The sequence below is a fragment of the Vulpes lagopus genome, chromosome 4 (assembly GCF_018345385.1).
Source record: "Vulpes lagopus strain Blue_001 chromosome 4, ASM1834538v1, whole genome shotgun sequence".
NCBI lineage: Eukaryota > Metazoa > Chordata > Mammalia > Carnivora > Canidae > Vulpes > Vulpes lagopus.
This window is the reverse complement of record NC_054827.1, coordinates 135688744-135760832: the sequence shown is the minus strand read 5'-3', so window position 1 is coordinate 135760832 and position 72089 is coordinate 135688744. Positions and strand designations below refer to the sequence as shown.

Sequence of the window (72089 nt, the reverse complement as noted above, 5' to 3'; positions counted from 1 at the left end):
AGACAAACATTCAAATATTGTAGCTCTTCAACATTCAGCAGTCAAAAAGATGAGGGAACAACTAAGGAAAATGTGAAGGAGCCACTAGAGATGAGGAAGTAAAACTGAGACAATGTTGTCTTGGGTTAGGCAAAAAAAAAAATATTTGTGATAATTTACCAACCTCTGTTTTTGAATCTAAGTGTACGTGTCAACTACTGCAAATATTGGCTAGGCTGGCCAAAGCTACTTGTGTCTGATTAATCGGGAAGTCAAGATAAAGTTCTATTAATTCTAATTATCCTCAGAAATTAGTAAATAAAGCAGTAGAGATCCATAATCTTTTATCTGCCTTTCCGAAATCCCAAAATTCTGAAAACCAAAGGGAGATTTGTAATTTACTTGGTAATAAAACCTGAAGTATCCTTTATCTTTTGGCAACAAAACCTAATTTGGATTGACATAAGACAGTTTATAATTTTTTTTCCCACTTAGTGTAAAGTCATACATTTTGCTGCCAATAATTATTTCTGGGTTTGATCTTGGCATTGCTGCCCTAGACTTTTTAGTACATGCAATGTAATTTATAGTGTGTAGACATTATCTCTTCCAAACTTGAAATATCTAAATTCTGAATGACTTAGAATGAATTAGAAATATCTAATTTCAGAAATATTAGAGAAGCTAACTGGTCTTCTATGAAATTATTCTAGCTTTGTGTGTATTTCATATAAGTCAATTTTAACTAAAAATAAGATTGTAATAATCTGGTGCATAATAAAATAATTCCATTCCCTACCCCCTACCTGGATGTATTTTACTTTTCCTAAGACCAGTAAACACATGTGCAGAGAAATTCATCTTAATCTTTCCTTTTGGTTCTTTAAAAAAAGTATAATTAACATACAATATGTTGAAGTATAATTAACATACAATATTGTTTTAGTTTCATGTGCAAAATACAGTGATTTGTATATTGTGACTGATCACGACAATATATCTAGTTGCCATCTGTCACCATTCATGTTTATACCATATTATTGGCTATATTTCCTGTGCTGTATCTCTATCACTTACTCATTTTATAACTGGAAGTTTGTACCTTTCGATCCCCTTCACCCATTATGAAGCCCCCTACTCTGGTCCCCTCTGACAACTGCCACTCTGTTCTCTGTATCTGAGTCTGGGGCAGGAGGGTTGTCTTGTTTGTGGGTCTGTCTTATTTTTTAGATCCTACTTTTTGCAATAATGCAGTATCTGGTTTTCTATGACTTTCTTAACACAATACACTCAAGGTCCATCCATTTTGCCACAAATGGCAAGATTTCATTCCTTTTTTAATGAATGAGTAGTATATACATATGATTTATTTACCCATATATCTATTGATGGACATTTAGGTTGTTTCCATACCTCTGCTATTCTGAACAATGCTGCAATAACATGAGGGTATATATACATATACCTTTTTGAGTTAGTGTTTTGTTTTCTTTAGAGAGATACCCAGAAGTTGAATTGCTGGATCATATGGTAGTTCTATTTATAACTTTTTGAGGAACATCCATAATTTTTTCCATAGTTATTTTTCCATCTTACGTTCTCACCAACAGGGCACATGGGTTCCCTTTTGGCTACATCCTTGCCGAAACCTGTTGTTTCTCATGTTTTTGATAATAGCCATTCTGACAGGCATGAAGTGACCCCTTATTATGGTTTTCATTTACATTTCCCCTGATGATTGGTGATACTGAGCAGCCTTTTATGTGCTGGTTGACCATCTGTACGTCTTCTTTGAAAAACTGGCAGATCCTCTGCCACTTTTTACTTGGATTGTTTGCTCTTTTGGTATTGGGTTGAATGAGTTCTTTACATATTTTGGATATTAACTTCTTATTGGATGTATTATTTTTAAATATCTTTTTGCAATCATTTACCTTTTCATTTCGTTAATGTTTTCCTCCAATGTGCAGAAACTTTTTAGTTGAATGTAGTCCTACTTGTTTATTTTTGTTGCCCTTGTCTTTGAAATCATTATATATATATATATATATATATATATATATATATATATATATATAAAGAAACTAAAAACAATAATAAAAAAATTCTAGGACCGATGTCAAGGATTTTACCACCTATGTTTTAATCTAGGAGTTTTATTATTTCAGGTCTAACATTCAAGTATTTAATTCATTTTGAGTTAATTTTTATATATGTTGTAAGTTCGTGGTCCAGTTTTATTCTTTTGCATGTAGCTGTCCAGTGTTCCCAATATTTATTAAAGAGATCATCCTTTCCGAATTCTATCTTCTTACCTCCTTTGTTGTAAATTAATTACCCATGTGTTCATGGGTTTATATTTGGGCTCAGATGTAAATAAATGCTTCACTTATAAGAATAAACCCTGAATATCCTGGTTCCTAGAAGATCATTTGGAAATAATTTGAACCTTACCCATAATTAATATAAAGTCATGTCTGACGAACTATATGGATTACTTTTTCAATAGATATTTTGAATCTACTTTGTGTCCAGCACTATATAAAGACTGGCAAAAAAAGAGTTTCCAAGTCCCATTTCTAGGTGCCTTAATTTATACATTCTGTTATAGAATATAGGAATAAGTGCAGGGCCTTTAAGGAAAATCCTTATACATGAAGAAGACTTCTAGTGATAGGTACATCTGTCAAGTAGCTTGTATCTGTGTAAATGTTAGACAGTTCTTAGTCACTCAGTGACATGAACGTGTTCTACACTTTCTTGCTAAGATGAAGGGTACCTAGCATATAATAGTAGCCACCGATGTATTACTTGAATGAATGAATAAATATATAAATTCTAATATAAGTAAAAGACCCTGCTTATAAAAAGCTAGGCACAAAACAGGAAGGCCTCTTTCATGGATATATAGCAGAATACTAGAAAACAAGAAACCTTGGTGTGAAGGTCAGACATCTGAGGGACTGCAGCAGCCTAGGCAATGCTCTGACACTGTGCAACAAAGCAGAAAATATAATAGAAGGTAGACAGGTGCTCCTGTCCTGGAGGAAGTGACTTCAGTTAGTAAGAGGCAGCTCTAATTATCCATGACATCTCAATGCTCCATTTCTGACCCAACAATTCTAACAGGAATAAATGGCTTTACTTAGTAACCCCCACTTGGAAAGATTAAAAGATCTTTATTTGGTTTATTTATCATAGTATCACTGAGGACTCTCAGGCATATTTGGGAAGAGGAATACTCAGAAATAGAGCAATATTTATTCAAATAGATATTTAAGCTCTATATAGCTGTACTTAAAAATTAGCAAAGTTTATGACATCCCAGTTATACTATAATCTGTAATAAATTGATAAATGATATTGGACTTTGAATCATTTACATATCCACTTCTCCCTTTATTTTGTAACAATAATGTGTTATGTTTTTTGTTTACATTTCTAATTCTCACATTAAGTTATAAACTCTTAATTGTAAAGATCATGTCTTATTCACCTTTCCATTCAAATTTTTCATAGTGACACTGACTCATTATGACGCTAAATATTTTTTAGGTAGATAAGACAATGAAGCAATGGGTTCTATATTGGCAATGATGAAAAGAATAAAGGATTTTAATTGACTCTTTTGTGTGGGGAAAGAACACTGGTTATTAAATGGTCCTCGATAAAGTGCTAGTTTTGTTGTTTATCTGTATGCTTACCAATTATGGGACCTTTAGCAATTCACTTAACTTTAAATCATCTTCACTAATCCATGCATACAGAATAAAGAATGCAAATTATATTAGGTATTTTCTAAAATTTTTTACACCACATACGTCTCATGTTTATATTTCAAAACTAAATATACTTGTGTTAGGAATGATGTGTAATTGTGTAAGTGTGTGCATATGAACTTATGTAGAGATGTAGAATAAAGAGAGTGCAGGAAAAAGCTCAGCTCAAAAACTAGGATATCAGCCTAATCAAAGACCAAACACCCTATGAGTGTTGGATCTCTTCTTTTAAGAAGTCTCTTCTTACGTCCTTCTCAAGATGTTGGATGCCAGAAAAAGATCTGTATTTTCATAACAGCAGGGGAAAATCTCAAGCCCATAATTAAGTCTCTTGTGTGAGCTAGTGACTGGTCACAATTGATGAAGCCTGTCATCCCTCATTTAGACTGTGAGACTTCCTTGTTCTGACCCTGGACCTACTCTGGTTCAAGAGTTTATTGTATCATTTCTAAGTCTGTCACTGGGTTTCTGAGAACTTTGGAATCCCCCATTACACCACATATAAGTAGTAGGGAATCTGGGATACTCTCTCAGCCACTTAAGGGCACCAGATAGAATGTGGCATCATGCAGACCACATAAGTTTTCCAAATATGAAATATAAGAAAGATATAGGAAAGAAGTAAGGAGCAAAATAGCACTCGTTTCTCACTCCAAGACACATATGCATTAGTTTCCTACATTAAATCTATTTAGGTATATCTACCATCCTCTCCCATTGAATTTACCACCAGGAGAGGTAGTGACTAGGGACACTCACATCTCACCTCTTATTTCTTGCTCTTCAAGGGTGGAGGATATTTCAATTTTCCATTCATGTTCCATAGGGACTTATTTTATGTTATTCTTCTTATCCACCCTTGTAGTTAAGGTGAATATATAAACTAGCCTGAAAACTGGGTCATTTTCAAAAATAGAAGAGACAAGTACAAGTGCTAAACTGGATGTGACAACTGAACAAAAGGCAAAAATTAAGACTGTCCTTGTCCATAACTCTATTTATTATAAAATTCTATGTGTCAATACAACTAGATTTGACCCAGTGAGGTAAAGGGAAAGTTGGAATTTAGAAGAGTTCTTTCTTAATAAAGTATGACTTTCAAAAGCACTGTTTCCCTAGTGACTCAGAGGTTAGCCTCATATTTCAAACTAAGCGATTATGACTTTGGTCTCTTTGATGGGATTGGGGGAAAAGTAGGAGGAGGTAATGGTTATGGAGCTGGCATTACAGAAAAAGAAAAAAATAACTTGATATTTTAGAAATTCTGTTTCTTTATATATAGTTAATGACTAGAGCAAAAGGTGAATTTTTTATTTTTTTTATTTTTTTAAGGTGAATTTTTTTAATTTTTACTTTGTGGATTGGGAGGTTGACCTGCTCTAGATATTTCATTTTCTATTTCACTTACAATTCATGCTTATTATACACATTTTTAAATTAAAAAAGAAATATAATGAATCATTTAATTGCATGTGTACAAGCTAATTGTGCTGTAATTAAAGATATGACTTTAACACTAGAAATGGCACCCAAAAACTTTTTATCCCCACAAAACAAGAGATTCTGTCATTTTAAAGAAAGCAGGTAACCAAATTGCCAATAACACATCGTGTTATATTCTGATTTTATGCTATTGGGAAATGCATTATTAAGAAGTTTTACTCTCCTTCTAATCATGGTAGAGCAATCTGGAATGTAAGATTGTGAGGAATACAATACTCTTTCAATTGTATGTAAAAGAAAGACTCAAGAATTCCCAGCAGAATAAAATGTCATAGCTCATTTTAACAATGCTATTTATAGCTGCCTAGAGTAATTTACCAAAATAAGTGACAAGGCATTTTTATTTTCATTATATAGCTTTGTCACTTGTAAAGGTATATCATTAGTTTTCAGATGTAAGTAGATTGTGTAAGAATATAAACTGGTTGATTTTTTTTTTCTATTTCTGTGAAAAATAACATTGGCATTTTGATAGGGATTGCACTGAATATATAGATTACTTTGGGTAGTATGGATATTTTAATAACATTGTCTTCCAATCCATTAATATGGATATCTTTCCATTTCTTTGTGTCTTTAATTTCTTTCATTAATGTTTTATAGTTTTCAATACATAAGCTTTTCAGTTTCTTAGTTAAGTTTATTCCTAAATATTTAGGTGGGAATGAAAAATGGTGCAGCCACTAAATAGAGGTTCATTAAAACTTAAAAATAACTACCATATGATCCAGCAAACTCAGTTGGGGTATTCATCCAAAGAATTGAAATCAAGATTTCAAATAGCCCTCCTGTGTTCATGGCAGCACTATTACCCATAGCCAAGATGTGAAAACAACCTAAATGTCTACCAACAAATGAATGGATACAAAAAAATGTGGTATGTACACACAAAAGAATACTATTCGGCCTTAAAAAAGAAAGAAATCTTGAAATTTGCAACAACATGGATGAACTGTGAGGACATTGTGCTAAGTGAAATAAGGCAGCCAAAAAAAGATAGCGAATGATTCCACTTATAGAAATTATTTAAATTTCTATAAGTAGGAAATAAAATTCATATAAATAAAAATTATATGAAATTCATATAAGTCAAGTTCATAGAATCAGAGTGGAAATTTGGTTGCTAGGGGTTGGGGGAAGGGGAGTTAATAATCAGTGGGCATAAAGTTTCAGGCCAGCAAGATGACTAAACTCTAGAGAGTTTCTGTGCAACATTATACCTACAGTCCACAATGTTTTGTACACTTAAAATTTAAGAGGGAAAAAAGATTTAAGAGGGCAGATCTTATGTTAAATGTGCTTACCATAATTTTTTTTTTTTCAAAAAAATGAAGAAGGACACCTGGGTGGCTCAGTGGTTGAGCATCTGCCTTTGGCTCAGGTCTTGATCCCAGGGTCCTAGGATCCAGTATCACCCCAGACTCCCTGCAGGGAGCCTGGTTCTTCCTTTGCCTATGTCTTTATCTCTCTCTGTGTGTTTCTCCTGAATAAATAAATAAAATATTTTTTTAAATGAAGAAAAAATATGAAATGGTTGAAAATGAGTGGATTCTAAATTCTGAGGTGTCTAGAAAGCACTTTAGAGTTGGAGAGTTGCAAAAGTGGAGACAAATGGAGGCCAAAATAGTAATTAGAGTTTTGATAATTAATCAAATTAGATTAGGTTATTATTCCTTTTTTAAAAGGCATTTAGAGTTGGAGAGTATTGAAAAACATTTAGTGGCAAAAATCAAAAGGTACAATTAAGAGCATTCAAAGCCCAAGGCACAAGTATTTATTTTTTTAAAGCAAAGTGAATTAGACTTTCAAAGGTCAAGACAATTGTAAATTAGAGGGAAAAAAAGCAAATGTTAGAGGAAGAGAAAGTCAAGAGAGCAATCATCTGGAAGCTACCCTGACAAGGCAAAAGATATAAACAACATCCAACTTTCATTTGGATTCCTCACTCTTGAGTAGAATGTTTATATCATGAACATGCATAATTATTGGCTTAAACACTAAGAAAATCTAGGCAAACAGAAAGGGTTGGAATGGAGGATCAAAATGAAGGGAGAGTTAAGCAAAAGAATCCCTTAAGTTTAAATGAAAGAAAGCTTTGGCAAAAGAAAATCCAAAATTGAATTCTTAATCACTAGCTTCCTTTCTCACACTCAGAAGAAGATGGACTGTATCATTAACTTAAAAAGATGGGCATAAGAGTCTCACATAGACACAAAAATCACCATTCACTTAAAACCAAAGCAAATTTGATGTAAAGCCGGAGGAGATCAAACTCCTGTCTCCCATGCAATAATAAAACCACATTTCTAAAGAAAATGTGAATCATAAAGCCAACTACATTCATTGGTAATAAATGGAGAAAGACCTTTAATTTTAAATATAAGAGCAGATTTCAAATTTGAATGAAGGCAGTTTTCCCGAGATAGTTCTCACATACCTAGTGACAAATTTTCAGAGCTGATAAAATGTTTTTGAGTCTTTCTGTAGAACTGTGAAATGTACATGACTTTACTATTTTCTTTTTAATCAATAAGCAAAGTCAGAAAAATATACTTACTTCTTTAAGCATTTCAATGACATCAAAAATAACAAAAAGATAGAAAATGGAAAATAGACATAAAAATAAAATTTTCTGTGAAATAGAAACACTGGCAAATCTTAGACTTAATTCAAATTGTGTGTGCCAATGATGTTTTTTAAAAAAAGTGATCTGTATCTGTAACAGCTCTTTATGGCTGTGAAGACAGATTGTCAATAGTACAAAGAGAAATTTAAGCAACAGAATTCAGATAGTTCCCAAGAACACCAAAGATAAGATATATGGTCCATTAAATTAATTTTTACATATAAAGAATTGATGTACATAAAGCTGGAAACCAAGAGCAGCTACTTGACAGGGTAACTGAATAGATCTATGCGGATAGTACTCGGCACAATTCCAGGGAGCATCATTTGAAGAAACGATGATATAAATGGCACCCCTATAGTTGTGCGGTGCAAAAACTTACCAAGTAAAACAAACAAGCAAACAAAAAAACAAACCAGAAATTGTCTGAGGACCCATATACCCCAGGCCTCTCTAAACTGGGATTACAAAACATCACAGCACTTCATTTTTACTATAGAATTATAATGGCTGAGCCAAGTAGGCTAAATTCAACATAGCGCAAATCCAAGGTATCTCCTGGCCATTTTAACAAGTATTTCCAGGGTCACGGTTATGTTCAAGATGAAATTCCCTTACATCATTTCACTGTGTTCTCCATATCTTGCCATAGTGAGCTAACCTCAGCTTCTGATATATCTGATGAGTTGGCCTGACCACTCTCTTCAACCGTGACTGCCATGCTACCTTCAGCTAGTGTCTAGATAGAAACTCAGTACATATGAATTTTCCCATCTCCAATTTTACACAGACAAAATGAAACCAAAGTTGACTTGTACAAGGCTGAAAATGATAAATAATAATAGGGGATTATAGAGTCAAGTTACCTGAAAACTATTGCCAAGGCCAGACATATTCTGGCATCTTTTTTGTTTATATCAACTCTATGGTTTGGAGAAGAACACAGTATCCTTCCCTTGACATCTAGAATCACATAAAAATCTGGAAGATTTCCTTTCTGTTCTCCATCTCCTGTTTCTACCCAGACCCAGAGACTAAGTTTTTCCCCTATCTTTCAAAAAACAAAACAAACAAACAAAAAAACGAAAAAAACTTCAGCCAACCTAGTTTATTTGTTCAGGATAAGTGACATTAGGAACCATCAAATCTCCTAAGGAAAAACCACAGTAACCTAGCTCACAGGGATATTCTCTGGCCCATCACCCCTAAGGACAATTTAAAAATAGTACAACATAGACACGTTGGGAAATATATCAGTCTTATCCACAGTCTCTTCATTCAGGCTTGTATGTTTATGATCACCATGTTTGTTTTGTATTATACAAAAAATGTGCTAAACAATAATAGTCACTTTTGCTATCCTCAAGTAGATTTATATTTTATACTACTAAATACACTATGATGAATAATATTAACTTGAAAAAATAAGACGCAAATTGGCTGAGCTAAAACCCATTTAGTTCATGAGTCAATAAAGACCTAAATGCTTAAATAACCTACTTCCATAACAACAAGGTTTGGGGTGAAAAATTATGTAGGCATAGTAAACAGAAAACAAAAGAATTCAATTTGATCTTTAGGCACTGTCATCTTCATGACAAAAGTTTTGTCACTTCTCTATGCTTTAATTTTCAGTACCTATGAAGGATTTGTTTTCTCTCTAAAACAATTCATGAAGCCCCTATTATGTTAAGTTCCAAAAAGATATTTTTGGCACTCACTAATTATTTATTAAATGAATGCTGGTGAGGTACTTCTTTAAAATTATGAATGTTCTGGGATGCCTGGGTGGCTGCAGCCCAGGGCGTGATTCTGAAGTCCTGGGATCAAGTCCCACATGGGGCTTCCCGCATGGAGCTTGCTTCTCCCTCTGCCTGTGTCTTTGCCTCTCTCTCTCTCTCTCTCTCTCTCTCTCTCTGTGTGTGTGTCTCTCATGAACAAATAAATAAATAAATCTTTAAAAAATGAATGTTCCATCAATAGATGAATGGGTGAAGAAAATTATATATATAATGGAATATTATTAATAATGGAATATTATCGAACCATCAAAAACCATGAAATCTTGCCATTTGCAATGATATGGATAGAACTAGATGGTATTATGCTAAATGAAAAAAAAATCAGTCAGAAAAAGACAAATATCAAATGATTTCACTCCTATGTGGAATTTAAGATACAAAACAGATAAATATAGGGGAGGGAAGGAAAAATAATATAAGATGAAAACTGAGAGAGAGGCAAACCATAAGAGACTCTTGACTATAGGTAACAAACTGAGGGTTGCTGTAGGGGAAGTAGGTGGGGGGATAGGGTAACTGGGTGATAGTCATTAAGGAGGGCACTTGATTTAATGAGCACTGGGTATTACATGCAACTAATGGACCACTAAATTTTACCTGTGAAACTAATAAGGATAAAATTATGAATTATAATTACCATTATATCTAATTAAATGATCATAATGTGGAGTACGGGCAGATTTATTTCATGATGATAATTTCAAACATGGAATTACTGAAAGACCTGAAGAAATCCTTCTTATAGCTTTGTTTTCAGTATACTTTAAACTCCATTTTTTTAAACAACTCCCTTTGAATGTCTATATTATTTCAAACACTTAAGTATCTTTGGGTGAAGATAAACTTCTGTGGCTTCTTTGCTACCATATAGCAAAATCTGCCTCCACCTCAAGGTCTACTTTATGGCTCTTCCAGGTTGGGATAGTACTTTTAGTCATCTTAGAAATGATCACACTGGGGCACCTGGTTGGCTCAGTGGTTGAGCGTCTGCGTTTGGCTCAGATCGTGATCCCAGAATCCTGGGATCAAGTCCCACATTGGGCTCCCCGCAGGGGGCCTACTTCTCTCTCTGCCTATGTCTCTGCCTCTCTGTCTCTCTCTTTCTCTGTGACTCTCATGAATAAATAAGATCTTAAAAAACGATCACATTATACTTCTATTACTTATGCCTATCTGTCTGCCCTACTACAAGATTTTGAGCTCCTTGTAGTTAAGTGCTTATTTTTTTAAGTGCTTATTTTCTTTACTTTTGTAGCATCCAGGGTGGGGGTAACATATGGTAGACAATGTAGAAGTAAGAATGCATAGACATGTGGTTGGTTGGAATCATAATGGGACAAAAATTAGAAATAAAAGGAGTGAGGTATTCAAAAAAATTTTTTAGCTGTAGGTTAAGGAACAAAATTGTAAAGCATCTAACCTTTTCTAACCTTTTACTCTTCCATTTCTCAGCACCACCAATCTATTTACAATGATTTAGAATTACGATCTGACATTAGTTTCACCTTTCATTCTATGAAGAAACTTTTCATGGAGTATTACGGTCTTCAAGTGGATGGACTGATCTGATAGCTTTTACAAGAAAAAAAAAAACAACTTTTTTTTTTCCTATTTCAGGCATCATGAACTTGGCAGAACTAATACAAAAAGAAAAAAAAATAATGAGTTTCAGCTTCTGCTTTTGTTTGTGAAATCCATATTTTATATTACAGTGGTTGCCAGGAGAGCTCTGAAGAGCTGACAAGCATTAAAAAATAATACATGTAACCTTCACAAGAGCCCTTCTCCACGAATCCTTTCTTCCACACAAAGACATTATTAACTGTATAGTTAAACTGGAATTGCAAAGATTGCAATGAGAAAGATAACTGTCAACATTTCTACTTCAGAAGCAATGTTTCATTTTCCTATATTTAATCACATAATTTTAGGACCATATGGTGCATGAAAAGTAAGAATGAGGATTGGCTGGAGAATTGCTCCTTCAAATATAACTTAGAGACCATATTTGGGCTGTTTTTGCCATGAGCATCTCCAGTGATATATGCTGGGATACCGGGCTCTCATAGCTATAAAATTCCTAAATGTTAATCTTCATCATTTAGATTAGTTACATTTCTTATGAATGAGCAAGTTATATTACTTGGTATTAATTGGAAAAGTTATAGAGGGGTTTAAGAGGGGAATAAAAGATGAAAATCTGTAAAGTGAAAATGCCCATCTATAAAACTGATATTTAAGAGGCTTGTGATTTCATATATTAAGCCAGGACTTCAGTCCCAAAGCAATACTAGGAGTGCAACATGGCAGGGTTGAGCATCTACACCAGTCTTCTCACTGTTTTCCTAGAAATGGTCTCCTGCTATTGCCTTTACCATTCCAACGATGACCCCAGCTGTTACTGATATATAGCTTCTCTAACCCATCAGGTGTATATTTTTTTACAACATAAAATCAACTGTGTCCAGTATAAATGGTGAGAACATCCCTTTGTCAACCTCTATGTCTTTGAGACAAACGATAAATTTTAAAAAGTAGTGCAGCCTGTGACCCACAGTTGGACTGTTATTAGTGAAAGAAGTTTCTGCATGTTCTTTCTATGGACCTTTCTCCTTTAGGGCTCTGTCAGGAGACCATAGTAACTCATCTCTGAGCTCTAATCTGAGACAAGCACTGTGAAATACAATGAATTTCTTTCCCACTTCTTTCATCTTATACTTTCTCCCTCACCTTATGGTCATTCAGCTTCAGATGACTTATGCCATCTTTCTAGTGTTCACAGTAAGGTTTGGGCTTCACTTTCACTATTTACAGACTGACCTGGTTAATGTGGTTTGGTCTTTTGGACAGGACACTAAAAGTTCAGCTGGGATTAATGAGTATATCAGACTTAAGGCAACATTATGAGGTTTTTATTTCTTCGCACTTTTATCTAAAAATGAATTTTGTGGGTTTTTTTTTCAGACGGAAGTTTCCTGATTGAATGTACATGAATTCATATCAAGCAATCTCAGAAAAAAGTTTCATGTTTGCTAATCAAGTGCTTATTCTTTTATAGATTTGAGATTTCCTTTATAATTCTGTAAATAAACAACAGAAGTACTTATCAAAAGAAAAAATATATATATACTGCTATTTGGAAGGAAAAGAACAGGTCAAGTGCTTGAGTGTTTTCCAGCAGGGAGATATGTCATGTTGACCTACTAGTGGAATAAACTGCAAAGAGATCTGCCTTAAAAGATCCTGAGCATCCTATTCTAAATTTGATTATGTATTAATCTTGTGGCCATTATTGATCAGTCATTCTGAGACCCATTCTATCTCATTTTACAAATGAAGATATTAACTTTGCATTATCTGACATACACAATTGTTGGAACTCATCAGGATCATCACAAATATAAAGTGCTATGTTAATCTGAAGTTTTGACTCTTTTTCAGCTTTCTGAGCAACAACAACATAAAAACCCCAGCTTAATAGACACTTATTGTGGGATATGCTTGGCCCATCTCTTGCGCCAACTGTGCCCCCAAATTATATTCAGCAGAGTATAGTGGTTAATACATAGTCTCTGAAAACAGACAGTCTTCCATTACAATATAAGTTCCATCACTTAAAAACTGTGTAATTTTGGACATTTTTTTTCTTACTGTTCTAGCTTTTTGTTTGTTTGGTTTCTTTTTTACAGAGGGAAAGAGTGTGCAAGTGGAGGTGGAGAGGGCCAGAGAGAAAGGGAGAGAAGAATCCCAAGCAGGTTCCATGCCCAACTTGGAACCACATGCAGGGTTTGATGCCACAAACCTGAGATCATGACCTGAGCTGAAATCAAGAGCCAGATGCTTAACCTACTGGCCACCCAGGCACCCCTATTTCAGTTTCTTTATATGTAAAATATATAATAGTAAAGAGATTCTAGACCACTGAGAAGCTTACACAAGATGCATGTAGAAAGTGCTTAGAACAGTGCCTAGTACACAGGTGTCAACAAATGCTAGCTATTCGTACCTAGTCACTGTGTTTTCCTTCTGTGACCCTACTATGAGACAAGAGTTGACCAGATGAGATGTGGACATCCAAAAACTTTGGGCCATTCAAATCTCCATTTCCCTCTCTCCTCCCTACCTTCCCCATACATGCATACACATGTGCACATAATTAAGAACTTCATCCGAGAATAAGGCTGGGAGTTGAGAGCTGACACATGTCAGCAGACTTCTAGCTGGAAGTTCAAAAAGTCATGTTGTTGAGGTCAGGAGCTCCCACAATAGGAGCGAGAAGATTTAATTTTTTCCTTAGCTTCAGTTAGATTCCCACAGTATGATTTGAATAAATTCTACATTGGGGACTGTGTTTAAGCTAGCTCAGTGACTTTGGTCTTGTTGAGAACAAAAGGAAACAATTCATATATATTTGTGTGTTATTTAACCTTTCAGTCCCTGTATGTAGTTCAGGGTACAACATACAGTTTATGGCAGAACTTTTCCCTCATGAGCTATTAATTAGTTTGATTTGGAATAGATGCTTCTAAAATGTCCAAATTACAATTATATTTTACTAAAAAATAATAAAAATACTTGCCTTCTGGAAAACTAGGCAGAGTAAATTTGGTGAAATACAAGAAAAAATAAGGAACAAGATCATAGCTTTTTGTTTTTATTTATTATAAAGGCAATTTAATTAAAATTTTACAAGCAATTCTCAAGAGTGGAGAGAGTGTGGAGGCTGCGTCTGGCTCCCACTCTCACAGCCACTGCAGTACATTGAGCTCCACAGAGACAGTGACAGGGCAAGTGAGAGCCAGATGGGCTCTGGGTGACTTTGTGGAAAAATAATTAAACATGGGCAAAGGAGATACTAAGAAGCTAAGAGGCAAAATGTTATCAAAACTATTCTTTTGCAAACTTACTGAGAGGAGCATAAGAAGCACCCAGATGCTCCAGTCAACTTCTCAGAATTTTCTAAGAAGTGCTCAGAAAGGTGAAATACTATGTTTGTTAAAGAGAAAAGATATTTGAAGACATGGCAAAGAGAGACAAGGCTGGTTATGAAAGAGAAATGAAAACTCATATCCTCCCTATAGGGAAAGCAAAAAAGAAGTTTAAGGATCCCAATGCATCCAAGAGGCCTCCTTCTTCCTTTTTCTTGTTCTGAGTATTGCCTCCAACACATAGGAGAATATCCCAGTCTATCTGCTGGTGATGTTGCAAAGAAACTGGGAGAAATGTGGAAGAACACAGATGACAAGCAGCCTTATGAAAAGAAGGCTGCTAAGCTTAAGGAAAAATATGACAGGGGTATTGCTCATATTGAGACAAAGGAAAGCCTGATGTGGCCAAAAAAAAAAAAAAAGGAGTTGTCAAGGCTGAAAAAAGCAAGAAAAGGAAGGAAGGGTAAGGGAGAAAGAGGAAGAGGAGGAGGATGAAGAAGATGAAGGATAGGTTGGTTCTAGTGAAGTTTTTCTTTTGTTTGTAAAGCATTTAACCCCCTCGTGTAAAACCCCTTCTAAAGAAAAAAATTGAAATGTAAGGCTGTGAAAGCTTTGTTTTTAAACTGTAGACTGTCATTTTTTATATAGTTAACACACTATTGAATATGTCTTTAGATAGCCCTGTCCTGATGGTATTTTTAATAGCCACTAACCTTGCTTGGTACAGTATGAGGTTGCAAATTTGTGTGGAAATTTAGAGCAGGTCTTGTTCATGCACAGCACAAATTAGTTAAATATGGGGATGATAGTTTTTCATCTTCAGTTGTCTCTGATGTAGTTTACATGAAATAATTGTTGTTTTGTTAACAGAATACCACCGGGTAATTGAAAAAAAAAAAAAAAGAAGGAAAGAAAAAAAAGAGTTGCAGTTGATTTGTTGGAATTCTGAATGTTTCTAAATAAACACATTTTTCATCAAAGAAATAAATAAAATGAGCAATTCTCTCAAAAGAATCAAACACCAAAACTGATTCAAAATTTTTAAAGTTTGGGCTTGAGATTGTATATTTTACATAGAAATTTAAGCTTTTAATTTTTTTCAGGAAAAAATGGCTATCTTTTTTATTCAAATAACCTAGTTTTAATTCATTGATAATTTCTTTTCCATTTAGGCATAATATGTTAGTGTCATACCGATCATTGTATATGTGTGTGATTTCTTAAGCAAAACATTTTCTGAAATAAGTCATTGAAGACTGAGATATTGCAGTATGATTGATTTATGTAGGAAAAATATTTCAAATTTGTTTAATGATGGGATGATATTTTAAAATTACCTACTTCAAAATAAAATAAAATAAAATAAAATAACAAAATAACCTAATTTGTCAATATAACTTTAGGCACAGATTTCCATATTTGTGAAAAACAATTGTACCAAATTGAAACACTTGTCAATAAAGAAATATGACCTTTTATGGGTTGAGAAGACAATTTCTGCTCATTGGTTATATATCTAGTTATTGTTTTTTCTATATATTGCATTTGATCAAAAAGGATTATGTATGATTTAATGTGTCAATTCTGAAGAGAAGAATTACTACAAGTGTAATTCCTTTTTTATTCAGATCATATTCAGAAATGGCTTTAAATAGCTTCTTTTGCTTATAGAAATATAGAAAAAAAGACATCCCTCCACTTTTTCAGATGCTAAAAACTGCAAATTAAACAAACAAAAATTTCTCACATACCTTTTGAAAAAGAATATGAAATAAAACAAAGAAAAAATATCAAATGATTTTTCTAGATAAAAGTAAGAAGACTGCTGTTGGTAGCCTTAGTTCTCCCAAAATACAGTTGATATTCATTGATTCAACTTTATTTATGAATTGCCTACTATAATCCAGATACTGGGGTTGGCACTGGGGATAAAAGAGAACAAAAGAACCCAGTTCCTACTATTAAGGCTCCTGTGAGAAGAGGTCTAAGGCTCATTATTTACATTGCTAGGAAGATGCTCTGAGAACATCAGTAATTGATATCTAACAATCGAGGAAAGTATAAAACAAAACAAATAGATGAAATTTCACTCATTAAAGAAATAATACTACTATTGCATAGATTTGGAAGATGCTAAGGAAGTAGATAATTAAGATATTAAGTTCTCATCACAAGAAAAAATTATAATTATGTGTTATGATAGATGTTAACTGGACTTAACCTGGTGATCATTTGTAAAATATACAACTACTGAGTTATTATGTTGTACAGCTGAATGTAATGATATCTGTTAATTATATCTCAATTTATTTAAAAAGATAAAAAATTACTATCTGTCTTCACTGAATATAGGAGGAAACTCCTATATCCCAGCCACCTAAAACATGAGTATTACATCACACTAATAGTAATTGCAAATCAACACTAAAATAATTGTTCTAAGTCATTGCCCAGTAGCTCCATTTTCTTTAAGAACATATTTAACTTTTGAGTGACTATTAGAACTATTCCAGCAATGAAAATCAGCAGTAAACTAACAAACTCTCTGACTTTATGGAGTAAATGTTACAGTGGATTTAAAAAATATATATAGATCTAAAATGGAGACATAGTAAGCCTTGAACTCACCTCTTCCACGGATACATTGAATCTATACTTCTATGTAGAGCAAATTCTCCTAAAGAAGTGAGGGCTGACTAAACAGTTTCAGTACAATGAAGGATAGAGGGACCACACAGAATGGCAGGAAAGGTGAAGACATGGTAATGAATCTTAAAAGCAAGAACAAAACAGAAAGTTAACTACAAGGGAAAATCTACAAGATTTTCCAGCAGAAATTTTGCAAACCAGAAGAGAGTGTTATGATATATTCAAAGTGCTTAAAGAAAAACCTACAACCAAAACCACTCTACCTGGCAAGATTATCATTCAGAATTGAAGAAATGATAGAGTGTTCATGCAAACAAAAACTAATAGTTCATTACCACTAAACCAAACTTAGAATTAGAAGAAATGTTAAAGAGTAAAGAAAAAAAGGGAAAAATAATGAGGCCATAATTAGAAGAAAACTATGAAAGCAAAAAATTTCACAAGTAAAGGCAAATATACAATAAAGGTAGTAGATCAATCACTTTTAAGGTAGTATGAATGTTAAAAAAGGGTAGTAAAATTAATTATATCTAAAAAAATAGTGAAAGGACTCACAAAATAAAGAGTAAAACATGACAACATATACAGAAAATGAGAAGGGAGAGACTAAAAATGTAGTGTTTTTAGAATGTGTTTGAACTTGAGTAACCATCAACTTAATATATACTGCTATACATTTAGGATATTAAATATGAACCTCATTGTAACCACAAACCAGAAACATAACAAATAAAAAAATAAAATAAAAATGAAAGGAATCCAGGCATAACACTAAAGGAAATCATCAATCCCAAGGGAAATGATTAAGAGAAGACAGGTACAGAAAAGTTATACAAAAACAACCAAAAACAATTAACTATATGGCAATAAGTAGTTACCTATCAATAATTCCTTGAAATATAGTTTAAATGCTCTAATCAAAATATGTAGTCACCGAAAGAATATTCTTTTAAAAAGACACATCTATATGCTGCCAAGAAGAGGTTCACATCAGATCTGAAGACACATATAGATTAAAAGTAGATAGATAGAAAAAGCATAAGTATAAAAAAGTATAAAAGTATAAAAAAGGGTAGCAATACTTATATTAAATAAAAAAGATTTCAAAACAAATACTTTCACAAGAGACAAAGAAGGGCATTACATAATGATAAAAGGATTAACCTGACAGGAAGATATAAGTATCTATGCACCCAATATGAAAGAAACTAAATACATAAAGCAAATACTAACATACATAAGGAGAGAAATTGACAATAATATAGCAATAATAGGGGATTTCAACACTCCATTTAAATCAATGTATAGATCATATAGACAGAAAATCAATAAGGAAAAAATGACTTTAACTGACATTACATTACTGGACTTAAAGATTATATATAAATATATAAATATATGTGTATATATGTATATACACACATACAAAATAATATATATTATGTATATTGAATAATATATATACATAAAGACAAATTATATATATACACAAAGACAGATTATTTATATAATCGTTAAATCCATTGAATCATATGTATATAATTCTATCCAAAAACAGCAGAATACACATTCTTTTCAAGTGTATGAAGAACATTATTCAGGACAGATCACATGCTAGGCCATAGAAAAAGTATCAGTACATTTAAAAAACTGAAATTGTATCAAAGATTTTTTTTTTTACCAAAACACAATGAAACAAAACAACAACAACAAAAAACCACAATGAAACTAGAAATTAATTACAAGAAAGAAAAACTGAAAAAAAACCCCACAAACACATAAGGCTAAACCATATGTGACTAAATACCCAGTAAGTCAATTCAGAAATAAAGAGGAAATTTAAAAATATATGAAAAGCAAAGCACAATGATTCAACATCTTTGCAATGCAGCAAAAATAGTTCTAAAAAAGAGAAAGTTTATAGTGATATAGATATATCTCAAGAAACTAGAGAAATCTCAGATAAATGATCTGACCTCATACCTAAATGAACTAGAAAAAGATAAAACAGCCCAAAGCTAGTGGAAGAAAATAGAAAATATTAGAGTGGAAATAAATGAAATAGACACTTTAAAAAAGCAATAAAAAAGATCAATGAAATGAAGAACCAGTTCTTTGAAAGATAAAATTGATAAACTGTTAGCCAGATTCATCAAGAAAAAGAGAGGACTCAAATAAATAAAATCAGAAATGAGTGAGGGGAAATTATAACTGACACAACAAAAATACGAAGAATTATGAGACTACTACGAAAAATTATATGCCAACAAATTGGATAACCTAGAAGAAGTGGATATATTCCTAGAAAGATACCATCTTCGAAAACTGAATTAGGAAGAAAAAGACAAGTTGAACAAATTGCTAGTAATGAAATTGAACTGGTAATCAAAAAATTCCCATTAAACAAAAGTCTAGAACCAGATTGCTTCACAGTGAATTCTATCAAACATTTAAAGAATTAATAACTATTCTTCTCAAACTACTCCAAACAATAGAAGTGGAAGGAAAACTTCCAAATTCATTTTATGCCAGCATTACCAATACCAAAACTAGACAACATTACAAAAAAAAAAAAAAAAGAAAGAAAGAAAGAAAGAAAAGAAAAAAAGAAAACTATAGGCCAACATCCCTGATGAATACAAATGCAAAAATCTTCAACAAAATATTAGCAAACCTATTTCAATAATACATTAAAAGGATCATTTACCACAATCAAATGGGATTTATTCCAGAGATGCAAGGATGATTCATCATCCACAAATCAATCAGTTTGATACATCACATTAACAAAATGAAGGACAGTAGCCATATGATCATGTCAATAGATGCAGAAAAAGCATGTGACAAAATTTAACACCCATTTATGATTAAAAACTCTCAACAAAGTGGGTTTACATTAAACATGCCTAAACATAATAAAAGCTATATATGACAATAACCACAGTTAACATCATATTTCATGGTAAAAACACAAATCTTTTCCTCTGAAATCAAGAATGAGTCAAAGATAACCACTCTCGCCACTTTATTTAACATACCACTGGAAGTCCGAACCATAGCAATCAAACAAAGGGAACAAAAAAGCAACCAGATTGTTAAAGAAGATGTAGAACCATTACTATTGTCATAACATAATACTATATTTAGAAAATCCTATAGATTCCACCAAAAAAAACCCTATTAGACCTTATAAATGAATCCAGTAATGTTGCAGGATATAAAACTAATATACAGAAACCTGTTGCATTTCTTTTTTAAGATTTATTTATTTATTCAAGAGAGAGACAGAATTGGGGGGGCAGAGGGAGAGAGTGAGAAGAATCTCAAGCAGAAGCAAACTTCCTGCTGAGCACAGAGCCGAATGTGAAGCTTAATCTCATGATCCTGAGATCATAATCTAAGCTGAAATCAAGAGTCATGGGATGCTTAACCAACTGAGGCACTCAGGAGACCCCAGAAATCTGTTGCATTTCTATGCACTAATAATAAACTAGCAGAAAGAGAAATAAAGAAAATAATCTCATTCACAATTGCATTAAAAAGAATACAATACCTGGGAATAAACTTAACCAAGTAGGTGAAAGACTAATACCCTGAAAACATGAAACACTGATGAAAAAAATTGAAGATGACACAAACATAAAATTATATCATGATCATGAACTGTAAGAAATAATATTTTTTAAAATGTTCACACTATGCAAAGCCATCTACAGATTCAACACAAACATTATCAAAATTCCAACAGTATTTTTCACACAAGTAGAACAAATAATCCTAATATTTGTATAGAACCACAGAAGACTCTAAATAGTCAAAGCAATCTTGAGAATGAAAAGAAAGCTGGAAGTATTACAATCCCAGATTTCAAAATATACTACAAATCTATAGCAATCAAAATAGTATGGTATTGGCACAAAAACATATATGTAAATCAATAGAATAAGATAGACAGCTCAGAAATACACCCAAAATTACATGGTCAATTAACTACAACAAAGGCAGTAAAAATATACAATGGGATTAAAGACATTCTCTTTAATAAAAGATGCTGGGAAAATAGAACTGCTACATGCAAAAGAATAAAAATGGACCACTTTCCTATACCATACACAAAAATAAGAAATGAATTAAATCCTAAATATGAGACCTGAAGTCACACAAATCCTAAAGGAAAACATAAGTAATAATCTCTTGGACATTAGCCTTAGCGACATATTTATGGATACGTTTCCTCAGACAAGGGAAATAAAAGCAAAAGTAAACTATTTGGATTATATCAAAATAAAAAGCCTTTGCCAATAAAGGAAAGCATCAACAAAATAAAAAGGTACCCTAGATATGGGAGAGGATATTTGCAAATGATATATCTGCTAAGAGGTTATTATCTCAAATATATAAAGAACTGTTAGAACTCAACACCAAAAACCCAACAGTCTAATTAGAAAATGACCAGAAGATATGAATGGATGTTTTTCTAAATACATACAAATGGCCAATAGACACAAGAAGAGTTGCTCAACATTACTAGTCATCAGGGAAGTGCAAATCAAAACCACAATGAGATATTATCTCACACCAATCAGAATGACTAGTATCAAAAAGACAAGAAATAACAAGAGTTGGAAAAGATGTAGAGAAAAGGGAACCCATGTGCACTATGTGAGGATGTCAACTAGGTCAGGTACCATAGAAAACAGTTTGGAGGTTCATGAAAAAATTTAAAATGGAGGGAAGCCCGGGTGGCTCAGTGGTTTAGCGCCGCCTTCAGCCCAGGGCATGATCCTGGAGACCTGGGATCGAGTCCCATGTCAGGCTCCCTGCGTGGAGTCTGCTTCTCCCTCTGCCTGTGTCTCTGCCTCTCTCTCTCTCTCTCTCTCTGTCTGTCTGTCTCTCATGAATAAATAAATAAAATCTTAAAAAAAATAAAAATGGAAATACCATATATCCAGGAATTACTAATAAAATAAAGAAAAATATAATAAAGAAAATAAAACACTAATTCAGAAAGATATATAAACCCCTATTTTATGCCGCATTATTTGTGCTCAACTTTATGGTCAACTAATATTAAATAAAGGAGGAAAAACTATCCACTGGAAGAAAGTCTCTTCAATAAATGGTGCGGGGAAAATTGGACATCCACATGCAGAAGAATGAAACTAGACCACTCTCTCGCACCATACACAAAGATAAACTCAAAATGGATGAAAGATCTAAATGTGAGACAAGATTCCATCAAAATCCTAGAGAACACAGGCAACACCCTTTTTGAACTTGGCCACAGTAACTTCTTGCAAGATACATCCACGAAGGCAAAAGAAACAAAAGCAAAAATGAACTATTGGGACTTCATCAAGATAAGAAGCTTTTGCACAGCAAAGGATACAGTCAACAAAACTAAAAGACAACCTACAGAATGGGAGAAGATACTTGCAAATGATATATCAGATAAAGGGCTAGTTTCCAAAATCTATAAAGAACTTATTAAACTCAACACCAAAGAAACAAACAATCCAATCATGAAATGGGCAAAAGCCATGAAGAGAAATCTCACAGAGGAAGACATGGACATGGCCAACAAGCACATGAGAAAATGCTCTGCATCACTTGCCATCAGGGAAATACAAATCAAAACCACAATGAGGTACCACCTCACACCAGTGAGAATGGGGAAAATGAACAAGGCAGGAAACAACAAATGTTGAAGAGGATGCGGAGAAAAGGGAACCCTCTTACACTGTTGGTGGGAATGTGAACTGGTGCAGCCACTCTGGAAAACTGTGTGGAGGTTCCTGAAAGAGTTAAAAATAGATCTGCCCTACGACCCAGCAATTGCAGGGCTAGGGATTTACCCCAAAGGTACAGATGCAGTGAATTGCCGGGACACCTGCACCCTGATATTTGTAGCAGCAATGTCCACCATGGCCAAACTGTGGAAGGGGCCTCAGTGTCCATAGGTAGATGAATGGATAAAAAAGATGTGGTATGTATACAATGGAATATTACTCAGCCATTAGAAACAACAAATACCCACCATTTGCTTCGACGTGGATGGAACTGGAGGGTATTATGCTGAGTGAAATAAGTCAATCAGAAAGCACAAACATTATATGGTCTCATTCATTTGGGGAATATAAAAAAATAGTGAAAGAGAATAAAGGGGAAAGGAGAAAAAAATGAGTGGGAAATATCAGAAAGGGAGACAGAACATGAGAGACTCCTAACTCTGGAAAACGAACTAGGGGGTAGGGAAGAGAGGGGTGGGGGACTGGGGGCGACTGGGTGACGGGCACTGAGGGGGGCACATGATGGGATGAGCACTGGGTGTTATTCTATATGTTGGCAAATTGAACACCAATAAAAGATAAATTTACAAAAAAAAATGACAGAAAAAAATAAAAAGAAATCATAGTGTTTGCTTATTGATGAGCACATAGTAAATAGTATGTACTTTAATACGTGTATTTTCTCAGTAGCACCTGGTGCAAAGTTTTGAATGTAGAAGTTCCTCAGTAAAGTGTCATTAGCTAGACTTTCCCTTTCCTAAATGTTTGAGAACATCCTACAGAATGTTGTGAACAGATTAAGAAAGCTAATATCAGAAGATGATGGGATACTTGAGGAAAAAAAAGTATTCAGATAACTGAGTTACATATATAAAGGCAGCATTTTGAAACTTATATTTGAAATTTCAAGAAATTGAATTTTTTCTGCTACTTTAGTAATCAGACATCCTAAATATTGTGAATAGTAAATGCTTTCCCTCTTAATTACAGAATATAAGAAGTAGAGAAAAATTTTTAAGTGCTTCATATAATTGCACTGAGCAAGTACAGTTAAGTGCTATAATTTCATCTTCTTTATAGTATTATAACAGTAAGAAAGGCCAAAGTAGCAGTACAATGCAATGCCCCGATGCAAGGTCAAAGCCTTCACTTTTAAAGTTTATGACATATCTAAATATAAATGCTAAATCCAGGGCACCTGGGTGGCTCACTTGATTGAGCCTCTGCCTTCTGCTCAGGTCATGATCCTAGGTCCTGGGATTGAGCCCTGCATTGCCAACTCCCTGCTCAGTGGGGAACCAGCTTCTCCTCTCCCTGTGTCTTCTCTGCTCATGCTCTGTCTCCCTCTCCTTCAATTAAATAAATAAAATCTTTTAAAAATGCTAAATTCCTAGAAAATTTATAAACCTTCAAGTATATGGTATTTAAAATACAGATACATAGCAACTGTTTAATAACAGCTAAATATTTTCCAGGCTAATCTTTGTATATCGGTGTATCAGTGTATCAAATGCATTTCCATAGCCTTTATAGAACTTGCTTCTCTTGCTGAGGAAATTCTATAGATAATAAAGCATGAAACTGTGAGTTGATTAAACACTAAAGTTCAGTAAACTCACTGTTTTATAGACAACGTAATCTAGATTATCTCAGATGATACCAAATAACTTTCTGGAAAATACATCTATATATACTGAAGCTTAACATGTTAAATCACTGTTTAGAATTTATGATGTATTAATTTTCTGGCTCCTGCACTCTACCCCATCTCATTAACCACCCTCTCCAATAGTAGCAGAGAGGACTGCTCCTCTCCTATAATATTTATACAGACACAGAATAACCTTTAAAGCATGGACATTGGGATAAAAAAGTGAAACAAAGTCCAAGAACTGGTTCTAGAATGCATTCACTGGATTGCTGATACAGTGTACTTAAGCTCTTTAAGTCTATTCCATCATCTGATAAATAGATATATTAGTAGTGTCTATTTCACAGATGTTTTTGGAAAATAAACATGGGGATACCAATTATCATTTCTGTATGAAGCACCAGCCTGAGACAAGGTATAGCTTCAAGCAAAACATGGGGTAATGTAGAGAAAATGTGGATAATGTCCCCTCCCTCCCCCCCCCAGCAAGAAGACTCAAGAAAAAATGTAGTTTTGGTGCTTGAAGAGTCTAATGAACTGTAAAGCTTTCTTCTATGTGAATTGATTTCTGGACAAATAACTTGAACAGAAGGCAAGCAGTAGTCAGATTTATGTGTCCTAGAGATTTTGAATGGCATGTTGTGCAGCAAAGTGGGGTTTCCACTACTGAATTCTAGAATTAGCCAGCCTCTGCTTGACAATTGCATGCTTTCTATGTAACACGCATGGCATAAAGGAGCAGTACAGATCTGGGATTCTTGGGCAGGCTGACTTCACAAAGAATAGGAGCTGAGCTATATTGGCAGTTTTTTCTTCCAACTTCCTTTATAGCTAAGTCACTTTCTTTTTGAAGGAGAAAGAAAGATCATATAGAAGGAAGTCTAGGGTGTTAATATAAAGGAAAGCCTTTTGCATGGACAGACTATCAAGAATGAGCAATAATTGTGGTATCCTAACATGCAACTACAGGGAATTAGCATATCACTAGAGACAAGAATTGGGGGGGGGGGGGATTCTAACCCAGAGTGATTCACAAAAGGTATTAGGAACTCTGACTTTTGTATGAAGAATTTTTGGTAAGAAATGGGATGGAGAATATAACTTTATAAGTCTCTTACTTTGCCACCAAGAAACGCTACTTTCAGTTTCATGATGGTGAGTTATCCTAGCATCATAGAAAAAAAAAACTGTAGAATCAGACCTCGAATTGGAATTCTGAATCAACCACAATAACAGGATGAATCTGGACAAATCGCTTAATACCACAGAGCCATAATGTCTTCATCTGTGAACTAAGGATAATAGTTCCAGTATAGGTATTTTAAAGATTAAAATATATATATTATATAACAAACATTAAATTTTATTTGATTTTTACCTCACCATCCAATGTCAATTGTCCCTAACAAAAATCTAATATAATTATCATACCACTTACTAATACAGATAAAAGGAAAAATTAAAAATATCCAGAACTTAGAAAAACAAAGAAGTGAAGTCCTCATGACCTTTTCTTTTTTTCTTCTACTATTCTTAGAAGATTTCTTTATGGGGCACATGGGTGGCTGGGTGGATGAGTGGCTGCCTTCAGCTCCCGTCCTGATCCCAGGGGTCCTGGGGTCAGGTTGTGCATCCGGTTCCCTGCGGGGAGCCTGCTTCTCACTCTGCCTGTGTCTCTGCCTCTCTGTCTCTCATGAATGAATAAATAAAATCTTTTTTTAAAAAAGAAGATTTCTTTATACTTATTTACTCACCCATTATATAAAGGATGTCAGGAACCAATATTTTTTATCTCAAGGATCTTCAACTTGGGAATACAATTGCTAATTCTTGCATAATATTGTATTAAAATGACTATAATAATTAAAATCAAGAAGCATGTATACTGTGGAAAGTTTCTGTTGTCTTTCTGTCTAGAGACATTTATTCTAGCCAGTTTAAATAACTGGCTATAAGAGCTTTTTCTTAATTCTAAAAAGGAACTAAAAAATAAATCTGAGAGAAGGCAAGATCCTTGGAATCATGGGCCTTGGTACCAGGAATTCATGGGTCTTAACCTGAAAGCAGCTGTTAAATGATTCAGCTACAACAGTTCTCAGTCTGCTATGACAGGCTTGTCCTGAGTGATTATCCATTCTCAATCAACTTATGGCTATGATAATCACATCAGACTTCCATGGGTATTTCCCCATGAAAACAATAGGATTGGAAAGAAGGAAATGCCCAGAAAAATAAAATGAGAAAGAGGAAAAACAAACTTAATCCAACCAAGCAAGAAAATTGTGGGAAAAGAAAAAAAAAAGAAAAAAAATATGATAATAGGAAACTCATATAAAGATGAAATGGAAATATTAACAATCACAACAAATATGAAGAGACCAAACTATTTGGTTATAATACAATTATTATCCCATTTGATTAGAAAAGTATTCCAGGAATAGGTTGTTTAAATGAGATAAGCATGAGCCATAAAGTCTCAGAAAGGCTGAAAATCAAAGAGTAGACAATTATTTCAAGCAATAATAACCAAAAGAAAGCTAACACTATACTAGTATTATTCAAAACAGACTTTTTGCACATAAACGTTGCTAAAGATAAAGGAGGTCACAGCATAACACCAGAAGGTCCAGGTGACCAGGGTGATAAGCTGGTTGCGAATTTGCACTTATATTATAACATAACATCCACATGTATAAAACAAAGATTGCAAATATACTATCATAAAAGGTGATTTTAATATACCACCCTTAGTAATTGATAAATCAAGTGAGCAAAATCAATGAGGTAAGAAAGATTCAAACAGCATAATTAGTAAGCTTTATAAACAAAAGACCTAATGATATATCTCACTTCAGAATTGACTTAGATGAAAAAGGTAAATTCATAGTTAAAAAACGAAATTTAAGATGAGAAAAAACTTCAAATATTTTAGGAGTACACTGAAAACATTAGAGTTTATTAGAAATGAACACTGTTCATTAAAAGAATCAGTAAAACTGATGATAATTTGGAGAATGGCAGGAGTCATCTAGGCTTTAGCAATTTCCCTCTTTTTCATCCTTCATGTCACTGAGAATCATTTCTGATAATTTCTAAATGACTTCTAATAATCAGACTCAATTATTTTACTTGATGGTCTGATTCATAAAATATATACATACCACAAAGCCATCATCATCATTATAGCATCAGTCAAGCCAATGATTCTCAACTCTGTTGGACATTAAAATTGCCTAAATATATCTAAAAGAATATGTGTATCTATATTTCAATAAGAGATTCTCATTTAACTCATGTGGTTTAAGGACTAAATTTTAGTTATTTTTAAGGCAACAAAGGTAAATTTAGCATATATGTAGGATTGATAACCACTGTTCCAAGTTAGCTGTAGTCCAGAAAATTTTAATGAAGAATAGGTGCTCATATACTGCAACAAAAGGAAATAGTGAAAACTGAAGCAAAATGTTTTGTCATCTCAAAACATGGTACCTTATGATTTGCACTAACTGATCAGAGCATTATTTTTGAAATTATAATTTTAAAGTAGCCAATTCAATACCAGGTGTTTTCCTTGGCAGGCAAAAACTATAAAAATTATACACAACTCACATAAAACGTGAGACAACAGTTTGGATCTATTCACTGCAAACAGCGATGGAATGGCCAAACCATGAGCCATATAGAAAATACATAATTGGCAATGTTTTTGTATGCTTCAGAATGGGATGTGCTTAAATTCAATTTTCCTTACTGTTTTTATTTTCCAGTTCAATTTTTATCTACTTTCTCCCAAAAGAAATAAGTGGTGCTGAAATTATTTATTTATTTGAATTTTTAAAGCTTTATGTTTTAACTTTATGGGGAAATAACTGACAAATATAATTGTATATATTTACAGTATATGCATGATATACATATGCATTGTAGAATGAGTACCAAGATCGAGACAATTGGCACATCCATTACTTCATATAGCTAACAGAGTTAATGTGTGTGTGGGGGGCGGGGGGGGGGTTAAGAATGCTTAAGATCTACTACTTTTAAATTTTTATCCTTCACTTTAAAAAGAGGTGTCTGGTTCTTGAAACATGGAATGCTTTGATGTAACTGCTCTCTGTGGGAGAATTTGGGGCTTTAAAGAATTCAAAACCAGCTTTACCCTTGTGAAACATGTAATGCTTTGCTGTGAGAAGGTCATCATTTGTCCATCTTAATCTGGTTTGGTAGGGAGCTAGAATCAAATTCTTATAAAGAAGATCTGCTTTTTTTTTTTTAATGTCTTATCCAACTCTCCCACTTGTTTTTATATTAAAATTCATATTAAATAAAAATAAAACATTATCAGTTATATTGAGCAATGCGATGAGCAGATACCAAAGGAAGGCTGTCAATATGAACAAATTATTTTAAAAGAATATTTACTTGAAGATAGAGGTATGATATAATATGTGTGTGCATGTATGTGCATATAAGCACTTAGACATGGCTATTTAAACTCACAAATATAAAATGAAGCTAAAAGAAGGAGACAGATGAAGAATAAGGTCAATATGTTCATAAGTACAGCCAGATATAGACATACGTTTTCATATGTTAACTCACATGAAGTGGTCAGTGACAGGTCAAATGAAAGCCAGGAAATTTATTTTTGCTCCATTATATAGCAACCACCAAAGAGCTAAGGCAAATGATAAACTTGTATGGAGGGTAGCTGACTGCCCGGCAATGACAGACACTTTGAATAGAACACAGTTGATTTCTATATTCAAGATCCAGGAAGTGGTGAGGTAAAAGTATGATTGGAAATTTAATGAAACTTACCTTGTCCCATGGATACAACTAGATAACACCTACATCAGTGCAAACAACTCAGAAAATGACCTGAAGATCAGCAAGAACACTCTCCATAACAAAATGTAGAAAAGAGGCCACACTGAAGAGGGTAGGAAATGCCCCAAGATGCAGTAGAGTCAAACACACCCATAGGACTGTCCACGGGAGGGACAGAGGCTCTCAGTGCAGACTAGAGAGATGAACAGACGTCATCCAGGCACCAAAGGCCTGGAGGAACCACAGGGAAGATGAATCCCTATAACATTTGTCTTTGAAAACCAGAGGGGCCTAATAATCAGTGGGGCTTAACACCCTGAACTTTAAAAAATCAGCACATTTGGCTCTGGGAGAGAGGAGGGGGTGGAGTCCCTGCTGTTATGTTAGACAGCATAACAAACAGCCCTGCTCACATACAGCATAGAAGCAGTGGGTTGAAAAACACCCTGGGGTATATGGGAAGATTTATTTTACTAATCTCAGAGTCTGTGCCAGAGGGGCAAGGATCTTTCAGGAACTTCCCTAAGAACAAAGGAGCTGGTGGGTACATTTTCTCTCTCCTTCCTCCCAGCCTAGATACAGAGATACCTGTGGGAACCAGCCCTGCCGCAGGAATAACTTACCCTACCTTGCTTCCCAACCCTGCATTCTGCAGAAACATTCCTTCCATCCCAGGATGGGCAGGAACTTTCCTCCAGACACCTGCAGGTCCCCTCCTATAGCAGACCAGTGCGGACTTTGCTGCTATCATGTGCCCCTGCCTTCATTCCCCCACTCCCGTGTTCTCCTGTGGACTTTTTCCATCCAATATATATTTGGCTAGAGCCCATCCAAAGACATGCCACAGCCTGGCAGGGTACAAACAGCCCCAACAGGAGCCAGCAACACTCCAAAGTGACTCCGGCCCCAGAGATAAGGGAATATAACCAGAAATTGGAGTCTGAGTTCAGTTCCAGCAATGGGCTAGGGGCAGGCATCAGGTCTAGGGGGCAGCCCCACCCACCAACAAAAGTATTTCAGGGCACAAGACAGGGAGAATGCTTTGCAGTTTGGTGCTATTGCCTTTCTGGCAAATGCCTGGTCTGACTCAGGTCAAGTCCAAGGCAGTCCCAGACTGGCCACTAACAACACAAGGACCAAACTCAGCCCACAACAGGCAAAGCCATTGCAATGACTGTCCTTGAATGTGAAAGGATAGTAAAGCATTTACCATGCAAATGGAAATGAGAAAAAAAGTTGAGATAGCAATATTTGTATTGGACAAAATAGACACAATACACAAAATGCACAGAAATAGGTGCATGTAACACACATAGGAGACATTTGTGAAGTGTCATATTCTGGTGAAAAGGAGACTGCACTGCAGGGCACTACAGGACCTCTACTTCACAAGGCCATTACTTTCTTTTTTTTTTTTTAGATTTTATTTATTTATTCATGAGACACACAGAAAGAGAGAGGCAAAGACATAGGCAGAGGCAGAGGGAGAAGCAGGTTCCATGCAGGGAGCCTGATGTGGGACTTGATCACAGGACTCCAGGATCACTCCCTGGGTTGATGGCAGATGCACTTAACCGCTGAACCACCCAGGCATCCCAAGACCATTACTTTAAGGAGAAGGAGCTATAGCTGACTTTTCTAATACACAGAAACAGACACAGAGTCAGGCGAAATGAAGAGACAGAGGAATATGTCCCAAATGAAAGAACAAGACAAAATGGCAGCAAGAAAGCTAAATGAAGTGGATATAAGTAATATGCCTATAGAGAATTTAAAGTAATGGTCATAAAGATACTCACCAGACTTGAAAAGAGTGGGAGGCTTCAATGAGACTCTACACAAACAGAAAGAAAACTTAAAAAAAGGACAAATCAGAGATGAAGAATTCAATAACTAAAATTAAAAATACGCTAGGTAGAATAAATAGTAGACTGGAAGAAGAAGAATAGATCAGTGACCTTGAGGATAGAACAATGGAAAACAATCATGCTTAATAGAAGAGAGAAAATAATAATAATAATAAATGAAAATAGACTAAGGCATTTCAGTGACACCATCAAGCATAATAACATTGTAATTATAGGAATCGAAGAAAGAGAAGAGGGATAAAAGGGGGTTGAAATTTTATTTGAAGAAATAATAGCTGAAGACTTTTCAAAGCTGGGGAAAGAAAGAGAAATCTACATGAGGAGGCACAGAGAGCCCCCAACAAAATCAACTCAAGGAGATACACACCAAGACACAGAGTAATTAAAATGGCAAAAAGTAATGATAGAGAATTTTAAAAGCACAAGAGAAAAGGCTATCAGCTAATTCTTCAGCAGACACTTTGCAGACCAGAAGAGGGTGGCATGATATATTCAAAATATTGAAAGAAAAATACATTCAACCAAGAATTATCTATCCAGCAAGGCTATTATTCAGAAAAGAATGAGAGAGTTTCCCAGATAAATAAAAGTTAAAGGAATTCATCACCATTAAACCAGCCTTACAAGAAATGGTAAAGGGGACTCTAAGTGGAAAGGAAAGGCCGTACTAGAAGAAAAATGGGAAGCACAAAAGCAGTAACGTTAATTATATCTGTATAAATCAGTTAATGAATTCAAAAAACTAAAGGATGTAAACTATGACACCATATACCTGAAACACAGGCGGGGGAGAAAAGAGGAGTAAGGAATGGGTTCAAACTTAAGTGATCATCAACATAATATAGACTGCTATATGCAGAAGATGCTATATACAAACCTGATGATAACCACAAATCAAACCCATTAATAGATATGCAAAAAATAAAGAGAAAAGAATCCTGACATATCACTTAAGAAAGCCAGCAAACCATCAGAGAAGAGAGCAAGAGAAGAAAGGAACATAAAAGAACTACAAAAATTACCATAAAATGGGGATTCATGGGTAGCTCAGTGGTTTAGGGCCCAAGGTGTGATCCTGGAGTCCCAGGGTCAAGTCCCACATCAGGCACCCTGCATGGAGCCTGCTTCTCCCTCTGCCTGTGTCTCTGCTTCTCTCTCTCTCCCTCTCTCTTTCTCTCTCTCTGTCTCTCATGAATACAAAATGGCAATAAGTACATATCTATCAATAATTACTTTCAATATAAATGGACTAAATGCTCCAATTCAAAGATATAGGATGATCTATATGAATTGGATTAAGTCCATAATTTGGGTTAAAATTGGATTGGATTAAAAAGCAAGACTCATGATGTACTGCCTACAAGAGACTCAGCTCAACCTGAAGATATATGCAGATTGAATGTGAAAGGATGGTAAAGCATTAACCATGCAAATGGAAATGAGAAGAAAGTTGGGATAGCAATGTTTGTATTGGACAAAATAGACTTTAAAACAAAGACTGTAACAAAAGACGAAAGACATTATATAATCATAAGTGGAAAAAATCCAACAAGAAGATACAATTGTAAATATTTATGCACCCAACTTAGAAGCACCCAAACACATAAAGCAGCTAATAACAAAGGAAGTAATTGATAGTAATACAATAGTCGAGGCCTTTAACATCCAACTTAAATCAATGGATAGGTCATCCAAAGAGAAAATTGACAAGAAAACAATTCCTTTACATGATGCATCAGACCAGATGGATCTAACAGATATATTCAGAACATTCCATCTTAAAACAGTGGAATACAAATTCTTTTCAAGTGCACATGGAACATTCTCCAAAACAGATGACATGTTAGGCCACAGCACAAGTCTCAACTGATTCAAAAAAATTGAACTCATACCATGCATCTTTTCTCACTACAATGCTATGAAACTAGAAATTAACCTCAAGAAAAAGTCTGGAAAATACACAAATGCACAGAGGCTAAGTAAAATGCTGTTAAACAATGAACAGGTCATTGAAAATTTCATTAAAAAAAATACACAGATGAAATGAAACTTCAACAGTCCAAAATCTTTGAAGTGCAGCAAAATTGTTCTAAGAGGAAAATTTCAAATAAACAATCTAACTTTTGATTTTCAATACAGATACAGACCATGAAAGTGGGGCCTCATTCTTCTGACCTTTTGTGTTTTCAGCAGGAGGTGTCAAAAAGTTACTAAAGGGATAACTGGCTTGTGGCAGCCAAGAATGCATAGCAATGTCACTTTTTGATCCTTCAATATCAGTTCTTCCTATCATTATGAAGCAGAATTCACCAAGCCTTTAATTGTTTACCTAGTAATAGGGAACAAGAGCTGGGTTTAGATTGTCACAAGACAGGTTAGTTTTACCCTACTGATGTTGTGTTCTTGTCATGGTAATCCTGCTCAGTACAAGAAAAATTACAAGTTCAGACATTTGGTGTATGTGCTTGGCTATAGAGCAAATGGGGTGAAGCTACTATCTGTGGGATTATGAATGAATGTCTCTAAGAATCCTGCCCAGAAAGAATGATACAGCAGGGTTTGTTTGGCCTCAGATAGTCAGTCACCCGCCCTCCCTGCTAGTGGGCACCATGTACACCCCATGTGTTATAGTGTGCCTGTTTTATGTCAGGACTGGGGTCCAGTGAGGAGCTCCTCATCACAGGAAACAGGGTGTGGCCAGAAAGGGTGCCACTCCCTTGCCCATCACCAGGGTCATGTGGAATCTGGTGCTAACCCATTAGTAGAATAAAAAAAAAAAAAAAAAAGTAAAACAACAGCAACAACAAAACAACCTAACTTTACACCTAAAGGAGATAGAAAAAGAACAAACAAAACCCGAAATAAGAAGAAGGAAGGAAATAATAAAGATCAGAGTAGAAATAAAGAAGAGAAACTAAAAAATACAATAGGGGATCCCTGGGTGGCGCAGCGGTTTAGCGCCTGCCTTTGGCCCAGGGCGTGATCCAGGATCGAATCCCACTTCGGGCTCCCGGTGCATGGAGCCTGCTTCTCCTCTGCCTATGTCTCTGCCTCTCTCTCTCTCTCTCTCTCTCTCTGTGTGTGTGACTATCATAAATAAATAAAAAAAAAAAATTTAAAATTACAATAGAACAGATCATTGAAACTAGACGCTGGTTCTTTGAAATGTTAAAATTGATAACCTTTAGCCAGACTCATCAAAGAGAGAGAGAGAGAGAGGACTAGAATAAAATCAGAAAATAAAGAAGAGAAATAATAATTGACACCACAGAAATATACAGGATAATAAAACACTATTATGAAACATTATATGTCAACAAACTGGACAACCTAGAAAGAATGAATAAATTCCTAGAAACATATAACCTTCCTAAACTGAGTTAGGAAGAAACAGAAAATTTGAACCTACTGATTACCAGCAATAAAATTGAATCAGTAATTAAAGAAACTTCCAACAAACAAAAGTCCAGAACCAGATGCCTTCATAGATGAATTCTAAAAAATACTTAAGAGTTAATACTCTTCTCAACTATTTCAAAAATTAGAAGAAGAAGGAAAGCTTCCAAATTCATTCTACAAGACCAGCATTACCCAGATACCAAAACCAGATAGACACTACAAAAAAGAAGAACTACAGACCATCATCTCTGATAAACATAGACGCAATTATCTTCAACAAAATGTTAGCAAACCTAATCTAACAATATATTAGAAAAATCATTTACACCAATCAAATGACATTTATTCCTGGGATGCAAAAGTGATTCAATATTTACAAATCAATCAACATGATACTTCATATCAACAAAAGAAGAGATAAAAACCATATGATCACATCAATAGCTTCAGAAAAAGTATATGACAGTGTACAACAAGCATTCTTGATAAAAACTCTCAACAAAGTAGATTTAAAGAGAACATACCTCAACATAATAAAGGCCATATATGAAAACTCCATAAATGCCATACTCAGTGATGAAAAATTGAGAGCTTTTCCCTAAGATCAAGAGCAAGACAAAAATGTCCACTTTCACCACTTTTATTCAACAAAGTATTGGTAAAGAAGAAGTAAAGCTTTTACTATTTCGACATGTTGTTATATATAGAAAACCCTAAAGATTTCACCAAAACAATAATAAAATAAAACCAAAGAACAAAACAAAACAAACAAAAAAACCTATTAGAACTGATAAATGAATTCAGTAAAGTTGCAGGATACAAAATCAATATACAGACATCTGTTACATTTCTATACACCAATATTGAAGTAGCAGAAAGAAAAATTAAGTAACAATTCATTTTACAATTGTACCAAGGAATAAAATACCTAGGAATAAACTTAACCAGAAAGTGAGAGACCTATACTCTGAAAATGATAAAATACTGACGAAAGAAATTGAAGACGACACAAACAAATGGAAAGATAGTCCATGCCACAGACTGGAAGAACAAATATTTTTTAAATGCCTATACTACCCAAAGCAACCTATGAATTTAATGCAATCCCTATCAAAATACCAACAGCATTTTTTCACAGAACTAGAACAAATAATCTTAAAATTTGTATTAGACCACAAAATACCCTGAGTACCCAAAGCAATCTTGGAAAAGAACAAAACTGGAATTATCACAATCCCAGATTTCAAGATATACTGCAAAGTTGTAGTAACCAAAATGGTATGGTACTGGCACAAAAACAGATACATATATATCAACAGAACAGAAAGAGAGCCCTCAAATACACTGATGATTATATGGCCAACTAAACTTCAGCAAAGAAAGTAAGACTATACAATAGGGAAAACACAGTCTCTTCAACAAATGGTGTTGACAAGGACATCTACATGTAAAAGAATGAAATAGAACCACTTTCTAATACCATGCACAAACACACAAACATAAACTCAAAATGTGAGAGACCTAAACCCATAAAAATCCCAGGAAAAAGCACAGAGAGCAATTTTTCTGACATCCATTGTAGCAATATTTTTTTAGATATATCTCCTGATACAAGGGAAATAAAACAAAAATAAACTATTAGGACTGCATCAAAATAAAAAGCTTCTGCACAGTGAAGGAAACAATCAGTAAAATTAATAGACAACATATTGAATGGGAGAAGATACTTGCAAATGGTATAACCAATAAAGGTTTAGTGTCCAAAATATAAAAAGAACTTATACAACTTATCACCCAAAAAAATCCCAAATAATCTAATTTGAAAATACTAGCAGAAGATACTAACAGATATTTCTCTAGACATATAGACATATAGATGGCCAACAGATACATGAAAGGATGCTCAATATCACTAATCTTCAGAGAAATGCAAATCAAAAAACTACAATGAGACATCACCTCATACCTGTCAGAATGGCTTAAACAAAAAACAGGAAACAACAAAGGTTGGCCTGAATTTAGACAAAAAAGAACCCTTGCACACTACTGGTGTAGTCACTATGGAGAACAGTATGGAGGGTATGGAGGTTCCTCAAAACATTAAAAATACGCCTACCATATAATCCAGTAAATCCACTACTGAGTATCTACCCAAAGAATAGGAAAACTCTAATTCAAAAAGATGTAGGCACCCTTATGTTTATTGTAGCATTATTTATAATAGCCAAAATAAGGAAGCAACCCAAGAGTCCATTGATAGGTGCATGGATAAAGAAGCTCTGGTATATATACACAATAGAATATTAGCCATAAAAAATACTTAAAATTTGCCATCTGCAACAACATAAATGGATCTAGAGAGTATAATGCTAAGTGAAATTAGCCAATCAGAGAAAGACAAATATTATATTATTTCACTCATATGTGGAATTTAAGGGGAAAAAGAAAGAAAAAAGTCACCCCCTAAAATACCCTTAAGACTCTTAACTATAGAGAACAAGTGGATGGTTATGGCAAGGGGATGGGAGAGTGAGGGGGTGACTAGGGGAATGAGTGAAATAGGCAAAAAGGATTAAGAGTACACTTACTATGATGAGCACTGAGTAATGTACAGAATTGTTGGATCAGTACATTGTACACCTGAAAGTAACATAACACTGCATGGTAATTATACTGGAATTTTAAAAAGTGCTGTAATAATGAGCTCTGCCTCCAGAAGTTCTGGAACTTTATCTGAAAAAGTCTTTTTGTCCCTATTTGTTTATTGAAATCTGGCCAATTCTTTAATGTTATATCATTGAAATTCCATGAGATACTCTCTCCTCTCCCCTGTCCACAGGTATCATGTTCTCAACAGAACAAATGCCCATAGCATTGGTGAGGGTATGGAGTGGGAGGTAAGTAAGCAAACTTTGGAGTTAGGCAGACATGATCTAAATCCTGGCTCTGCTGCTCATTAGCTATGAAAATTGGGGCAGGTGAATTACACTTTCTAAGCTTTGGCTTGCATATCTGTAAAATGGGGTCATATTGGTTTTCTATTGATGCTAGAACAAATTATCACAAACCTGGTGGCTTAAGACAATGAAAATCTATTATCTTAATAGTTCTGAAGGCTTGAAGTATGAAATGGGTCTTATAGTGCAAAAATCAAGATGTAGATAGAGTTTTATTCCTTTTCAAACTCTAATAAAGAATGTATCCTCAACTTTTCCAGTTTTTAGAAGCCATCTGCATTTCTTGATTTATGTCCCCTTTCTCCTTCAAAGCTCATTATTCCAACTCTGATTCTATTGTGACATCTCCTTTTTTGACTTTGACTTTTCCTCTTATAAGGACTTTATGACATGGGACGCCTGGGTGGCTCAATGTTTGAACGTCTGCCTTTGCTCAGGGCGTGATCCTAGGGTCCGAGATTGAGTTCTACATCGTGCTCCTTGCAGGGAGCTTGCTTCTCCCTCTATGTCTCTGCCTCTCTCTCTCTCTCTCTCTCATGAATAAAAAAAGACCTTTTAAAAAATAACAAAAAATAATAAGGACCTTATGATGGCATTTAGACCCATTTGGATAATCCAGGATAATCTCGTTTTAAGATCTTTACATTAATAATTCTTAACATATTCACAGGTTTTGGTGATTTAGATGTGGACATATTTGGGAGACTACTGTTGACTTCAGCACAAGCGCTATAATAGTATCATCTCTTAGGCTTATTACAAAGATTAAATAGACAATGCACAAAAATATTTATAACATAAGTGCTTGACAAATATTACTATTTTTAAGAGTCTTCCTTAAAGACTGCTGCTGCTGAAAACCTTAGAGAACATATAATCTAAACTACATAACTCAGGATTTTATACTGTAATATAAGGGACAGCTGCATTTAATTTGCTTTCGTGTTACATAGCGATTAATAGTCATTCCTCTTGAATGCTACTCCAAACCTGTAAACACTCTCCCAGTATTGAGGGAAATTCCTCATTTTGTGAATTTCCACTATTGAAGTCAGATACTGGTATTTCCAGACTGTCTTTTAGCTAATGTGCAGGCAAGTGGCCTGGGGCTTTGCCCATTAGATATATTTGTGCTGAATTCTGAATCAGAAGATAATAAAATCAAAATGAAGTCTCTATGTAGGAACCATTTAAGTGATAGCAGGTCCAATAAGTTTCTAGAAGAGCAACTGAAGAGGTTCAGGCAGGAGGAATCTAGAGCCCACCATCCAGGACTCTGGTCACTGGCTGCAGTGTTGGGCTCTAGTGGTAACATTACCATCGCCCTTTGAATGGTACTTCAGTATGATTTAGGGAACTGTTTCTGGTTTCACAGCTCCTAACCTCCTTGGCTTCCTAAGAAACCTGACATCCTGCTTAAAACAGATATAGGTCTTTTTTTTTTTTTTTTCTTCAGGCACTACAAATTCAGATGCTTTTATCTTGATTCCGCGATTAAATCATCTTCGCTCTAAAGCCAGGAATTTTACATTTTCCTTTATACCCTCCATGGAGCCTAAGGAATGACTCTATAGTATGCATAGAAATCAAACACTGGGAGGTATAGAGTAGATGATGTGACATTGTGTTCTCTACTGGCACAAGTAAACAAATATAGCCAAAACTATAACAAAGAAATGTTCTGGCGGAAATATCAGAATATGATCACAAGAAGGGAAAGTTTAGAAAATTAGCATGAGCGCACAATCATCAACCAAAGCTTCAAAGCCAAATAAGATTTTATTATTTCTGATCTTACAGTAAAGAAATGGGTTTCAAAGAGGTAAAGTAAATAAGCTCCAACAGAGAAAAGATATTAGTACTAAGATGTGGATTTCTCTAAAGTCAGAGCTTTCCCTCTCTGTGGTAATCAAGCTGTGCCTTGGCTGAAGCAGCAGACGTACTGTTGAGTGCTTTGGACAAAGTGGGTCTACTTGTTCTATTTTGAGAAATAATCAGATAAATGTCATTTCTTATGATGTTACAAAGTTAAGAAGTTCAAGCTATTGATTTGGGGTAGTTCAAATTGCACAAAATGGAAGCAAGAAATTTTTTTACCCACTTTGACTAGAGCAACGTTTTTAAAAATGTCATTTCAGGATTAAATTACCAAACTGCCTACCTCCTCCTTTGTTGAATGAATAATATTGAAGTTTTAAAAATATATTTAATTGAATGTTTGCTTAGGCTTTTATCTTACAGAAATGTGAAAATGTTTATTTTATTTATTTATTTTTTATATACTACATCATCTAGATCTTCACTATTCTCATCTAACTCACGCCTTTAGTTAATAAACACATTAACTTTAGAAGACAATAGAGATTATGGTCTGTACACTGATTAGAAGGAAATATGCAAATGAATTGATTAGAAATATTAAACTTGGAGACAAAAGACCTTTTTTGGAGAGTAATGTAGTAACTGTGCCTTACTAAATTGACCTACCATTAAGCTACAAATTACATCTATAAATCGACATGTGAAATTAGCTTTAATTGTCAACCTCTCCTTAACCATAATATTGAGTAAAATGCTCTCCACTAGGTGATTTTGTTAATGTCCTCCTTCTGATGTTTTCATTTTTTGTTCATATTTTTTCCTTCTTAGTTTTCCCCTTTTGTTGTCTTCTGTTTCTGTGCATTAGCAGAGGAAGGGGGAAAGCAGTAGTGAGGGCTTTCACACTGTTTCTGCATTGATCCGTGCTTAGTAATTGCTGTTTCTAATGTGAAGGCTTTAGTAAAACTCTTGTATAAGCCAAAGGTTTGAACAACCACTCAGGGACTTCATGGAAGGAATAGAGGTTTTCTTAAGAAGAGAGAGATTTGCACTCTTATGAGAATGAGTAAATAGAATTGTCATCCAGGAAAAAAGTAAGAAAGTTCGGAACAGGCTGCCCCCAAATATTCAGTTTGGTACACTGATTATTTTGAATTAAGGTTACTTAAGAAATAGCCAGCACAAGAGAGGCATGCTGACCCTCCTTTGTGCCCAGAAAGCAGGAAATAAATCTCCCATGTGAAAGGTAACTTCCCTGTATCAGGAAGTAGAAAGACATCCTTACCACCAGAGAGAGTGTTTGGGCCAAAAGGCTGTAAACAAATTTTGTGACTTCATCACTGATTTACTACCCCAAGCCCAAACTTCCTTGTCTTGTCAATTCTTCACATTTATTTATTTATTGTTTCTTTGTCTAATAAGGTATAAAAGCTGCCCGCTTTGGTCACATTTTTGAGCCTCATATTTCGATGAACTGCTGTATGTATGAAATTAATTTTTTTCTCCTGTTAATCTGCCATGTGTCAATCTAATTATTAGACCAGCCAAAAACCTAAAAGGGAAGAAGGGAAAAGTTTTCCTCCCCTACTAAGGCATATTGGGGTATTAAGCAATTGCCTTGGGATTATTTGCATGCCCATCTGAGGGGAGATGAGGCTGAAGAAAGGAGTTGATTATGAGAGGCCTGGCATTAGAATTCTTCTCCCTACCCCTTCTCCTTCTTTTCTTAACCAAAAGATTAGGTTACATGAAGAAGAAATAAAGGAGATAGAATACATGATAGGCCATGGGACTTCAGTGTGTAGGAAGCAAAGACTGGGCGCTTCAAATTCAGATAAGTCTGGGTTAGAATGTTAAATGTACCACTTCCTAGTTAAGAAACCTAGGAAAAATAATGCCACTTGTCTGTGTATCAACTTAATATCTACAAAGTGGGGATGGTAACAGTTACTGTCTTTTAGGTTACTTAATAATACTTAATTTTTAAAAATAAATATATGGAAGATACCATCTTGCTAAAGAAGTAAAGAAAGGGCAAAAATCACTCAAATGCAAGTGCTGTTGGAACAGCACCCAGTGAACCTTCTATTTCAGTAATCTAGTTTTGTTCTTTTTCTTCCCTAGTAGCCCTTTTGCAATAAAAGCAGGACCATAGGCATATTGCTCAAAAAAGAGCATCATTGTCAAACACAGAGCAGAGGAGTGTACCACATGGAGAAACATTCAGTCACCATAAAAAGGAATTTGAAAACCTCTCCTCTGATTATAGACACCCATTGAGAGATGAGTTGTGTAGTTAAAAAAGACAGTAGTTAACTGATTTAACTTTTTTTAAGTAGAAATTTGGAGTTCCTGAAGGTATATAAACTTAGATGTTTTCAGGGAGGCAAAACCCCATCGTAAGAGACTATCTATCCACCTATTGTGGAATATTTCTCTGGAAAACGCAAAGCCCTCAAAGAAACCACATGGTCAGGATGGTGTCATACCTAAAGAGACAAAGAGAAGTAGATGAAAAATGGTTGAAGGAGGTGTCTATTGAGATGCTGAACTCTAACCTCCTCAGAACCTACATGGAATGGAGGGTTTCCAGAAATTCCTGAGTGCCTCCCAGTCAGGACACAGGATATGGCTGGGTATGCTGGCTAGCAAATTTATCAGAGAGATTACTATCTTGAAGAGTGAAGTGACCCTGAAGTAAAGGGCTTCAGGGTAGATTTCCCAAATTTGGGACTACAAGAGAGTCACTGCCATAGCTTGGGGCATCTGATTAGTAAAAGCAAAGGTGGAGTGCCTAGTCAGAAGGAGATGGCTAAACTCCTGGAACCACAATGCCCTGGCTTTATCAAACAGAATGAAAAGACCATGAGTTAAACAATCCATGGATACATTAGCATAAAAAGGATCGGAAATTAATGCTAAACCACAGAGTCAAGTCAGAGGACTCTCCTTAGGCAGAGGAGCACAAAACAATCATCAGCCCAGTACCCAAATGCTGCAAGGTTATCCATAATTCTCCCTATACTTAGACATGATCTTGGAAATGAGAACAAAATAGGGCGGCCCCTTAAATAGAAAGTAAATCTGATGAGAACTTTGAATCTTGAAAAGACTATGTACCTATAAGAAATTTTTTAACTGCACATGGTAGAGTCATCTTTAATTAAAAACTGTTGCATTTAATTAGAAATTGTAATGTTTCTTCCGTTAGAGAATTGGTGCTCTAGAGCTAAAGGAGATAGGTGATATGAAATTAAGAAAACTGCATTTTTCCCCATAGTTTATCTCATTCATTTTGAAGTTAATGGGACTGTTATATGTTTTCAGAGTCAGCAGAGTGGCATGAAGTACCCACTCATGGTACTAGAAGGCCAGTCAGGCTCTCTAGTAGTGACCACCAGTGAAGAAGGACAAGAATCTCTGGGTGCTTCCACTGTGTGTCTCATAAGGTAGAATGAGGATGATGAAGTTTCTTGAAGAAATATAACTCCCGAAGGTCAGGACTATACTTGTTCTAACAGAAAAATTAGAATTTCTAACCTAGCAAAGGCTTCTGTGTTAAGGGTACAATGGGCATTTGTCAGGAATCACTTAACAGTCTCATCCTCCCTTTTTTGGAGAAAGTAAACATGCAAAGACCTAAGACATATGCTCCGATTATTTGATTTTTATCTCACATCTCTCTACCCTTGAGTTGGTTAATTTATTTCATATATATTTTGTATTCCCAATTTAATAATATTAAATATTAAAATGTTTAATAAAGCAAACTAGGATTATAGTAAAAATAGGAAACATTAAAAACACCTACTACGATGCATTACTTCACTCCATGAATACTGTCTTACATAGCTGAGGTCATAATTTTACTAATCCTTTTGCCCTTCTTAAGTCCCATTTAACTTAATATATGGTGAACATTCTGTTTCTTCCATTTCATTTTCTTTTGGTGTTTGTCTTTGGAAAACTTTTTAGGAAGAATTGAAACAACCTATGTGTCTATGAATGAATGAAGAAGTTGTGTGAGGGAGATAGATATCTGTGAGATATATATGTATAAAATGGAACATTATTTATTGTATGTATACATATGTATATACATACACATATAATGGAATATTATTTATTGTAAAAAAAAACAAGGAAACCCTTTCATATGTGAAGCATAGTTGAGACATAAAGGCATTATACTAAAAGAAATAGGTCAGACAAAGACAAATATTGTATGATCTCACTTATATATGTAATCTTAAAGAAAAAAAAGACGATGTCTGGGTGGCTCAGTGGTTGAGCACCTGCCTTCAGCCCAGGGCGTGATCCTGGAGACCCGGGATTGACTCCCACATGGGGCTCTCTGCATGGAGCCTGCCTCTCCCTCTACCTGTGTCTCTGCCCTTCTCTCTGTGTGAATAAGTGAATAAGTAAATAAAATTTTAAAAATATAAAGAAAAAAGATGCACAACTCATAGAAAAAGAAATCAGAGGTTTCTGAGGCAGAGTGTAGTGGATGGGAAAGGAAAATTGGAAGAAGGTGGTCAAAAGGTACAAACTTCCAATTATAAGGTAAATAAACACTAGGGATGTAACCTGATGACTATAGCTAATGCTGCTTAGTGATATATTGGAAAGTTAAAAGAATAAATCCTGTGAGATCTCATCACAGGGAGAAACTTTTCTCCTTTTTTGTATCTATAGGAGAAGATGGATATTGGCTAAACCAACTGTGGTAATTCTTTCACAAAATGTACAAATAAAAAAAACACCCATCATACTACATACCTCAAACTTACACAGTGATATATAGGTCTGTTATTTCTCAATAAAAAAAAATAAGTTTCTCACAGATTTCATTTACAGAAGTGGTACCAACAACTCATCTGTGGACCAAATTTCCTTTACTTTAGGAAAATCATCAGAACATATCTTTAATGTTGGCTGAAGCCATTATTTAAAAATATAATATTCGGTATACTAAAAAAGTTGAACAAAATTTGGTCCGAGCTTGTTTTGAATTCAGAACTGATAGGAAGGTGAGTCTGAAGATGACTCTCTCCTCTCCCTTTGTCTTCACATTTCAAAACTTGGTGTACATTTTTAAATACTCTCAATAACTTTTGCTTTCCTTCTACAACCTTATCTCATACATCATCATTCTTTCCTACCTTTTTTTTTTTTTTTTCTACTTTGGGGCAGCTTTTCTCTCCTGCTGTCTTGGCTGCCACCTGTGTTCATGTATAATTGTAGGTCTTACCTGAAAGCACCTTTTTGGGTCTGTAGAATGTTCTGTGCTTCCGTTGCAGTTGAAATCTATTGTTAAGCCATCCAGTGCTACAAAGCAAAGCTCTGGGAGCCTGGGTGGCTGAAAGGCATTACACACTGCATTCTTTTGTGCAGGGGTGATTTGCTGCTCTTTCAATGGAAGTTTTCTAGTGGAAATAATTTTTTGAAGCTGGAGAAAGGTCATTTAAATTTCGCACAGATTTCCGTTTATGGGAGTAGTAGTACTAATTTATCTCTGGACCAAACTTCTTTTGCTTTGGGAAAAATCATTAAAATGAGTCTTTTATTTATGAAATATTAAAGAAACAATATCCCATTCTTCTTAAAAAGAATTGTAAAGCCAAGACTAAACTGAAGACAGATGGTTAAGAATGAAAACACTGAGGGTTTGCTTTAGACATTTAAATATGATGTATTTTAAGATTATATAATATATATTTTTATTTAACCTTCTAAACTTGAACTTTCTCTGCTGTGTTAGATGTATAGGGATAGTTCTTCAAATATGGGTGCTAAATTCTTCACATGATTTGGCCAAAAACAAGCCTAAACTTGTGTTTAGACTTAACTCTCTATGAATTCCATTCATTATTTTTTTAGTAGTGTGGCGTTGTTTTAATCCACTATTTTCTCGAAGAGAGCTTGTGAACAGAATTTTCCTGGGAGTATGCGTAGGAATGATGCTTCATACCTCATATCAGAGGAAGCGGTCAGAAAGCACCTGGACCAAATGCTGGTATCTTATTCATGATGCTCTTTTTGAGTGAAGTCTCTCAGAATTTAGGAATTTTTCTATCATCCATTTTAATTTTCCCCTATCAGTATTTTCTGTTTCCAAAAGAAAAGAAAAATCTATTTCCTCTTGTCTCTGTGTGGTGGGAAATTAAGTCGTCCTTGAAAGTGGGAAGCAACTAGTTCTAGGTCCAATATGGACCTCATTTAGGATGGAGATTTCTAGGGATCCCCTTTAGTGGAGGTTGAACAGACTTCCACCAACTTGAAGTCCTGATATCAGCTTTTATATTTATAGGTATATATTTTTTCTAGTATCCCATTCTCTTATCTTGAACTTTAAGCAAAGTGCCATACAGAAGGCTGCTATCCTATGAAAGAAATCATGGAATCTTCTCTATGAATCATGCTAATGTTCTCATTTTAAAACATTTCTGGCAGTTATAAGAGTTTTGATTTCCTGGGTTTGACAATAATGAATGTGCTGTGCATGGGGGTATGTGTGTGTGTGTGTGTGTGTGCACATCACCTAATATGTGTCAATAACAAGTATATCACCTAATATAGAATGTTTTTTAAAGATTTTATTTATTTATTTATTCATGAGAGACACAGAGAGAGAGAGAGAGAGGAGAGAGGTGGAGACACAGGCCAAGGAAGAAGCAGGCTCCACGCAGGGAGCCCAATGTGGGACTCGATTCCATGACTCCAGGATCACACACTGGGCCAAAGGCAGGCGCTAAACCGCTGAGCCACCCAGGGATTCCCTAGAATGTTTTTATATGCTGAATTTAAGTTTATAAACTCTTCAACTTACCACCTTTCTCCCCTTTATTTCTTGATATTTTGATACATCTCAAGTGGACAGATCACAATAACATAAAAAGTCCTAGTTAGGGGTAGTACGAAACAACACAAATTACATAATAGAATCTCCATCATAAAAGCAAGATTTAAAGGACTGAGCTTTTACTGTTCAGTATTGCCTCTTACAAATTCATTCATTCATTCATTCATTTCATTCATTGGGTGCAGATATCCTCCCATAACATCCTCCCACAGCTATGGCAGCAATAGTGCTACAGCTGGGAAACCTGTTGTAGTGCAGCATGCTGTAGGGCAGAAAGGAGAGAAGAGGAAGTATGGCCCTGCTTGGAAGTACATCCAAGGTGTTCCTAAATACACACACAATCAGAGAAGAGTGCGACTTGGCTGTTTGGTAGGAATGTCTTACTTTCTATCATTGGCTTATAAGTTATATAAAGTTGTTTTTCAAAAAATTAAAATGATAGCTCTCTATGGTAGAGTAGAAACCTCAGTGCTGAGGGATCAGATGAATGTCTCAGAGTGTTATCACGCATATATTTCTCCTGTGATGACGTACCTGGTCCTGCTTCTCTTATGCTTTATTTGAAATAAAGTACTTATTTGATAAAAATTAAATGATGGCAAAGAATCCAAAGAATCCAAGCCCATCTTATACTTTTTGAATGTAAATAAATATTTTTCTAATGGGAAGAGATTTTTATCACTGAGAGAATGGTTTCATTAGTTGCCATTGGTGAATCACAGTAGATTATTTTTTAATTCCTAATTTAACATGTGGCAATAGTCCATTTCACTTTCTCTGAGGAGTGTGATTCTAAATTTGCCTGATTCTACATATGGTAAGTTGGTGATCAGATGACATCTCTGCAATACCAACAACCTGGTAAATTCAGTTAGAAGATCGACCTGTCAGGGAAAAATGCAGTCAATCTGGATATTCGACAAGAAGCTGGAATGATGTCCAAATGACTGAAATTTTTATTGAGTTGTCTGATTTGTTTTGGCATTTTGATGACACAGTCTATATTTACAATTTTCCTCTAAGACTATCTCTTTTGTTTTTTTTTTTTTTTAATTTTTTATTTATTTATGATAGTCACAGAGAGAGAGAGAGAGGCAGAAACACAGGCGGAGGGAGAAGCAGGCTCCATGCACCGGGAGCCTGATGTGGGATTCGATCCCGGGTCTCCAGGATCGCGCCCTGGGCCAAAGGCAGGCGCCAAACCGCTGCGCCACCCAGGGATCCCTCTAAGACTATCTCTTATGTTGGGTTTCTAGTCTTCGATTCCAGAATAAAAAGAAGCAATTTTAATCAGCAGGCAAGATGCTCTTTATTACATTCATTCATTTATTCTGAATTAAGAAAGATAATTTCTATTTTCATTCATTTTTTTTAAAGTTTCGTTAGTTTCAGGTATACAATATAGTGATTCAACATTTCTCTACAATACCCAGTGCTCATCACAGGTGCATTTCTTAATCTCCCTTCAACTTGCTTCATTCACTTTTTAATGGTGGAGTCTCCATACACTCTTAGTTATTAAATTGGAGATTAAAAGCATTAAGGGAATGTGTAGGCTTGCTTTTCCCCAAATCATTTAAAGACTTTGGGACCCATATTTGGAGAAATGTCCCCTTATATCAAACACAGCAGAAAAAGTTCAAGTTAGCAAGATTAAAGGAGAGAGAATTTAGTTTGCTTACTATTAGTTTCAACTAATATTAAATTATCATGTCATCTGTGCCAGTCATTGATTATTCTATAAACTACTATTATGGTAACATGTATTTATCACTGTCCATGTGCCATTGATCAAATTGTTCTTTGTGTTATGTTATTTGCTTCTCACAATATGCCATTTATAATGAAAATTATTATTTATAGTTGAGGAAACTAAAGCAGAAGTGTTTAAATAATATTCTGAACCTTACAATTCAAATAACTACGAAAGCTTGGGTAAATATGGAATAGATGAGTAAGATCCTGCTACTACCCTATAGAAACTTGTAGGATAATAAGAATTTGAGATACATCACATACAAGTTTCTTCACTACCCTTTGCACCATCGGAATTTGGATTCACAGATTGCTTTATTCTGAACAAGCCTGTTCAGTTTCCTAAACATATTTCTCAATCAGTGAAACTACCTATTTCATAGGTTTATTGTGAGAGAAAAGTGGTATAATGGTTGTGAAATGCTCAGTAATCTAAAAACTGATGTCATTATTGCCAGCCTCAACAGCCATGATAATACTTTAATTTGTAAGATAATTATTGACCTCAAACTGATGAAATGATTAACTTAACTCCTATTTTGACTCCTAAAGTTTAAAGATACACTTTAAGTAAAGTGTGGGGACACACTTATTAAGTGAATATGTACCTTGTGGTATTTCTCTCTCACTTCCCCCCACCTTCCTGTCTCTCTCCATCTCTCCCTCCTTCTCTTTTTCTTGACGTTCAAATCTCCTGTATCATTAGGTATTGCTGGGTAACCAACAATCTCAATGCTTAAGAGCTTGAAACAACCAACATTTATTATTTCTCATGAGTTGAAGGGGTGTCTGATAGAGCATTCTGCTCAACCTGAATCAGGATTGGCCGGGGGCTGGCTGGTCTAGGATGGCTTCAGTAAGAGTGACTTAGCACTGTGTTAGATAATTTCCCGTCTTTGAGCAGCTTAACCCAGACTTGTTCTTAAGGCAGTGACGGACTTTCAAGAGAGACAGTGAAAGTTCAAAAGGTCTCCGGGGGTCTACCCTGGAGATGTACATCATCACTTCTGGACACTGTATTAATCAAAGAAAGTCACAAGACCAGCCCAGATTCAAGGAAGTAGATTAAGAGACTTCTTTTGAAAGATAATTTCAAAGTTACACTGCAAAGGGAATGCAGAGAGGTGTAGAGAAGAGAGACCACTTTTTTTTCAAATGATCTCTGAGGCCTCCCATGTTTAGCACCTACCAATTGGTAAATTCTCCTTTATGGCTTTAATCTCTTACCTGCTTAATAATCTTTGGCTAAGGTGGCCTTCAGTTTCAGGAAAACTTCTGTTTCCTTATGCTTTTACTTGTTTGAATCCACTAGTGTTCTTTGTTATTGTATGGCCCTTAGTGAACATATTATTTATGTTTCTTTCCAGGTTGTCATCCCTCACTTTTGACCTCAGGTATCTCCACAGGCTGGTCTTTGCTGCTTCCAGTGCTGCATGTGATGGCTTCAGGGCCTGGGTTCTCTGGAATCAATCTAGCAGAGATCTGGCTTAAAAAATTCATCACTTCCTGCTGTACATCAGGGACCAGAACATTATTACTTGCTTTTATAGACCTTAAAATCAGAATTGTGGATTTATGACTCATTGAGGCTTAGCAAGCTGGAGGGATGGTGCCTTTATCATATCTGTTGATCTAGTAATCTCTAATTCCCTCAATTGTATCCCTCCTATTAGATTTCTAAAGCTGTCTGCCAGGCCAAAGTGGTTTTTTGAGTCAGAAAGGAATGTTAGAATTTTCGTCCTTTCAATGTCATACTCCATTTGGGACATTACAAAACTTCATGAATCCCACGAGTTATAAATCTTTGAAAACACAGTTCTTTTTATTTATTCATTCAATCATCTTCCACCTAGATTGATCTAGATGAGCCAACTGGGAGATTCTAGTAAGCATCTATGGCTGCACCTGAACCCAAAGACCTAGTATTGATGCTGAGGCAGAGACACGTATTTCAAATCTTACCCTCTTTTATGGTGACATGAAAAACTTTTTAAAGAATTAGGCACTAAATATGTGTGGTTCCAAAGTGTCTGTCATGCCTTACTTCCTTGTTTACCCAGACATGTAACCACTGTTATGTCTCTTGCATATTCCTCCAGAGGTTTTTTTTTTATATATACATAAATACCAAGAAGTTATAAATATACAGTTGACTCTTGAACATGAGTTTGAACTCTATAGTTCTACTTATATGTGTATTTTTTTATAAATATAGTACAGTACTGTAAATGTATTTTTCTCCTTCTGATTTTTTTAAATTTTTTTTAAGATTTTATTTATTTATTGATGAGAGACACACACACACACACAGAGAAAGAGAGAGAGAAAGAGGCAGAAACGCAGGCAGAGGGAGAAGCAGGCTCCATGCAGGGAGCCTGATGTGGGACTCGATCCCAGGCCTCCAGGATCACGCCTGGGCTAAATGCAGGTGCCAAATCGCTGAGCCACCCGGGCTGGCCTCCTTCTGATTTTCTTAATAACATTTTCTTTTCTATGGCTTACTTTATCTTTATTGTAAGAATATAGTATATAATATATATAAAGTATGTACCAATCAATTATATTATTGATAAGGCTTCTGGTCAAAAATAGGCTATTAACTGTTGTTTTGGGAGAATCAAAAGTTATAACAGATTTTTGACTGGTTCGGGGGTTAGAGCTCCCCAGTCCTGCATTGTTCAAGGATCAACCCTAGTTTTATTTTCTCCTCTTTTTATGACAAATACATCTTCAAGACTTCTGTGCAGGTTTTTAATTTTTTTACTTATTATATCTTAAAGATCTTTTCATGCCAGTCTATAGATAGACTGTAGCTCCTTTTTTTAATTGTAAAGGTGCATAATAGGTGTATAATTTATTTAACTAAATTCCCCTACTGATAGAAATATAGGTTGTTTTCAATCTATTGATAGGATACATAATGTGCCAATTCTTCAATAAGCTTGAACATAAATTGTTTCACATATGTGCAATTGTATTTATAGGAAGAACTACTTAAGTTGTAGCTGCTAGATTAAAAAGAGTCTGTATATTTGCAAATTTTATATACAAGCATACCTCATTTTATAGCACTTCACTGTGTATGTTATGTTTCACAGATACTGCATTTTTTATAAATTGAAGGTTGGTGGCAACCGTGCATTGGATAAGTTTATTGGTGCTGTTTTTCCACAGCTTATATTCATGGAATGAGTGACTCATCTGTCACATTTAGGTAATTCCTACAATATTTCAAACCTTTTCATCATTATTATATTTGGAATGGTGATTTGTGATCAGTGGTCTTTGCTTTTACTATTGTAATTGTGTTGGGGTGCCATAAGCCATGCCCAATAAGATGGTAAACTTAATGGATCTTGTGTATGTGCTAACTGTTCCACCAATCAGCTATCCCCATCTCTCCCCATATCCTCAGGCCTAAGATAGAACAATATTGAAATTAGGCCAATTAATAACCTGTAATGGACTCTAAGTATTCAAGTAAAGGAAGGGTCAGTCATTGCTTCAAAGTTCATTGTTGTATTATTTTAAGTAATTGCCACAGTTACCCCAATCTTCAGTGATCATAACCTTGATCTGTCAGTAGCCATCAACATCAAGGCAAAACCCTCCACCAGCGAAAAGACTATGACTCACTGAAAGCTCAGATGATGGTTAGCATTTTTAAGTAATAAAGTACTTTCTAATTAAGGTATATATATTTTCTTTCTTAGACATAAAGCTACTATATATTTAAGAGACTAAGTAGAGTATAAATATAACTTTTAGGGGCAACTGGGTGGCTCAGTCAGTTAAGCATCTGCCTTTGGCTCAGGTCATGATCCTGGGGTCCTGGGATTGAGCCCTACATAGTGCTCCTTGCTTCTCAGGGTTGGGAGAGTGTGCTGTTTCTCCCTCTCCTTCTGCCTGCTGCTTCCCCTGTTTATGCTCTCTCTGTGTCAAACACATAAATATTAAAAAAAAAATGCTCTAAGGAAACAAGATACTTATTTGACTCACTTTATTGTGATAGTCATTTTATTGTGGTGGTCTGGAACCAATCCCACAATACCACTGAGGAAGTATGCCTGTACTTCCGAATATAGAAATCATACAAACCTACATTAACACCATCAATGAATAAGTGTATCAGTTTCACCAAACCTTAGCAATAAGGTTCATTTTCAAGCATTCTATTTTATTTTTTTCCAATTGGATGCATAGAACACAATACCTCATTGTAATATTAATTTACATTTTCTTTTCTTGGAAATAAAATTGAATACCTTTTATATGTTTAATAGCTATTTGTGTTTCAAATCCTTGTAATTGCCTATTCATATTCTTTGGATTTTTGATATTTATCTTACGAATTTCTAAGCATTCTTTACATAATAGCCTTTGAAACATAAGTTTTAAATGCTTTTTCTCAATTTATCTTTCATCCCTTTATTTTGAAAGTAATGTTCTTCTTTTAGTTTTTGCAATACAGAAGTTTTACACACACACACTATCAAATGCATCAATCATTTTCTTTATAATATCTAGGCTTTGAGTATTGGTAAGAAAAACTTTCCCCAATCCAGGGTTTAAAGATATTTTCAACATTTTATTATTTAATTTAAAAAATTGAAGCATCTGAGCCATTTGAGTTATATTCTGTTGTATGATGGAAAGTGCAGACCAGAGTTACTCTTTCTAAATGTTCATCCAGTTGCTCCAACAGCATTTATTGCATCTCTCCTTTCCAAACTGAGGAAGTGCCATGTGTTCCTGCCTGGCTTAGTTTTTATCATTGAGTGTTAAATCTTTACCAATTTTTTTTTCCTGCATCAGTTGATATAATCCTATAATTTTCCATTTTCATTTATTAATATGGTGATTATGCTGATTGATTTTCTAATGTTGAGCCTGTTTTGCAAACCTGGAATAAATCGCACTTGGTCATGAGTGTATAATCCTTTCCATACATTGTTCTATTTGATTTGCTAATATTTTGTTGGGGATTTTGCATCTATGGTCATAAGAGATATTGTTCTGTCATTTTCGTTTGTTGTATTGCCTTTTTTCTGATTTTGATATTTAGTTAATGCTGGCCTTTTATAATGAGTTAGGAAGTCTAAGATTATGGAAAACTAGTATAATTTCTTTCTTAATTGTTTGGTAAAATTTATCACTGAAACCATCTGGGCCTGTTGCTTTTTTTTATAAAGTTATTAATTATTGATTATAAGGCTATCCTTGTCACCTATTTTTCCTTGTTTGGGTTTGGATAGTTTGTGTCTTTCAAAGGAATTGATTCATTTCATCTAAGTTGTCAAATTTGCAGACAGAGTTGCTCTTTGAATTTATTAACCTTTTAATAACCTTGACAATCCCTTTTCCACTTTTTAAATTGATAATTTGTGTCTTTATCCTTTTTTCTGGGTTAGACTAGCTAGATACTTATCAATTTTATAGATTTTTCAGGTAATCATCTTTGGTTTTGTCTATTTTCTTTTTTTGCTCTTTTCAACTTCATTGATTTTTTTGCTCTAATTTTTTTTTTCCTGTTTCATTTTAGGTTCAAATTGCTCTTCTCTAGTTTTCTAAGATGAAAACTCTTGTTATTGATTTAGATCTCTCTTATTTTCTAATATGTTCACTTCATATTATACATTTTGCTCCAAGCACTTTGTTTACTACATTCTACAAATTTTGATAAGATGTAATTTCAGTTTATTATAATTTAAAATATTTAAAAAATTGTTTGACTCATGTGTTATTTAGAAATATGTTACTTATTTCCAGATACTTAGATATTTTCCTGTTACTGGTTTCTAGTTTAATTCTAGTATGATGTGAAAACATACTTTGTAGGATTTCTATTCTTTTAAATTTGCTCAGCTATGTTTTATAGCCCAGAATTCAGTCTATCTTGATGAATGTCTTATGTAAACTTGAGAAGAATTCTGCTATTGTTGAGTGGAATGTCCTGTGAATGTGAATTAGATCAAGTAGACTGATAGTGATGTTCATATCAATTGTATCCTTAATGATTTTCTGTCTGTTTGATTTATTAATTACTGTAAGAAGAGCATTGAGCTCTTCAGCTATAATAGAAGATTTGCTTGTTTCTCCATCAGATTTTACCTCACTTACTTTAATTTCCTTTTGTGAGGTGCATTTATGAATATTATGACTTTTTGGAGAATTGATCTCTTTTTTTTTGAGAGAGAGAGAGAGACTGAATGTGTGTGCATATACACATGTGAGTGGGGTGGAGGTGGGAAAGGAGGGATTGGAGGCAGGGGCAGAGGGAGAGAGAAAATCATAAGCAGGCTCCATATCCAGTGTGGAGCCCAATGCAGAGCTCAATCTCATGACCTGAGATCATGACCTGAGGCAAAATCAAGAGATGCTAACCAATTGAGCCATCCAGGCATCCAGAGAATTGACTTCTTTACCATTGTGTAATATTCCTTTTTATTCTTAATAATCTTCCTTATTCTGAAGCCTACTTTGTGTAAAATTAAAATAGGTATTCCAGTTACCTCTTGATTGCTATTTACATGGTATATCATTCTCTATCCCTATCCCTTACATCTCTCTATCCCTGTCTTTTAACCTGAGCTTATACTTAAAGTGGGTGTCTCCTAGATATATATATATATATATATTTGGGCCTGAAATTTTCCCTTTTATTTGGCATATTCAGAACATTCACAGTTTTGATTGACACATCTAGACTAGTCACAGCTCCTTTCATTGTCTCATGATTTATTCTTTATAAGCTCCTGAGTTTGTGCTTTGTGCTCATCTTCTTAGAAGCAACTGTTTTATTTTTTTCAATTTGTATAGAAATGGTAGATCACTTTTTTTCTATTTTGAGCAACATATTTTCTAATAAATGGCTTTTAAAGATACGTTTATACAGTTTGCTTTTTCTCTCAATGATTTTTTCCATTCTTTCTACTACAAATGAAGTATCAGTTCTTTTTCTCCTACTCTTCCTTTTCCTTTGCTCTTTCCTTTCTTCTCATCCTTCCCTTTCTCTTTCTTCCTATTCTTCCTTTTTCTCTTCTTCCTTATTTTTGTCACTCATCTTTGAATAAATTAGATTTTCCTGAGCCAGCTATATACAGGGTATGGCTTGCATCAGTGAAGGGAAAGTCCTGACTAACCTTTCAGATTTCCTAAAGAAGGAAAGACTTGTTTTCCTGGCTGCCATAGAGGCAGTGTTTAGCCAGCCTCCTTTGTTCTCTGATTCTAACTACATCCAGAGTTAGTTTTTGCCATTAGCACTGTCATCCCAAATGTTTCAACAATCCCAGAAAGGGACATGATCTATGTTTCTCAAGGTCAGTCCCTGAGCTTCAGGATATGCATGTATGACTTGTGGTGTTTGCGATGTCTATTAATAGTAGGCTTTTTTCATATCCCATGTACCCCCTCCTTTCTTCCTTCACACTCTTCTCCATCTCATTTTTGCTCACCTCAGCTCTTGCCTTAGTCCTCAGAGTAAACCTTTCATAGCCAGAGAGTGTATTCTGGGATCACTCTCGAAGGTTTGCTTCCTTTAAAAACCCTTTACATTCCTCTCTCCCTTTTCTACTGTGGTTTGACCAGTCTCAGTTGTGTTTAAATTTTAAATATGAAATTTACATAATCTGGTTTATTAATTTTTATTGTTTCTATTATTGTTTTGCTTTATTCACAGATGGAGAGAAAGATATTGAAATATGCCACAAGTACTCATACCATATAATTTTTTTTTTAATTTTTTTTTTTTTTTTTTTTATTATTTACGATGGTCACACACACACATACACAGAGAGAGAGAGAGGCAGAGACATAGGCAGAGAGAGAAGCAGGCTCCATGCACCGGGAGCCTGATGTGGGATTCGATCCCGGGTCTCCAGGATCGCGCCCTGGGCCAAAGGCAGGCGCCAAACCGCTGCGCCACCCAGGGATCCCTTTTTTTTTTTTTTTAATTTTTTTTTAATTTATTTTTTATTTTTTTACCATATAATTTTTATAGAGAGTTTTCTCAGAAACCACAGCTGTTTTTCTCACAATATGGATTCAAGCCACACTGATTAAAGGGACATGTTGGAAATTTTTTTTAACAAAAATAGTCTGGAGTATGAATAGAAAAAAGTGAGATCTTAATTCTAGTTCCTCTTCAACAGGTGTCTTTTCCACCCTCATGGAGATTCAAATATTAAGGATCTAAAAATAAATATGAGAGAACACAACTGCCAAATTCTGACTCAAATGTAAATACTCAGTTTCCACCAAATGTCAAGCCCTAATATACTAAAACACATTAAACAAACCTTCCTTTTATGACATATTATTAAGCACACTTTAACAGTTAAAAATGAGGTGGCATATCAAATTGGCCTGGAGATCGCCTTATAGAGAACTGTGATATACTATTGAAGCTGAGAATCATCATGTTTATTATTTTGCTTGTCACTGCTTAAAACTGCAAACATTTTAGGAAGATGATGGAGTAGGAGGTCTCCTTCCATAGACATACTCAAGCAACAACTACATGTAATGCAATCCAGTCGGAAAATGATCTGAGACAAGTAGAGCAGATCTTCCATTCCTCAAGATATTAAAGAACAACAACAAAAACCTACACCAAAAGGGCAGGAACGGAAGAGATGTGATAGGGAACCAACCCCCCACCCATGTGACAGAAACCCACAAGTAGGAGGGATATCACAAGCATGGAAGCACTCCCTGAGAAGGGGATCAAGTTTCAAATCAGGCCCCCTGGCCCTGGATCTGCACTAGGAAGACAAGCCCCCATAAAGTCTTGCTTTGAAACTCATGGGGCATAACTCCAACAGCTTTGAAATTGGCAAGATTTAATTCTGGGAGAACAGGAGGATTAAAGAAAACTGAATCTCTACTCTTACTTAGAAGGACAGCATGCTATATCCCTTTGACCAAGACCTAGTATGGAAGTAACAGTTTGAAAAGCATCTGTTGTATATATGAAGATTGATTAATTTTAGAACATGTGCCAGAGGGACAGGGATCTGCAGAAGTTTTCTCTGTGAATGGAGGTGCTACTGAGCACCATTTTTCTTGCTTTCTTTCATCCTAGCTAGCTAGACACTTGCAGGAAACAGTTCTGACACTCCCCATCTACCTCACCAGCACTAATTGCCCAACCCAGGTGCTCAACCGTGGACCCACCCAGTGAACCCGTCTTCCCCAGCAACTGCCCCTTGCATGTGGCTCCTAACTGACCATACCCAGCAGGTGGGGTCAGTAAGGACTAGCATGCCCTAAAGTGACTATTGCCCTGCCACAACTGGTAGGCAGCCCTAGCCAGGCCTGATGCAACTTCTGCCTCAGATAGTGGGGAGCTAGCCCCACTCAGCAGCTATGGATATGCATGTATGTGCCTCTCACTCAACTGCATCAGTGGCTAGTCCCACCAGGCCGTGCACCTGCAGTGGCTGCAATGAGGCCTTTCAGTCAGCTTTGCCAGAGGCCTGCTCTGCTTGCCAGTCTGCCTGTAGTAGTCAAGGTTGATCATTGCAGGTACCTGGACTAAGGGCCAGCCCTGCCCACCATAGCTCATGTAGCAGTTGCAGTTCAGCCACAACAGTAGAGCACACAAAGCACACCCAGGGGACACCTCTGGAATGTCTGGAGCATTGCTCCATGACTAGGGGCATTGCTGGATGGGGCACCAAAGGACATCTTCTAAACAAGTCCACTTCTATTAAGATTAGGGATGTAGCTGACCTACTCAATACATAGTATTGAGGGAGCCAATACACAGAGAGTCACACAAAATGAGGAGACCGAGAAATAGCCAAATGAAAGAAAAAGGCAAAATTCCAGAAAAAGAGCTAAACAAAATGGAGATAAGCAATCTATCTGATAGAAAATCCAAAGTAGTGTTAATAAACCTGAGAGAAAAGTGTATAAAATCAGTGAGAACTTCAACAAAGAGATAGAAAATATTTTTTTAAATCTGCCAAAATTGAAAAATACAATAACAAAAATGAAAAATAAATCGAAGGGAATGAATAGCATATTAGAGGAGGCAGGATAATGACTTAGCAATCTGGAAGCGTAATCACAGTTGGGTCATAAAACAATTCTTAATAAAATAAATGAAATCATGTCATGCATCTTTTCTGACCAGAAATTATGAAATAAATTACAAGGTAAAAAATAGAAAAACACAAACATGGAGGCCAAGCAACCAACTGGTCAACAACAACAATGATAACAAAATAGAGCAGGATTTTTTTTAAAAAAAATACATGGGATAAATAAAAACACAATAGTCCGAAATCTTTGGGATGCAGTACAAGCAATCCTAAGAGGCAAGTTTATAGCAATACAGGTCTACCTCAAGAAGCAAGAAATAAATCTCAAACTATTTAGCCTTATACCAAAAAGAACTAGAAAAAGGACAAGCAAAACTCAAAGCTAATAGAAGAAAGGAAATAATAAAGATCAGAATAGAAATGGAAGTAATAAAATATAGAGAAAAACTAAACCAAATAAAAAACAAAAAATAGAAAAGATCAATGAAACTGAATGCTGGCTTTTGGAAAATATATAAAAAAAAGGAAAAAGGGATATGATTCAAATGGATAAAATCTGAAAATAGAGAGAAGTTGCAACCAATACCACAGAAATACAGGAACTACTATGAAAACTAATATGCCGACAATTGGACAACCTAAAAGAAATGGATAAATTTCTGGAAATATATAGTGTTCCATGACTCAATCAATAAGCAATAGAAAATCTGGATGGACTAATTACTAGTAGCCAAATTGAATTGGTAATAAAAAAAACTTCCAAAAAATAAATGCCCAAGACAGAAGGCTTCACAAGTGAAATACATACACACACACAATGGAATGTTAATCAGCCATAAAATGGAATGACATCTTATTATTCACAATAATATGGATGGACCTGGAGAGCATTATAAGTGAAATGAGTCAGAGAAAGATAAATACCATATGATTTCACTCATACTTAGAATCTAAGAAACAAAGTGAAAAAAACAAGAAGAGACAGAGATAAATATAGAGAACAAATTGATTGTTGCCAGAGGGGAGACTGGTGAGGGAATAAGAAGGTGAGGGGCAGCCTGGGTGGCTCAGCGGTTTAGCGCCTCCAGTATGCCTGGAGATCATGCATCTCCAGGCATGATCCTTGAGACCCGGAGTTCAAGTCCCACGTCGGGCTCCCTGCATGGAGCCTGCTTCTCCCTCTGCCTGTGTCTCTGCCTCCCTCTCTCTCTGTTTCTCATGAATAAATCAATAAAATCTTTATAAAAAAATAAAAGGAAGAAAAGTGAAGGTAAAAGAGGTATATATTTCCAGTTACAAAAAAATAAGGCAAGGGGTTGATAAGTACATCATGGGAAGTATAGTCAATACTATTGTAATAATTTTGTATGATGACAGATTATTATTATGGTATTTTGTAAAGCATATAATAATCAAGTCACTGTTGTACACATTAAAATAGTATAACAACTATTTTTCAATTGAAAAACTGTAAACATATTTATCTTTTCAATATTAACTTAATCTTCATTTTATCAACATATTTACATATAAATTAAGGAAAACATTATTCATAACATTTCCTTTGTTGCTTCCATACATTTTCAAAATATCCTTTGTCTCCCCAGTTCACTTTTGGCTTTTTCAACACAAGCAATCTCCAATAATCTTTATACGCCTAAAGCAAATTAATTTGGACTTAGTCTAATAAATCCTAGGATGGGATTTATTTTTATCTATTTTTTTCAATGATTTGAAACCATACTGATTGGTAGGTACACAGTGATACTATTTTTATTTTAATAGCTATTGGGTTCTTACTGTGGAGAGAAGGATAATCTATGTAAACATCCTAGGAAAAGAATAATCATTTTTACTGACTAATTTAGTTTAAATAAAAACTTCTGAATCAGTAGTTCACTATAAGGGACATGGGTAAACTAAATCTCTTTGACAAGGTAAAAATTCCATGACTTTCAAAAATTATATTTTATATGTGGAATTTTGCAACTTCAATCCAACAAATAAGCATTGAATTCTGACTCTGATTATGGTTAGGCTAAAGATACAGCATTCCTAATGAAAAATTTGGGTATCGGATTATCATATAATTCTGAGACACAAAGTAGATTATAAAAAGGAACACAGGAAGTCACATTCAAAAGAATGAAAATGGATCATCATCTTATACCATACACAAAAATCAACTCAAAATGGGTTAAAACTTGAGCATAAGTGGGACACCTGGATAGTTTGGTGGTTGAGCATCTGCCTTCAGCTCGGGGCATGATCCCTGGACCAGGGATCCAGTCCAGCATCGGGCTCCCTGTGGGGAGCCTGCTTCTCCCTCTGCTTATGTCTCTACCTCTCTCTATGTCTCTCATGAATAAATAAATTCTTAAAAAATAAACCTTGAACATAAAATCTGAAGCCATAATACATAGAAAAAAACATAGGTGGTAATCTTGAGATTGTTCTTGATGGCACTGGTGGGGAGGGAGTTGATGCCAAAAGCCAAAATATCAAAAAATTAACAAATGGAACTGTATCAAATAAAAGTTGCACAGCAAAGGAAACTGTCAACAAAATGAAAAAACAACCCATTAAATGTCAGAAAATATTTTCAAATACTATATCTGATAATGGGGTTAACATCCAAAATATGTAAAGAACTCATACAACTCAATAATAAAACAAACAATCCAAATAACAATTGAGCAGTAGGGGTGACTGGGTAGCTCAGTCAGTTAATTATCTGACTCTTGATTTCAGTTCAGGTTAGGGGTGTTGAGATTGAGCCACATCTCAAGCATTTCGTTGGGCATGGGGCCTGCTTAAGATTTTCTCTCCCTCTCCCTCTTCCCTTTTACCTCCCCTGCCATGCTCAAGTGTACACATTCACTCGCTCTCTCTCAAAAAAGAAAGGGTGGGGGAAGAGGCTCTGAATGGACTTTTTTTTATCGAAAAGAACATACAGATGGACAACAGCTACATGAAAAGGTGCTCAACATCACTAATAATCAGAGAAATGCAAATTAAAATCACAATGAGATATTACTTCATACCTATTAGAATGGCTAGTATTGAAAAGACAAGAAATAACAAAAGTTGGTTAGAACATGGAGAAGAGGAAACCTTTGTGGGAGTGTAAATTGGTATAGCCACTGTGGAAAACAGTATGGAGATTCCTCAAAAGATGAAAAATAGAATTGCCATACGATCCAGCAATTTCATGACTAGAATTCATCTGAAAAAAAAAGGCAACACTAACTCAAAATGATGTGTATACCTCCATGTTTTTCGCAGCATATTTACATAGCCTATGTATGAGACAACCTAAGCGTTCATCAATAGATATATGGATAAAGAAAATATTATAGATACATATATAATAGAATGTTATCCAGCCATTAAAAAAGAGTGAAATCTTGCCATTTTTGACAATATGTATAGACCTTGAGGGCATTTTGGTAAATGAAATAAGTCAGACAGAGACAAATACTGTGTGATCTCATTTACATATGGTGTCTTTAAACACATAAAAACAAGCTCATAGATACAGAGCTACAGAGTGCAGATTGGAGGTTGTCAAAGGCAGGGGGTGGGGGTGGGTAGTGGGTAAAATGTGTGAAGGGGGTCAAAAGGTACAAACTTCCAGTTATGAGATGAATAGATTTTGGAGATCTAACATACAGCATGGTGACTACAGTGAATAACACTGCATTGCATACTTGAAGGTTGCTAAGAGAATAGATCTTAAAGGTTCTCCAGAAAAAAATTTTGTGACTATATATGGTAATGAATGTTAACTAGACTTATTATGGTGATAATTTCACAATATATACAAATATTGAATCACTATGTTGTACACCTGAAAATAACATGTTTGTTATATGTCAATCATATTTGAGGTTTTTTTTTTAAAACACAACTTGCTGACATAAATTCCTAAAAAATTACACAAGATAGTAACAAAAAAAATCTTTCCAGTTTTGGAAGAGAATGCAAGAAGACATGCAGAATCAGAAAGTTTTAATGAATTAGGTAATATTCACGTGTCAGACGAAATTTGTATTAACATCTTTTCTTTTTTGTTTTTGTTTTTTTTTGATAGGTGAAAAGAAACAACACAATTTTAAGTGGAAAGAAGAAAAAAACGTATAAAGTCACTGTGAAACCAAAGTCAGATTTCCAGTGAGAGATATAGTAAGCTATATAGTATGTTATACTAAAGTATATAGCAAGATATACTAAGCCAGACATTATAGTAAGATATATAATATATTTTATTGGAACGTAAAATACCTGGAAAGTTATATTCAGAAATGATACTTGTAATTTTGGACACTGTAATTTTAAGTAAGCTGTTTCCACAGAAAAAATTAGTTGTTAATAGTTTTAAGAAAGATAATGATGAGATCAGAGCTTAGATTAGAAAGAATGCATTTGTCATTTTTGGAGCAGAATTACTTGCATAATGGGCAAGTCAGATGTATTACAACCAATTAGGATTGATTTTCTTGGCAGGAATTAGGAGGAAATGTCTCACAAGTATGGTAGGTTGACCATATGTTATCTCCACCCCTGCAGGAACCCACAATGATAATTTTTAAAAATGAATGTGGTTATATAGATAAATAGAAGAGAGAGATGCTTTTGTAGATGGGTAAATTGTGAAGTTATAAAATCAAAGAGTTTGAAGGCACCTACATGTTACCTAGACTAATAGGCTCACTAAAGTTCAGCCTCAACAATTGGTTTCCAAAATCATGTTTTAGGGCATTGCTAATTACCTAAAAGTTATCCTTTATATTTGATTGAGTTCTATTTCTTAGAACCTTCTTATTTTGCCTTCTGGCACCACATACACCAAGTGTAATTCTGTTACTAGTAATAATACATAAATACTTGAAAGTTCTTTTTTTAACTTTTCCTCTCCTGAGTTCTCAAATTCATTCAGTGATGTCCAAATGACATGATATGAGCCCATTCTCTACCTGATTAATCTCCTCTCAGGATGATCCAAGTGGCTAGTAGTCTGTATTTTAATATTTTGGTGTACAATGCTAAGGAAAATTATCTAGGTATAGTTGGTCAGAGGAAGGTTATTCTACGTCTTTTCCCTGGAAATTTTTCTAAAATTGGAATGTCTCTACAGAGAATAATGCTTAACTTTAGCCACTCTCTGTCACTTAAAATATTTTTAGAGATATAATCTTGGGATCTTTTATTCTTTTGACCAATATGCTGACAAGACCCACATTATTATAAATACAGAGCCTTTAATTAAATATTTTCAGTCCCTTGGGACAATATATCATTTCATATGACAGGCCATCATTCCTATATTTAATTTACTTTACTAACATGAGAGAAATGAATAAAAATGTTCCATAGATAAGAACTTGATTTTCTCCTTCAGGGTACCTCAATCAGAGGAGCACAACCTCTTCCAACCATTCTTTAAAGTCAAGTTGATTCCAATTAGACATACTATCAACCAGTTTCAATTCAACACTCTGCACGGTATCAGCAATGTAACAAACAATGAGAAGATAATGTCCTTGTCCTCAGTGTGGCCAGTTTTGGGAGAAGACAAAGATAGAAATGAAACTATTAAAAATATAACACAGTATAACTTTTACATTACTAAATGTGTGAAGAATTCTCTAAAAGATACATGCCAGTCAGTAGGTTAGTAACAAATATGACCATCTACTCTGTGCCAGGCACTAACCTTGTGCCTTCTATAATGTCACCAAATAAGTAAAAAGACATTCATAATATAGTAGGATGAACAGTATGAGAGACGGTGTTAACTAGAATCAAAATCTTAGTAAATGCAAGCAATTGATGCTTTTTGTTTATATGCATTATTTTTTTTTATTTTTTTTAATTTATTTACGATAGTCACAGAGACAGAGAGAGAGAGAGGCAGAGACACAGGCAGAGGGAGAAGCAGGCTCCATGCACCGGGAGCCTGACATGGGATTCGATCCCGGGTCTCCAGGATCGCGCCCTGGGCCAAAGGCAGGCGCCAAACCGCTGCGCCACCCAGGGATCCCTATATGCATTATTTTTTAACTTGATTATTGACTTTATATTTAATTAAGACTTCTCATCTTTCTGTGGTCTTTTACAATTCAAGAAAAGTTTGAAAAAGGCCCCTAATGTCCCTCCTATTTAAATATTTAATAACTACATAACTCCTTTAATTCACTGTCCATAAATATATGTTCTTAAATTTGTATTGAGGGTTCTTTGACTAATATGATATGTTTTTTCATTAAGGTGATGGGTTTTTGCTTTACAACAAAAGTTCCCTCAAGTTAGGTAGAGAAAACACTTAAATTTAGTTTAAGATTATATCCTACTGGTTCATAATGTAGATCTATGTCAAGTCATACTTGACAGGAAATTTGAACTCAAATATCCCACTCTCTTAATGTGTATTCAGTTTTCTTTGATAATTATCAAATATTTAACAAATATGGCAACACTTGGATTAAATAAAAGAAGATAATGAATGACATATATCTCCTTTAAGTTAAGCTAATTTGGAAGTTACTGCTCTTAATTCAGGGACCACAAGTATGGTCAGAGGTGATTTTCTACAAACGTTAACCAAGAAAAACGTATTTCTAGTCAATACTAATTAAATTCTGGCTATCAAGTAAGTATCAGTTAACCATAAACAATTTCCAGCTCAATAAAACAAAATAAGAAATAATTATATTATTCAAGTATGATACTTGAGAGCTATCTTCCAAAAAGACTCATAAATCTCTGAAACAAAAAGTTATGTTGCGTTTATTATTTTAATCTTTCAGTGTATTAATTACTATCGTGTAATAATTTACATCAATCCTAGTGGCTTAAAACAACCAGAATTCCTTATCTCATAGAGTCTGTGGGTCAGAAATCCAAGAGTGGTTTAGCTGCTTAATTCTAGCTTAGGGTCTCTCTTGTAGTCAAGCTCTCAAACAGGAACACTATCATCTCACGTTTGGACCAAAGATTTACTTACAAGCTGATTCACATTAAGTGTTAGCAAATATAGACAAATCTGCCTCTGACTTCACTCATGTGGGTCTGGCAGATTCACTGTGTGGCCTTTCTTGGCTGCCTGAATGTCCTCACAAAGTGGCAGCCAGCACCCTCCCACCCTTCCCTCCCCACCCCCCCAACTACCTTAGAACATGGCAGCTGGCTTCCCCAGAGCATGTGATTTGAGAGAGAGAGGGGGGACACTATTAAGACAGAGATCACTTTCTTTTTAAAATGTAATGTCAACAGTGACATCTTCTAACTTCTGCTGTCTCTAGATGTGAGCTATTGAGTGCAGTCCAGATTCAAACAGAGATAAATTAAGCTTCATCGATTCAGGAGAGGAGTATCAAAGAATCTGTGGACATGTTTTAAAACAGTCGCATCTAATTACTAAGTATAATTTGGGAAATCTTATAGAATCTTTATAGAACTTTGTAATAAGGTCCTGTACATTTTATATATGTAAAATGTACAAAGGGAAATATCTTGGATATATATTATTGAAAGGTGTTCTCTGGCAACTGCCATTGCCGTAAAACTTTTCTCCTATTTTCCTTTGGTCCAAGAGTTTGATTCCTTTTATGCCATCCCTTTTAACATCTTTAGAAAACCAGTGTTATAATTTTCAGAAAATGTATGGTATGCCATAACTTTCTTTGGTTTGTTGGTTTCTTTCTTCTTCAAATCTCAATGGATTTAGGCATTTTTTGCTGAGTGTCAAATTCATTTTCATTTTATAATCATCTCTCCAAGGAAGACTAGCAGCTTTTCCGTATTCCCTTCTCTTGAGATTAATTTGCATTTTATAAATTCTTTCTAAGTAGGCTTTCTGATGGAAAGAATATTTAAAGGCATCAAAAGCTTTATTCTCCCTCTAAGGAACATATTAAATATTTTTTATTAGTATGTATAACTTGAACATTGAACTTGAAATTCCCCAATTTATATTTAATAGACCAATTTGGGAAGTTATTTTCAAACATTCAAAGAACCATCCAAATTTATCTTATTAATGGCTAAATTACTTAATATTTGGATAATATTTAATAACAGAATATCAGTTTGGCACAACTAAGAAATTTCTCTAATGATACTGACAAAAGACACAATGGAAAGTGAAAAGAGAAAAGTCAGACTTCAATTTTAATAAGAGGCAGCAGAATTAAAGTCCTAATAAAATAAAAAGAATATTGGTGATGTTGAGGATAATCACCATTTTAGGAAAGTGATAAACAGGGGACTCTTATGGTGAGGTAAGTTTATTCCAAAGGAAAGCTCCTTTAAGGATGTAAATAGGTATATCCTGCTTTTGACTGCACTGTGGTCACAATAAAAGAAAATGTAACCAATTTTTGCTACTGCTGTCATCTTCATGCTCATATTTTTGGATTTGGCTTATACATATTGAAATTCTGGGGAATCAAAGAATGCTCCAACAATTTTACTTTGATTCCTCAAATTTGCCTTCACTTCATCCTATTAAAATGCTTTTAAAGCTCACTGACCACGTCTTACTTGGTATTTCCCCACAGAGATTATGTTAGAATTTTACATATATTATTTATTACATTTATTTGTCGAATTAAAAATTTTAAGTGTTAGCAATGAGTATGGGAAAAGCATCTAAAGCAACACACATAGGCAGGTGACTACAAGTCAAACTAATTTTTTTTTAATCTTAAATAAAATTTAATTGTTCTATAATTTAAGAGCCAACTAAATCCCATGGAACATAGATATACCTATAAGACTACATAAAATTATAAGGATTTTTTGGTAAATAACTAAAGAAGGATCTCTATATAATTAGAGTATCTGTTTACACCAAACAATATAGAAAAGTTATAATTATTTAAACATATATATATATATATATTGCTTAATTATCCATATGATTCATCAGGCCCATGGAGAACCTTTAACATCTGGTAAAATGAAGGAGCAGCAGCTGTTCTAATTAATCCAACTAATAAGTCACTGATGGCTTTATTGAAGGCATTGCTTAATTGGGAAATGCAAGCTATGCATAGTGTTTTCCTGAATTCTAATGGATCCACACAAAAGCCTTAGGTGCAAAATGCTGGGTTTGTTTTTCTACAGCTTTTATGTTATTAGATTTATCAATTGAAAGACAAAGAATTAACTAGTGCTTTCATATGTTCAAAATCCTGAGATTAATTATAGAGAAATCTATTGGTAAAATTACTCTTTTCTTAGGTTTTATGCTCCAGCCTTTCCTAGGAGCCCTTGATGCTTCTAACCTTTTACATTTTGAAACTTCATCCTTACATAAATTCTAGGGCATCATACTAATGATAATGGCCCCGCCTTTCTTGTAATTCTCCTCTTACCTCAATATTTACTTTTGTCAGATAAGAATATTAGAATAAAATATAGCTGCCACCAAGTACTCCTATCCTCATCATTTAACACAAAAGAGAATATTGAATGGCAAAGAGCAAGAGTACAATCTCAGAGTAAAGGGCAATTGGCAGATTTTACCCTTCATATTTAGAATCTGTTATATCTATATTTGCGTCCTCTTTCATTTTTATTTTTAAAAAAATATTTTATTTATTTATTTATTCATGAGAGATACAGAGAGAGACGCAGAGACACAGGCAGAGGGAAAAGTAGGCTCCTCATGGGGAGGCCGATGTGGGACTTGTTCCAGGGACTCTGGGACCACGCCCTGAGCTGAAGGCAGATGCTCAATGACTGAGCCACCCACCTGTCCCTGTGTCCTCTTTTAAACTTCTAATATTGCTTACTTGTGATTCCTCTCCTATTTTCTTGATTAATCTTCATATATCTGTCTGCTTTTGGTATTTTTAAAGAATTAAATTCTGTTTTTTTTTTTTAAGAATTTATTCATGAGAGACACACAGAGAGAGAGGCAGAGACACAGGTAGACGGTGAAGCAGGCTCCATGCAGGGAGCCTGATGTGGGACTCGATCCCAGGACTCTAGGATCACACCCTGGGCCCAAGGCAGGCGCTAAACTGCTGAGCCACCCAAGGATCCCCAAATTCTGGGTTTTGAATGCTTTTATCTGTTCTTATTTTTATTGCCTCTTTGCTTAGGCTGATTCTTTAATCACTTTATAATTTCTTCAATTAGATGTTTACCTTGCATTTTATAAACTTCTTTTTCTTTCAATATAAGCATTCAAAACTAAGTTCCCTTAAAAGTGTTGTACCCACTTCATCTTCTAAAGTTATCTCATATTCATTTCTTTGTATATTTACTAATTTCCATTATTTCTTCTTTGATCTGAGAAATATTTAGAAGGAGGTCTTAAAATTTTCTAACATATAAGGCTTTTAGATTTATCATTTTGTTATTGTTTTACAACTTAATTGCATTATGTTTAGAAAATATGTTTTATTAGGTACTCTAAAAATATTTTAAAGTTTCAGATTCTCTTTATGGCCTACTATATACTCAGATTTTATAAATATTCAATGTACATTTGAAAATAATGTGCACTCTTGATTCCTGAGTGCAGACTTCAATATATACCCATTAAATCAAGTTAATTGTATTGTTCAAATAATACATACCTTATCCATTTGTCTTAACAAAAATAGAAAGGTTTGAAAATTTCCCATGATATTAAATGCTTTGCCAATTTTTTCTATCAGATGTAACCATTTTGACTTTCTACATTTTTTAAAAAGATTTATTTATTGGGGTGCCCATGGGGCTCAGTTGGTTAACCATCTGACTCTTGATTTTGGCTCAGGTCATATCTTGGATCATGACATGGAGCATCATGTGGGGCTCCACATTCAGTGCAAAGTCTGCTTGGTCTCTTTCTCCCTCCCTCTCTGCACCTCCCCTGTTCACATTCTCTCTCTCCCTAAAATAAATAAATAACATTATTAATTTTTAAAGAAGACATTTATTTTAGAGAAAAAGAGAGTGAGAGTGGTGGTAGGAGCAGAGAGAGAGGGAGAGAGAGAATCCTGAAGCAGACTTCCTGTTGAGCATGGAGTCTGATTGGGGTGCAATCTCAGGATCCTGAGATCATGAACTGAGTCAAAATCAAGAGTCAGCTAATTAACCAACTGAGTCACCCAGGCATCCTTTTTATATTTTAAGGCTACTTTGATATGGACATACAAAAATTTAAACAAAAGCCTAAATGTACATAATTTTCTTATTGATTTATCTATTATTAAATAGGACTTTGTTTCTAAAGTAATGTGTCTTTAAAGACTCTTTTATAATAAAATAGCTAATACACATTTCCTTCTGATATTTTCAAACTTTTATGTCCTCATAGCTTCAGTATGTTTCTTGTAAATAGAATATAATTGGACCATTTTCCATCTAACATTCTAACACCGGTCTGTTAGCTGCTAAATATAGCATGTTGACATTTATTTTGTTATTACTGTTGTATTTTTAACTCATGTCTGCAATCATACTTTATACTTTCGATTTGGCCTGTTTTTAGCTTTTCTTCTCTTTGACTGTTTTTTTCATTTTTTAAAAGTTTTTATGTAAATTCTAGTTAGTTAACATATAGCATATATTAGTTTCAGGTGTACAATTAAGTGATTCATCACTTCCATACAACACCTACTGCTCATCACAACTGTCCTCCTTAATCCCCATCACATATTTAACCCATGCTTCTCCCCCAACCCTCCAGCCCCCGCTCTGGTAACCATCAGTTTGTTCTCTAAAGATAAGAGCCTGTTTCGTGGTTTGTCTCTTTCCTCCACTTTTGCTCATTTGTTTTGTTTCTTAAATTCCACATATGAGTGAAATTATATGGTATTTGTCCACAATGAGATATCACCTCACATCTGTCAGAATGCCTAAAATCAACAGCACGAGAAACAACGGCTTTGGGACAAGGGTGTGGTGTGGAGAAAGGGGAACCCTCTTGCACTGTTGGCAAGAATGCAAACTGGTGTAGCCACACTGAAAAACAGTATAGAGATTCCTCAAAGAGTTAAAAATAGAACTACCTTATAATCCAGCAATTGCATTACTAGGTATTTACCCAAAGAATACAAAAATACCAATAAAAAGATACATGCACCCTGATGTTTATAGCATCATTATTAACTGTAGCCAAATTATGGAAGTTTCCCAAGTGTCCATCAACTGGTGCATGGTTAAAGAAGAAATGGTATGCATACACAATGGACTATTACTCAGCCATACAAAAGAGTGAAATCTTGCCATTTGGAACAATGTGGATGGAGCTATAGTGTATCTTTGGCTTTTTAAAAATAGATTTTTTTCCATATAAATGAAGTTTGTATAGATGTGTTTTCTGCTTACCAGTTTATGTGCTCACTCTAATGTCTTATAACCTAACCATTTACTTTGGGATAATTTTCCTTTCTTAAAAGTACATTGTTTTAAAAGTAAAGTACATCCTTTAGAAACTAATGACAGCCTGCTGATAACAAATTTAGCTTTTGTTTATCTGAAACATTTTTTTTTCACTCATTCTTCAAAGGTAATTGTTGTAGGCACACAATTCTAGATCAACACTCCCTATCACCACCTTGTCTCCCCCTCCCTAGCACCTTGACAATGATGATTTCTTTATCTTCCTTTCCCATTGTTTTTTATTAAAAAGTCAACTGTTAGAAGAATTATAGTTTACTCCTTATTCTCATATCCTCCATTGCTGCTCTGTCAAGTTTCTTTCCACTGGTTGAGGTTTCCCTAAATTCCTAGGAGTCTAGAACTGCATTTAAATTACTTTATCTGGTATCTGTATATGTCAGAGACATTTCAAAATATCTAGTTTTCTCTATTGTGGGAGCTGGACATCTTGCAGCCTTTGCCTTTCAGGCAGTAGACTCAAAGTTTTCAGAGCCATGGGAGAGTTATTTTAGTATCTCAGTAATCTGGGGTCTTTATCTGTGGAACTGGAATACTGGTTATGAATACTACCACACAGTTGGGTTGTTTCATGAATCCAATGGGCTAATGAATGTAAAGGAATTAAAACTGTGCCTGGCAAATTGTAGATACCCAGTAAGTAAGTGGTGGGGTGGTGGTGGTGGTGGTATTAGTAACAGGAATTCCTTCTGATACAGTGGCTCCTAAAGGGGGCACTCAGGTCTTCTACTATAGTCCTAATTTAAATATAATTTTAAATTATTGAGGTAAAAAATATAACTCATTAATCATGACACTATTAACTATCTCTGCACAACTGAAAAGTGGTATGTATTAGTCTTTCCAATGAGGTTTAGGCCTCCTTGACAGCAAATTATATTTCATTTGTATTCTCCCACTGTGCCTTACACAGTGCTTAGAGTAAAACAGATTCTAAGAAATTACAGGTATCATAATTTTTCAACACTTCTATTTATCTGGCTCTATTCTACCCATACTTTCCCTGTCCTGTTTTGATAATTAGTTCCATTCTAAGAACATTGCCCTTTTTTCTTGCCAAACTAATTTCCTTCAAGAATAGACTTAATGTTTATCTTGTCTATTGAGTTTTTATTAAGTAAATAAAAACTAAATGCTTTCTTTGCAAACACTAGAAATGCTGGCTATAAAAAAGAGATAGTGGAAAATTTTAGTGCAGTAAGAGAAAAATAAAGAACATCAAATTATACAGATTTAATTTGTTTGTCAAAGCAAGGTTTTAACAATGTCTTTTTTCATGTTTCCATGGAGCCATTTTGTGTCCATCAAGCTAAATCCATTTTGCTGCTATTGTTTTGTGGTCTTTATTCTAATCCAGTGGAAACGAGAACATTAGTGATGGACTGCAGTGTGTAGCGATTTTCATAGGATCTACTTGTTCCCCCAATCCTCATCCCCCAGCATACA

At 34.8% G+C, this 72089-nt stretch overlaps 1 pseudogene; it reads left to right on the top strand.

Moving 5' to 3' along the window:
* Nucleotides 1-14513: 14513 nt before the first annotated feature.
* On the top strand, nucleotides 14514-51387 carry LOC121488872 (annotated as a pseudogene).
* Nucleotides 51388-72089: the final 20702 nt, after the last annotated feature.